This window comes from Schistosoma mansoni, chromosome 6 (genome assembly GCF_000237925.1).
Source record: "Schistosoma mansoni strain Puerto Rico chromosome 6, complete genome".
NCBI classification, from domain to species: Eukaryota; Metazoa; Platyhelminthes; class Trematoda; order Strigeidida; family Schistosomatidae; genus Schistosoma; species Schistosoma mansoni.
In genome coordinates this window covers 9644772-9716860 of record NC_031500.1, presented here as the reverse complement: position 1 = coordinate 9716860, position 72089 = coordinate 9644772, and the positions used below count along the sequence as shown (strand labels likewise).

The window sequence follows — 72089 nt, the reverse complement described above, 5'->3', positions numbered from 1 at the left end:
TGGGGTGGTGGATGAGCAATGCTTAAGAGTCCCATATTAGGACGAAGCAGGCATTCAGGTTCTCAGTAGCGATCTAGCTTAGATCGGCTCGTGAATTCGACTGTTAAAATAGTACAATCTCCACAAATCCTCGTACTGATTATTTATTATTGAAAAAAAGATTGATCTGTCATAGATTTACCATTCTGAGTCAGATTCATTTATTGTCAAAGAAAAAAAACGACTACTACAATAATTCCTGAACAAAGGTTCATGACTCATCATCATCATCATCATCATCATCATCATCATCATCATCATCATCATCATCATCATCATCATCATCATCATCATCATCATCATCATCATCATCATCATCATCATCATCATCATCATCATCATCATCATCATCATCATCATCATCATCATCATCATCATCATCATCATCATCATCATCATCATCATCATCATCATCATCATCATCATCATCATCATCATCATCATCATCATCATCATCATCATCATCATCATCATCATCATCATCATCATCATCATCATCATCATCATCATCATCATCATCATCATCATCATCATCATCATCATCATCATCATCATCATCATCATCATCATCATCATCATCCAAGATAATCCGTCCTTCTATCTCAACTTTTTAAAATATAATACACTCATACATTTATCATATATTAATGCATACTGTTTTTTGTTGCTGTTTTGCTTTAAGTAGTTTGGGCAGACGGATTAATGAAAACATGCTGATAGTTTGTATTGTTGCCTATTCAAACTACTATGACATGTTGTATACTTTGTTTATTCTCAGTCTTTACTCTTATGAAATAATATGAATCATCAATTATCTCAAGGTCATTTAAAGTACAAAATGTATCATGGTAAAGATGATGGTTAGACAAGTATAGTGAATATTTGTACTATACAGTAAATCTTTAGACATATTTTCATACATTTCAACGTTACTTATCTGTATATACTAGTTATTGAAATAAGTGTTAGGTTACATACACCGTTAGATGCCGGCTCAGTAGTCTAGAGGTTAAGCGCTAGCGCGCGAAACTGATAGGTCCTGGGTTCGAATCTCGCGAGGCGGGATCGTGGATGCCACTGCTGAGGAGTTCCACAGACGGACGAAACGGCCGTCCAGTGCTTACAGGTTTTCCATGGTGGTCTAGCTTCAATTGATTCAAGATCTCAACTATTAAGATTAGAAATTTGTTAATTCATTTGGTATTGTTTACTTGAATCTTTCCATTAATGATTAAGATTGCAATTGATCAGTTTCTTATTGGTATATGTGTATCCTATGCATATTTCCTAGATATTACCTTAATTCGCAAGCATTATAAGCAAAAATGGATAGTGGCTGACGAGTCATAAATAGGACGAAACACATGTTCTGGATCCCACTGCTAACCATTATCCATCTTTGCTTATACATTTGTCAATTGATATTGGAGGTTACACTTTTGCATTGATAAAAAATGAACAGTAATTTTCCACAATTTTAAGTTTGAAAATATGTCGTAACTAATGATGAATTGGATAGAGAATAAATGACCAAGACTGAAAATATTAAATAATTTGGGCTTACTGAGTTAAGAATGATGGAATTTTGGTATTACATAATATAAGTATACAATTATCACTGATTAGTATTGAAGATACCACCAGTATTGTAGTTTGAGAACTCTTTACCAGTAACACCTTCTATAATCGAATCACGCCCACCCAGTTAAAATCAGAAGTCAGAAGCGAGGAGGTTGGAAGATATATATGGTGCGTTATCAATATATCGAGAAGTGACTGATCTAATCTGGCTAATGATCGTAGGAGATGTTTCCCACGCTGTGCTGTAACGTGATCTGATACGGATGCATGACCGAACGCCTTCAGCAAAACAAGTCCACTAAAACTAATGTGGTCAGCATCCAATGTCGAACACTTAAAAAGCTATTGATTTTGGGGAATTATTTACTGCTACAGTATGAATGATTTGTGTAGGTTGTGAAATTCGATAGTTTATGTTGAGAAATGATCACCAATCGCATTGAAAGATTGTTGTAATAATATTGTGAATTGATTGAAGTTGGTACTTTAATTCATTGGATATCCATTCAATGGTCTAAAGTTTGATTTTCCTTTACGAGACCTGTCGGCATTCTATCTGATCACTGTAAGGGTTATAGATACTCACTGCTTAGTTGTCTCATACAATTACAAGACAGCTGTTTAGTGATTTTTGGTTTCCAACTGTTGTTTAACTAAGAACAGTTCATGATATGTACTAGAGAAGTTATCATTTAGTGTTTGAGTCACACTAATTTAATGCAGAATTGTTGGAGAAATGTACATGTGATCAGACTATGGGAAGAGTGGAAATGCAATAAATAGAGGGTATGTACTTATCGATCAAATTACTTAGAATTTTTAAAAAGACTCATAGTTACATTTTAATATCATTTACATGTCCATTACATAGTCTAGTATACTGACATGTTCAATGTTGGCATTATCTGCTAATATTCGCTAAATTCATACTTGCACTTACCATGATTTTCTTACTATACATATTGGAGCTTGACGGGATAAATTAAAGAAGACGTTTTGACCTTAGAATTTAACCAAAAACTTGATAGGGTTACAAAAATTAGATGAACGAGAGTAGTATATAACAGCTAACAAAACAATTGATGGAGACTTCTTTTGGTTGAGGGAATTATTTTCATTTTTATAAAGAATATAAAGAAAGGCTACAGCAGGGTGGTCTACGGCTTTTATTCTGAGTCATGTTTGATAAAATATAAAGCTGCTAAGTTGTACCCAACCAGAGAATAGTGAAGGACTGACGGATACCAGGCTTGTACAGCTTTCTTCCATACTATGGTACCACGTCATACACTGACCACTTTTAAGCTTTTTCCAACCAGGGCCAGGATCTGAAAACAATTTAGGAAATGGGATCCTCTGGGATAACATTCGTTATACATATCTAAGTCACCGAGGCCAGATTTTCAAGATGTTAACACCAAGTGAGTAGTCGTCACTTTGCCTGAAAATATATGATGTTGCTTTTTATGTCAGCAATATTTCGGAGACAACGATAATTGAGCACAGCGGAGTTGCCGAACATTCTCAATTAGAAAAGATCACATTTCATAAACACATATGCGTTATTGACCCAGGGACACCCTTTCTCAACAGACGATCCTAGAGGACAATCCCGTTCAACTAATCTTCCTGTAGTTACTGAACAGATGAACTGGATCCTTTCAAAGTTGGGGACAACTATCGCACTCCTTCAGTATGTTAGAGAACTCTGATTTCTGAATCTTTTCAAATAACTCAGACATTTCCCTGACTATCATCCTTATAAAGAGCCGGGATTAAGTCACTGGATTTGATGACTTATGAAGCTCGAGAAGTTGAAGTTCTTCTCAGATTCCCCCCTTGGTCATCGCTGACCATGAAGAACATGATAGTTTGAACGATGTTAATGACGCAATAGACCAGTTGAATTGTCCTTCAAACTATCCCTATCTTCCGAGAAGATACAAATTGACATTCCATCAAATTCATAAATAGTTTGATGACCACAGTTGAAGAAAGTAATCGTACACTCATCAGTAACTTGATTTAAGATTGGATTCTCTACACTTTAGTGGGAGTTAACTAAGTCAGAAGTGTTATAGTCAAACATCAATGACTAAAGATTGTGATCAAGTGAATAAACCAAATTAACTGTAGTTTTAAATAAAGATTACTGGATTTCAAGTCAGTGACTTAATTTCACTGTGATCGCCCGGAAACTTCACGTTAATAGATGAGTAGATCACGTGTGTGTGTGTGTGTAGTTGTGCACTACAGTGAAACAGCTGTTTAACAAAAAATATCTTGACAAAAATCATCGTTAACCAAGTACAGATTACCATCAATTATATATTTATCATTATTAATACTTTGATATTTAAACACCATTATTACTACTAATTTGAGATAGTCAGTAGTAAGGAATATATCCCTACATATTATCAAAGATTTAATTAAATTTGCGTTAATTAAACCAAAAGAGTAAACTCTATCGAATATTTATGTGTGTGTTTTGTACTTGAAAAAAAAAACGATAATACTAATGTTCATGGGTCAGATAGAATATGCAAACTAATCGACTAACTCAATAACTAACTAACCAACTAACTAAAACCCCACCGTTTTACTCTTCATAATGATGATATGAATAGATAGCAGTAAAGAAGCCGACATATATATATATATATATATATATATATATATATATATCAAGGGATAGAGGGAGAGAATAATGTCAACCTTGGGACACACGACTATAAGTACTACTACTGCTACAGTTACTATCAAACCGCCTCATTAATAACAGTAACAATAAGGGTAATATCGTATAAAGAATATATCCCCCTTAAAATATTTCCTTTATTTATGTTTATTTATTCATTTATTAATGTAATACATTTTTTAAATCTCTCAAAAATAGTTGCATTTCACCTTCGTTTATTCCATACTAATATTCATATTAGTTGTCTATTGTATACACTAGATATGTAATGTAGGATCGTGTATGTAAAATTGTATGATTTTCCTGTAAACGATTGTACTATGATTATTGTAATTAAAAGTGGTTAAATGATTTATTCACTAAAACTTCATTGAGGTAGTGTCATACATACATAGACTTTCCATATCCCTATATATTCCTCCCTCCCTCCCTCCCTCCCTCTCTTTCTTTCTTTCCCCCATGCATACATACACATACGCCGTGAATAGTCACATTCCTTTATTCTTTCATTATCCACAACTTCTCTTTCTTCGTCTTCCAACGAAGATTTAAAAGTAATTATTGTAATAATAATAATAATAATAATAATAATAATGTTGAATGGTTCTATGGTACCAACATATTTATATATGAGCGCATTCAAACAAACACGTGTATACATATCAAGCAGTTGGTTTTTCAGTGTATACCTATTCATTTGAAAAGATCAAGATATTAAGGCGCCATACAATATATATATATATGTGCAGAATAATGATGATGATAATATTAATATCCTTCAAAGATTTACTGATGTGATAAAAGATTGAAAATATCCTGTGAACGATAACTTATGATTTCTCTTCGAGATCTAGTAAGCATTTGCTGACATTTTTCTTTACATAGTTAGTCAGTATATTTAACCAACTCAGTTATCATCAGTAGTAATAGTGGTAGTAGTAATAGTGGTAGTAGTAGTAGTAGTGGTAGTATTAGTAGTGATAGTAGTAGAAGTAGTATCAGTAGTAGTGGTAGTAATAGTTAACTGTGGGTGGTTATAAATAAGTAATTATCTTTACCACCAATATGTACTAATTAACTTTTAGATTATTTATGTATTACAATTTAAATATCGTACATTAATAAATATTCAACAGTTGATCATTTAAAACAAAATATTTAAAAAAAATGAGCTTTATTTGAAATAAATGAACAGCTGGCGTTTTTATTTAAGTGGCCAACAATTTTTTTAGAGGGGAAAAAAGAGAGGGAAAAAAGATTCAAAAGCGGTTTCCCAAAATAACTTTACCACAGTAATTTATTGTATTTATGTATATTGTATTATATATAAAACTATGGATGCATTCAATGTAGAATGCATTGTCTTTAAATTTTTCTCAGTTCCTTTTTTTTATAGACGACCAGTTTCGTGCCCTATTTCTTTCCCTATCTGTCTCTTTCTATCTCTCTCTTAATAGAGGACTCAATATATACAAGATAATGTTTTTATGCATTCATTTCTTTCAATGTAAAAATATTCCCTTTTGTCTACATTACACACCCCCACACACATACACAAACGTATATATATTTTACCTATTAACTTACCATATCTTGACCACCCAGAAATTTTCGTTTTTCTTTTCTTTTTTACTGGTAAGAATTTGTGTGAATGTAGAATTGATGACAAGGAAGTTGTTCGTTGCTGATGGTGGTGGGGGGAAATGTTGCAAAATAGAGAGGGATTAACAAATAATTTACACGAATTTTTACACATTTATACAAATTAAAAAAATTCTATGATGTATCGTCGGTTTCAAAGATAGCTGATAATGAGTATTGTTGTTGTGAAGAGTACTGAGGTTTCTTTTTATGATTCTCTGAGATAAATTAGACTTTATATGAGGACTTTCATGACGACCTTTAAAATGCTTGACAGTTATGACTTAAATGTTATGTAGATATGTGTGTATAGCTATGAGGGATAAATATGGTTCTTTCATTAATCTCACTCACTCACTCACTCACTCACTCACTCACTCACTCACTCACTCACTCACTCACTCACTCACTCACTCACTCACTCACTCACTCACTCACTCACTCACTCACTCACTCACTCACTCACTCACTCACTCACTCACTCACTCACTCACTCACTCACTCACTTACTCACTCACTCACTCACTCACTCATCATTTGTATGATTAAATTAAACCGATTGTAGTGTATATTGAGTCGACGTTGATTGAGATTTGTTGAATAAACTGCCGTTCTATTTTCTGTCTATAATTTCTGCGTTGTATCACACAGTTCTTTGAAAAATGGCTATTATGATTTAGTGTGCTACACTTTTTCCGTCAGTAAATAATTAACTACCGTTTAGCTGAATTTTCGATTTTGCTATAAACTGTATTATTCTCCCATTTAGTCTCATCAAATCACCATAAGTTTAAGTAAGCTTTGTAGTTAATGTAAAATAAATAATTTAAGCTGATCAATTATGGGCCATAAATTTTATGACAACCGAATCAACAGATGACTCTTCCTGGAGACTCTCTAGGATCACTGGCGGTCCCAAGCCTGGATAAAGGAGAATGGTTGAGCATGACGTTATTATCCTCATCTCGTAGGAAAGAAGCTTGAAAAAGAAGTGCTAAACCGGAAAAATCATTTCACCCTTTTAAACTCTGCCCTAGGATATCAAGGATCGTTTTTTAGAAGAATATATATATATATTCACATTGTATGTTTATGTCAAATATTTGTATATTCTGAATGAATCTTATTGCTTATTAGTTGCTCTTTTTTCTGATATCTACTAATGTGGATGGGTGACATTGTATCGATAACTTAGTTACCTTGAGTAGTCATCACTTGATCATACTATAATCCACATTATTTCAGGTAATCTATTGTCTAACCATACTTAATCAATAAAATGTTCATTCCATTATCAAAAGTACATAATGAATTATCATTTACTTTGTATAGGACAAAGATTAAGATTGCACAGAGCTAAATTTAGTTGATAAGATTAGATCATATCTGTATGTGATTGGTTCAATCATTCAGTTTAATCTTAATATATTGTAAATTCACTTAGTATTACTTGTTTGAATCTTCCCGTTAATGTTTAGGACTGCAACTGGTCAGTCTCTTATTGGCATATGTGCATACTGTGCGTATTGCCTCGATATAGCCTTATTTTACAAGCATGGTAAGCAAAGATGGATGGTGGCTAGCGGTGGAATCCGCTTTGACGCGCGTTTCGTCCTACTAGGGACTCGTCAGCTGGATGTACCTGCATCTCAGAGTTGGTGTTCACTCTGGGACTCGAACCCAGTACCTTAATAGATTGTAATCTATAAAATGAAAAATACATGGTAATATTATAAATATGATGAGTAATTTACGGTATTGCTCTATTCTTTTGTCAAATGAATCACATAGGATAGTAGAGTCTCTTACCACAATCCAGCTAATTTATTTATATGTAGGATGATGTTACTGTTGTACTGATTAAATTATGTTAATTAGAGTTGGTGTCGAACCAACGACCTAACCAATAGAATATGAGTGTTCTTTTTTAAATGTAAGCTGTGACACCTTAATATTTTCAGAATGGGGTTTGTAGAGATTGTAGTGATTTTAATGGTTGAATCCATGAGTCGACCTAAGCTAAACAATCATTGAAAAAACCGGAGGTCCAGGGTTTGAGTCCCGAGTACGGAATCGTGTATGTACATTGCCAAGAAGCCCCGTACTAGGACGATACATCCGTCCAATGCTTCCAAGTTTTCAGAGGTGGTCTAGATTAGATCGACTCACGAATTTAACTATTAAAATATGGTATTTAAGACCAATAAAAACGTTTAGATATGAATGCAAGTGTGGTTTGTACGTTTTTCATTTTATCTATAAACTATTTCGAATCAACAAGTGAGTCAATATTTTCATTATGAGAAAGAGTTTCCAAACGAATCATTCTTTTTTTTCTCGTTCTCTTTTCTCCGATCTTCTTAACTTTCTGCTTCCAGGTATTTCACTTTCGATTGATGATACATACTACTTGTATCTATCGACATCAGTCACTAACACCACAATAATACACTTGAATCATAATTTAAATAAATAAATTAGTGTCGTTACCCTACATATTTAATTGTTAAAATTCGACCAATACCATATGTGTTAAACAATATACTAGTGTAAACCAATTTTCATCCATTATTTTGAGCTGGTATTAACAGTTTATGTTTACTATAAAAATAAATGAGTTAGATTATTTGAAAAAATTGTGTTCTTTGTTGAAGTTGGATAATTTCTAGAAATGGATTCCAAAGCACGCTTTCCGTCCTATTCGGGATTTGTCAGCTGACTGGACCTGAATAGTTGTTGATATTTATACTGTACTTTTCACTTAAGGCTCTAACACATTAATCATTAAGCTGCTGAGTTCAAATAACCAACAACCTGTTAAAACGGGTATGAATTTTATTCGTGTTTTTATTTTTCTGTTGTTAATGGTAAATATTATTATTGAAGAGTCTTTTTTAGCATTTGAGCATTAATCGGGTGATATGCTTGTTGCTGTTACGAGTTCACCTTACTCAGTAAACGGAACGAAAGTCAAAGACACAGTGACACGATAGGCTATTCTAATCCGTTGTCACCGACCCCGCTAACTAGATCAAGAAGTCTGGATGAGGCATAGAGAATGTATTCTACAACCACCCAGAAAATATGAGGTCTCTAAGCATACAAATCAAGCTAATTTATAAAATGATAGGAACGCCCTTATGAGAGTGTAGTGCCGTGCTTCGATAATAGTTCACTTCGATAACCGTTATTATACCAATCTTAACGGTGTATAAAATCAGAAGGCAAAAGGAAGCGGCAACTACATTTTTATTGATGAATGATGCAGACCAGAAGGTTATAAGCACATGAGCAAGTGTAAGCGAGCGAAGCAAAGATGATGAATATTGGAGATGGCTGGGAAGCCAACTCGCTATGAGCAAGCATTACTCAACATTTATAATCAGACAAAAATGAATGACAGACATGATGAATAAGATACGAAGTGTGCATACACGTACGCTCATATAAAAAGGTAGTCAAGGTTAATAAGCGAATAATGAACAAGATCAAAATATGACTCATAATGTATAGGTGAATTAGCTTGGCCAGAAGCTAGAATAAAGCATATGGGCTTAACACAAACTGATACTACAAGAGCCACCAAATAGCGTACTAAAAAAATCCGTCAACCAATGACATTCAAGGAATTGCGAGTGGAAATGTAAGCTGCAGGTCAACTAAGGGTCTCTTGGAGCAAAAACAAAATTCAATTTTTCAGAATAAAATTACAAAACTAGGCCTTTTTCCAAGTGAGTTCTGGGGATCTCACGTCCTCAACACCGGGGGAAACTGAGTCTCTTATAAAATATATTTTATGGTTTATACTGTCTATGATGCGATACGCACAGGTTATACGAATTTAGCAAGGTATTGTTATTGGGCTGTTGACGCTCGAATTATGCTACCATTTTAGAAATTTTAATAATAATGATTATGATCACAAGCACTTAAGTCTAGCAGTTGGTAAAGTTAAAATTTATTTAAACTATTTCTAATCTTTTTGATTGAGATCATGAATCGGTCAATGTTAGACCACTAATGAAAACGTGGAAGCACTGGACGGTCGTTTCTTTCTAGTATGAAACCCCTAAGCAGTGCGTGTCCACGATCCCGCGTTCGGAATTCGAACCCAGGACCTTCAATCTCGTGCGCGAACGCTTAACCTTTATATCGTTGATGCTTATTGCTGAGGAGTCCCATGCTAGAACAAAACAGCCGTTCAGTGCTTCCAGGTTTTTAATGGTGGTCTAACATTGATCGATTCATGATCTCGATCAAAAATTTAACAATCTCCATAACCCTATACTGATATTCTTAATCTATTTGTAGATTTTATTCTAGCCAGTGTTAAGCGTTTTTCAGTGAACTTTCTTACTGGGATATCTAACAGACACATCAAATGATAGCATGTTCACTAAGTAAGTACTTATAACTTTCGATGTCAAAACGAAATCCTCTTATTTATATTAGGAAAGATGTATTTAAGTCGAAACAAAATTCATTTTAATCCTAAAACTATTCACTTATTATGCTTGGTTATGAAATTCAAATGAAAATATCACTATTCACTTATAGGTGTTCTAATTTACACGATGAGAATATTTATTATTTCAATTACTTTGTTAATAAGATCATAGTTGCTTGATACAGTTTTGGCAATATTCTGATCCTAGTGATGACGATAAATTGCGGTAAATTTATTGTAATATACAGATCAGTCATAATCTTCATTGGTATGAATATGAATCATATAAACGAAAACAATACTTGTCGTTGAATCTATTTCTTATTTCCTAACACCGTTTATTATTCGCCTAACTCTGACAATGTATTACACTATATAACTTGTTGGTAACCAATAGTTTAAGTTGAATCCTTCTTTCTGTATGTCATACACGCTAAGGAAATGAAGTTTACATGCCTAGAATTGATTAATTGAAAATGATACTCCTTGATCAAATAACTTATAACAGATACTTTCACTAAGTTATTCAACAACTGTCCATGTCAACCGAGAGAACCTTATCGACATGAACAACACTGGTTTTTTAGGTTTCTGCTCTAACTGGTTGAGAATGATATTGAATTTCCTTTAAATCTATGGGTCATGATTAGGGAGATTAATCTCAACTTGGTAGGATAATGAAATTCATTTGAAGTGTTTAGGATTCTATAGAAGCGAACTAACTAACTGGTCTATTCTTATCAAGAAATGAAATCTGAATAATACTCTTTTTTTGAGGAAAGTGCAGTGATATCCAAAAGAAAAAATGAACAGAACAGATAACGAATCTTTTTCATTACAACAAAATTTCGAAGTTAATAACATACTACTTTAAAATAAGACAGTAGATAAAATAAGTCAAATGAAAATGCATGTAAATCACGTCGGTACATAGATATGAAATTCTTTTTGTGCGTAAATAGATTTGTGTATGATAATATCACATAATTCTCATTCAATCTACAGTACCAACACAGCTTTATATATACACATATACATACATTAATCTATCCAATAAAACCACAATTTACATCCTATAAAATTGAATTGTCATCAATAATCCCAAGTTGACTAGGACGATATCGGGACAATAGATTGAATAAGACTAGTTCTTCTTCGACTATCCACTAAAGTTAAACCAGGACTGGTATCAGTTTGATTTGGTGATATGACTACAGAAAAATAAGGACTGACATTATCTTCCATGGTAGTTAATTTTGTATTTAGCATTGAAGTTGTTGGAATTGAAAAGTATCTTTGATTCATGATTGAATTAGGAAATACATCTCTAGAGTTTAATAACACATTTAAATGGTTGAATGAACGATTTAAATTGTATAGATTATCAGTTATTGGATGATTGAATCCTTCTAGTGTTTGTAAATTATTAATGAATTGTGTACTATGACTGTGTGTTAAATACAATGGTAGATGAAGTGTATTTCTTTCTGTATTGCTAGGATTGTACGATTTCATTTGAGAATTTGATTGAATTGGTACATTCATATGAAATTGATTCAATGAATTATCACAGTAATTATTATCATTAAATTGGTAATTTGCTCTTTCAAGATTGTAGTCTAAATTAATAAGAGTAAGTTATAAATATAATGCTTAAATACAGTGATTTCACTATATAATGAAACTTACAATAAGTATACACGAAAGAAACTTTAACATGAAGTACTTGAACACTTGTAGTTATATTTTGCAGATTAATTCCATTTATTAGAAGGGGTTTTTGTGAAGATATCAATAATTTTTTTATAGTTGAAATCATGAGTCAATTGAAGTTAGACCATCATGGAAAACCTGGAAGCACTGGATGGCCGTTTCGTCCCATCGTGGGACTCCTTAGCAGTGCGCATCCACGATCTCGCCAAGCGAGATTTCAACCCAGACCTATCAGTATCGCAAGCGAGCGCTTAACCAATAGACCACTGAGCCGGAGGCATCCAACGGTGTTAATGTCTAACTTCAACCAATCCACGAAATTGAGCGACACATCCACCATTGTCTTCAGTTAGTTGATAGCTCACTACAGACCCGGTTGAACTCCACTGGTCACTGCTTCTCACTAGAAACTCCAGGAAATATCTCTTGAAGTCAGTCACTAGTGAGCATATGATAATTATCAGAAGGGGGTTATCAGGTATGTACTGACTTGGTCTCATCTAACTCTTATCACCAGGTACATAAAAGATAATTTAATTGTTGAGCAGTAGCCCCTGGCGTGAAAATGAACACATTGTCATTTATCTAGAGAACTAATTGGCACTATTATTAGAATAACAACAGTGGAAGAATGGAATTTAAAAACGTTAACTCAAGAGATACTTGGGCTGTCAGCAATACTTCAAGATAGGACGAACAAGAGAATTGCGTCCTTTAGACACCACAGAATGATAATTTACACAACATACGATTAATTGGGTAAGGGCTTGGTAGTGTGTTAAAACCAGTAACGCTAGTCAGAAAACTGAACAAGAAACAAAGCTGAGATAAACTTTAGGATACAATAGTAGTAGTAGAATGAATTAAGTGTCAGAAATACATGTCAGTACTTATTAATATTGCACATTACGATAAAGATACGGCAAGATATACTCTCAAAATGATTTGAAAGTACATTAGCTAGTGAATATTAAATGCACATGGTATTGTTTACTTGAATCTTCCCATTAATGTTTAGGATTGCCATTGATCAATTACTTATTAGCACTTGTACATCGTATGCGGATTGCCTTAAATGACAAGCACTATAAGCAAGGATGGATAGTGGCTAGCAGTGAAATCCAGGACGCGCGTTTCGTCCCGTTTGCGACTCGTTAGCTAGATCTTAGAGTTGATGTTCACTCTGAGTTGGCGTTTGAATAGAATACTACTGGGTTAAAGGCCCATTATGAACATCAAATCTGAGATGCAGTTACATCCAGCTAACGAGTCCCAAATAGGACAGAATGCGTACCCTGGATTTCAGTGCTAACCACTATCCCATGTTTACCTACTGAATATTAGTGAGGAACATAATACAACATATCGGAAAAGAAAGAGGTGAAAATGAAATGATAGGTCGCAGAAGAGAATTTTCATTACAGAATAGTTCTACTTTATGATGAAATAGATTTTTGAGCGTCTTCTAATCTAAATGGTTCGTAAAAGATGAAACATGCCATTAAATCGAATTTACTTCAAAAAAGCACCAAAATATTCTGTTAGCCAATGGCTTTAAAAATTAGTACCTGCAGAACTTAACGTCCATTAATACAAAAATAGCTGTTAGTGATTATGTTCAACTATTGTAGATGATTCGTTATTTTAGTTAGATTAGAATGGAAATATCATGATATCAGAGAGTTATCTTTGAAGTGTTATCATAAAGAAGTATCGAACTATTTGATGTATCCATCATGATTTTACCGAAATTATTTTCTTATGATATAAGTAGAAAATTTGTTGATAACCATTTACAATAATTTACATAATCTACTTTCATGTCATATCCCTCCTTGCCTAGTTTCTTTTTGTCTATCATTTGTGCTACTTACTAATTTTAAGTAGCTTATAAATTATCAATCATTTTTAAACATTAAAAAGACTTCGGAGTATCTATATGAATCCGTGACATTCAACCCCTTTATTATCATAATAATGTTATTCTACAGTCCATAACAGTTTAATTTTATCGTTTGTGCACTCATCAGACATTTATTTGTGTGTGTGCCAATTCACATATTCAGTTCTCGTTTCGTCATGTTAGCACCCATTATTGAATTTGATACGTCTGCTGGCTGTAACTTATTCATATGTTTTTCAAAACCATTCTGAAGCAGAAAATTCCAGAAGAATTTCTTCTTTAATCTTATATTGATGCATGTAAGTGCCTTAGATACATTATTAATCTTGTCACTAATAATAATATCATTTTTACAAATAAATCCTGGGTCCTGTGTTCGAATCTCATGAGGCGGGATCGTGGATGCGCACTGCCTAGGAGAAGTCCCACAATAAGACGAAACGGCAGTCCAGTGCTTTCACGTTTTTCATGGTGGTCTAGCTTTAAATGAATCATGGATTTCAACGATAAAATCCTTTAAAATTTAAACCCTCAAAAAAGGATTTATCAATAGTTGAATATCACAATATGAAGTACACTTACTTTCCATATATGCAGTAGAATCAACACAAGGATGAATTGTATAATCTTTATAAATTTGATCCATTGATATGATACTTTTATGATCATATTTATTCAATGATATTAAACTAACACAATCATAATGTAATGATTGTTGACGATCTATATTTGTATTTAATAAATGATTTGAATTTGGTAAATGACTAATTTCTTCTTTATATTCCATAAATTGTTCAATTGAATCTAAATCTTTCATAGAACTATTCATTGTTTGTTTACATTTGAACCAATGAATAAATGAATGAAATAGATTCATGGATAGGAATGATGTTTCATTGGGTAATAATAATTTGAATAGGATTGGGCACCATTTATTTATAAGAATATATAATACATTGATAGCAGCAATGATAAAGAATAATATAGCTAATCCTAAACTAAATAATAAACTGAACTCTAATGTTGTTAATTGTTTTGTTTTATTGTTGAAATGTTCATTAGAATGATAAATTTGTTGAGAATTTGTTAAATTATCTGGTTTTAAAACAAAAAAAAAGATTTTAATAAAGTATATTTTTTAAAAGAAACGTTTTACTACTTGTTAGTAGTATGGTTTATTCTACTTATAAAAAACAGACAATCAACATGTAAAACTAGGCTATACTATGATGTGGGTTACCTATATCCACATAAGTAGTATATTACGATGGTCGGGTATTGAATATATTTCAGTCGAATATCGATAATGAAAGAACGGAAACGAAGAGTAGTTGGTGTGAAAATGTATGAACAATTATAATTGGAGGCGATGAACTGATGTTTGCAGAAGGAACAGTCAAGATTGAGACAACTGATTGATAATTTGCAAATTAACTGTCAGATTTTACTGAGATATTCTGTAATTTTCTGCCTAAATACATTTGGTTGTCCCCACTCGTTTTCGTGTTCACTACAATAACACTGAGTGACTATAGGATTTTAAACTATTCTATTCAATTAGAAGACATGAAAGATAAATAAATGGTTCGTCATACTAGGGAAAGGATATGGGATTAAAATCTTAATCCTAACAATTAACTGTGTTTAAACAGGTTAATAATTTTTTTGTTGAATGGAGCTATTCATAATAAAGTCGATAAGCAGTAATCTCTCATTGAGATCATCGTGAGAGGAAATACTTTATATATATATATATATATATATATCTGTTAACATCAGTAGCACACGACACAGAAAAATTGTATTTCTGACGTTTCGCGACTTAATGTAAGGCACATGCTAATGACACTTCTCTCATCAATTCTAGATAATATCAGTAAGTATTTTGAAATGATCATTGGTACATGATAAATTTAGCTGCACTCTTCAATACATCACCTATTGTTAGTCATATCCACCAAAGATTGATCTATGTTGAGATAACATAGTAAGTATGCATCCACGTTACCGTCAATGACTGAACTTGAAGCGTTCAGGCATTGAGGTCAACGCTTAACCATTTGAGTTACTTCTAATGATCATCAAGTTAGCCTGAAGTAGCTACTCAGTGCTTCCTGGTTTTTGATCGTTCCCCGATTGAGGTTGGTCTGTGACAGATCAAACATGCAAATTAAACTAATCCTCCCGAAAAAACCTCTTAAAAATAAACCACATTTTACTTTAGAACTAAAATATGATATTTCGATCAATAAAAGGTCTAACCAAAAAACTACTCAAGTTTTATAAAATTAAGTAAGAATCATTAGCGAATGTGTTTTCACATAGAAAAATTCTTACTTAGACAAATATCGTAACAAGATAGATGTTCAGTATTTTCACCATGACATTTTCTCCCACCTCCATGTGGTTCTGGAGCATTACACCATCTTGTACGTTGACCAAACGATTGACGACATTGTGTAGAACAAATCAACTTACTATTATATTCTGAAATTTTACTCTGATTAGATAATTGTAACATTGTCGAGTTAGCCTGTGATATTACACAATCATCTGGACAATTTGACCATGGTGACCAGCTTGACCAATGCCCATCAGCTAGGAGAAGACAAAAAATGCGAAAAAGTATAACAGGGTTTATATCGTTATTAGTATGGATTTGAATTATCCTTTTGTTGATATTCATTAGTGAATTTTCGATCAGTTTTTGTTTGCCTATGTATTTCCCTGACCGGATTGCCATGATATAGCCATTCTGTCATAAATTTTATAAATAGATGGATTGTAGCCAACTGTGGTGTCCAGTACGGGTGTGACTATCAACGATAGGATATAGCAAATATTTCTAGCTGACAAGTCTCAAATAAGCCGAAATACTCTTCGCGGATCCACTGTTAACCACAATTCATCTATTCTGCAAAACTAGTGACAGAGTTCGGTCTTATGTGTATATGATTGAAAGACCAATAAATGATTCGATTTTCTTATGCATTTTTCATAAACTAGACGAAAAAAGGAAGAACATATGAATTCATCTGTGAGACTATAATTTATGGATTACCTTTGAGCAACGCTGAAGTGACCTTGAGAAAATTCACCTTACTAATAGACTTAAATGAGGGCTATAAATCAGCGTGAAGAATTAGGATCAGGATTTAGAGTTAGAAGTTAGGGTTATGAATGAGAGTTTGGGGTTTTCATCACCAACTGGCATCAGCTATAATGCCAAAATGCTATTTAGCCACATGAGTGAATATGTTTCTGACCAAAATCTAAGATCTGCTATCTTAAATCTGATTGATCCGTCCATAAATTATAGTCTCCCTAAATGACCAATTTTTGTTGTTCACTCTTATTTATTTGATAAAGAGCTTTAAAAGATTTTAATTTTGCCTAAATAATCACTAGGGAGGATTCTCAAATATCATTTTGGAATTAGATAATCATTGTAAAACCAACCATTGCGATGGTACCAATAATGTAGTGAATAGCAAATAATTCACACAGAGAATTCAGAGAACCCTAGCGAGAAGCCGGGAACAGTGAAGTTTGATAATGTTGAGAGTGTGACAGGCGAAACCATTGGCTGATGAAAGTGGAAAATGTAAACCATTAGATGTCAGCCTTGTGGTTTGTGAGTTGTAGGTTTACATAAAAGTCACGGATTCGGTCACTGGTACGATAGTAACTACAAACGACTAGAATGTTTGATACTAGAGGGTAAATGCAGCCCATTTCCTTCGAGTATTTAATAATCATCTATCTAAAGTCACTCCGTAATGAAAACTATCTTTAAGTTGAACGTTCTTCACAAATCTCTCTTGATACGCATTTTGCTAATACACTGTAAAGGCTAAAAGTGGTTACTGTAGTGAATGAGAACACTGCTGGGGGCAATCGAATTTATTTAGACACAAATTACAGACTATCTCACTAAATTCTGTTAACCATACAGCAAACAGTTAGTTTGCAAAATAACAATCAATTATCTCAGCTTCACTGTTCCTTCTGTAAATATCAGTTCGCCTACTCTAATTCCATTGTTCATGCATTTTCCTACCAACTGAGCTCCATTTCAGTTCTTTCCTTATCGGTCTTCTGCCAAAAGACATTCTATGCCTGATTATCGCCATATACAACTTATTTGGATATAAGTAGACCACACTACAGTTACACTGTAAGACTAGTATATTTGTAATGCTAATGAAATCGTTAACATTGTATCTTTTTTAAAAAATATTAAATAATGTAACTAACTATGTATTGTAAGTTGAGCATTCGATGAAATACGTCGTCCAGCTAGATTTTCAACTACACATGTATAAACACCTTCATCATTCAAATGTGTATGACGTATAATTAAACGACTAATTAATCCAGAATCATTTATATTTAAATCATGATTTATAATTTGATAATTAGAAATATTATTTGTTTGTTTTAAAGATTTTGACATTGGATCTTGGGAATGATTCACTTCAAGTTTACGTCCATTCTTCATCCAATAGACCTAGATTTGAAGAGGAAATGGTAATTTGTTTAACATAAACTTTCTTTGAAGGTTATTAAATAGTAACCATTTGAACAAAATAATCGTTTTGTGAGTAGTCACATCAAGGTTGAAAAATGGTCAATTCGTGGAAAATTATTACACTACTTACAAACGTTGAGTAGTTCATAATGATTAGATTTAGATTTGTGTAGTAAGGACAGAAGGCCTACGGCCTGTGTTATTCCTTTTCTAATATGCTTCTGGGGGTGTCTAGCCTCCTCTTGAATTAGTCAATTGAAGGTGCGGACACCACTGCTTCGGGCAGCAGGTTCCAAGTATTGATAACTCGGTGTGAAAACATGTATGCCGCGGGTATTTTGTTCGTTCTTGGCTTTTCTACTCGCCTGCTATGTCCTCTGAGATATTCTAATAAAGGCGCCTGTTGCGTTGAAATCACAATAATTTGGATATACTTGACACGGGCCAACAATGTTTGCCGCTGTGAATCCAGTTCCACTTTCCGATCCATACTGAGAGCTGAAGTCAACAACTTCATGAACAAATTGATGAACTAGTTCCCACTTTGTTCGTTTTTGCGACATTAGTCAGCTGGTGAATATTTTTTATATGAAGAAAGGAATTCGCGTCTTAACTCAACCGCGCTGATATGCAAACTAAATTCATAGTCTTTTTGGGAAATGATCATACTGGTAACCAAATGTCCGGGAAACTTCTACCAATTTATGGGAAAATTTAAAAGATATAATTGTATTGCTCAAATGAATAATTACTGGGCACTAAGTGAAACATTTCTAGAGAAAGATATCTAAGAAATGGACTGATGTTGACAAAGTATAGTTTTTTGTTTTATTTTCCTGACCGAACTACAGTTAAAAACGGGGATTGTATCAACACAAGAAAAGAAATGATCAATATATTAAGTAATTGGAATATTTTATTGTTTTTTTAAAGCTTCGATATAGATCATAAGCAAAGATGGGTAGTGGAATTAAGGCCATATCGAGGCAATACGCACAGTATGCACATATGCCAATGAGAGACTGATAAATTGCAGTCCTAAACGTCAATGGGAAGATTCAAACAAACAATACCAAGTGAATTCAAACTTCACCTCATTGCACAAGCAAGTAGCTACCAGGAATCAGTAGCTGGGTGGATAGCGCGATGGCGTTTGAAGCGAAAGGTACTGGGTTCGAGTTCCAGTGTAAAATCAACTCAGACGCAGGTAAATCCGGCTGACGAGTCCCAAATAGGACGAAATGCGCGTCAAACTGGATTCCATTGCTAGCCACTGTCCATCTTTGCTTACAATGCTTGCGAATTAAGGCTATATTGAGGCAATGCGCACAGTATGCACATATGCTAATAAGAGACTGACCAGTTGCAGTCCTAAATATCAATGGGAAGATTCAAGTAAACAATACCAAGTGAATTTGATCTAGATTATTTATTTGTGGAGCCTTAATTATCATTCTGGACAATATCATCAGAGCTAACATTTCATACAGATGTGTGCTGATTAGTTATTTCACAAATATTAAATTAGCTCTTCTTAGTAGACCTATTTGTGACTGGTTGTTTCAGTAGATTTCATTGTTATCATTTATCATTTTATCCATATTAACTGACTTGTTCAATGGGAAACCATCTACCTAAACTGTAAATCTCCATCATTTCTAATTAATTTTTCTCTGTGTTACAATGTGAAATTATAAACAGAGTGGGATGGTGTTTAGCAGTGCAATCCAGAACACACATTCCGTCAGTGGCTGTTTGGACGCAGTAACTAAGCGGGTAATCTGGTGGCTTTTTAAATGAACAGTACTAGGTTTGGGTCCTAGAGTGAACATTAACTTTGATATATGGCTGGTATATCCAACTGACGAGTTTCGAATAGGATGAAACATGTGTATTGGATTCTACTGCTAGCCACCATCTATATATTGTGTATTGTTATTGAGGTTTAGTACGGCCTACGATGTTACGGATTTAGGAACGAAAACGTTTGAGCTTCTTTAATACAAACCCTAATAACAAGACATAACATTATCTCTGCCTAAAATACTTTATTTGTTGAAGACAATCAATAGTTTACACTTAGTAACATGAAATCTTAGATACATAGTTCCATTATGTATTAGTTATCATTTACTTCTTAAAGATTGTCTTATCAATATAAACTTATAATGCAGATGATCATCAAATTTCTGTCATAATTCTTAGCAGTTAATTTACCTAAAAGTGTTCAACTTAACGGTTATACATGAAGAATAATTTAAGATGGGAATCCAAATATAATAATTACATGACATATTATTGATTTAAAATACCTTTGGTATTGGTCTACCATCTGGTGGTTCACATGTGAATTCCACAGTCCAACCAAGTGGTATTCTTGTTGATTCTGGATGTTTTATGAAACGTTTGTTTAAATCTAAAATAAAGTTGAATAGAAAATAAAACTGAATGAATATTTGTAAATTTATTTATTGACTTATTTAAATGTCATCAATTTCAATTAAGAGAATACATTCATTCAGTAAAACAATGACGTAAATATATGTGAATTGTTCTTTTACTCAGTTGTCAATTCAATGGACTATACTCAGTATGACACTCAGCGTGTGATTTGTTATAACTCTGGGTATTTTTCATATATGTGATCTCATCCTAATTATAAATCAAAATAGGTGTATAATCAATATATAGATAGGCGTATTGTCTACTAGGTTCGTCATCGTCGTGTTTTGGAGTTAATAAATCTTCATTTGTACCCAGTCTTGATGTAGTTACTTTGCGTTGGGTGAATCTCAGTGATTCTTCATTTTATAAGTACATGTAGTAACCGATTCTGACATAATAACTAACGATGACCAGAAATAACAATTGGTGACGCAATCACAACAATTGACTACCAGTTAAAACAACTTAGATTTTAATCATCAATTTTAAAGTTAAAACATTGAATGAAGTATGAAGTAAGCATTTCTTACCAAAGGTATTCTGTTTTTCACCATGACAACCTTTACAGTCATATGCGCACAAGAATAAACAAACAAACAAAAACAAAAACAGAGTAGCACAAAAGAATCACATTATTTGTATTTAAATACATGATTTAATAATAATTATATTCATCATTTTCAAATTTCTCCATTATTATTATGATTAGCTGTAGTAACATGGAATCTAGTTGACATTTTGTTGTTATGGGACTAAAATGTAATTTGAACTAGTTTACTAAAAAGTATAGATTTCGTATACATTAGTATTTATCATTATTATTATTATTATTAACTATTTCATTTCTGTCCTGCTTGTTTCCAACTAATTTCCATTTGTTACATAAACACACACACACATACACGTATATATATACATACAACATGCAACAACTGTAACCTTGATCCTAATATGACGTTGACATGGTGACTGAATTGTTCTATTTAAAATATGGAATATAAAGTATTTTATTTTTGGTCTACTGAACCTATTCTTCGAAATCTTCATTATTGTTAACAATGTCACTTAATCAATATGAGGTAAATGCAACGATGTATAGTTTACCAGTTATGAAATTTATGATTACGAATTATTTTGCCTATCATCCTCTTTATGTATACTAACTGATTCTAGATTTGTGTCTATTAGTTGATGTTTGACTGGGACTCGAACCCTGTACCGTTTTCCTCAAACGCCATCACGTTATCCACTTAGCTACTGAGTCCTGATAGCCACTTGCTTGTGTGATAGGATGAAGTTTAAATTCCCTTAGTATTGTTTGTTTAAATCTTTTCATTGATGTTTAGGACTGCAACTGGTCAGTCTCAGAGTGATCATCAACTCTGAGATGTACATACATCCAGCTGACGAGTCCCAAATAGGACGAAACGCACATCCTGAATTCCACTGCTGGCCACTATCCATCTCTACTTACCATGCTTGTGAATTAAGGCTATATTGAGGCAATGCGCACAGTATGCACATATACCAATTAGAGACTGACCAGTTGCAGTCCTAACAAAATCGATGGGAAGATTCAAACAAACAATACTAAATGAATTTACAACGATGTATAGTTTACCAGTTGTGAAATTTATGATTACGAATTATTTTGCCTATTGTCATCTTTATGTATATTAACTGATTCTAGATTTTTGTCTATTAGTTGATGTTTAAATTTTGACTGATAGAAATTTATACATAAAAATATTTTTGTTCATCAATGTAATTTGATCTGAAAAATGAAGGTTATTCAATGTGAAGTCCATCTGTCGTTAATAAATTGTGATGTGTTCTACTGATGTCGACTGATATAAGTAGTATGTATCACCAATTGGAAGTGGAGTGCTTAGCGGCAGAAGTTTGAGAAAATTGAAGGAAAAAAAACAAGAAGGTACATCAATGGGAAGATTCAAGTAAATAATACCGAGACTGGTAGGTCCTGGGTTCGAATCTCGCGGGGCGAGATCGTGGATGTGCACTCCTGATGAGTCCCACAATAGGACGAAACGACCGTCCAGTGCTTCCAGGTTTTCCTTGGTGGTCTAGCTTCAATTGACTCATGCTTTCAACTATGTAAAATACTAAATCTCCAGAAAACCCCTTCTGATAATACCGGATGAATTTATTCTTCGATATTATTTCACAGGAATTCTATTAATATGTGTAGTAGATATATACGGAAATCAATTTTAAAACATAATAACATTTCAAGAAATCGTTATTTGAGTTTCTTAAATTATGATTTAATTAAAGTGGATACTGATTGTATCTGTCAAATTGTTTTAATTTCTCGAAAGTTGAAAAAAAGCAATATTAGTATGGGGTTTTGTGGAGATTGTTATATATTCCTTGATTAAATTATGGTCTGATTTCAACTTAAAAAACTATTGGAAACCAAAAAAACACTGGACGTCCGTTTCGTCCTGGCATGGAACTTATCATCAGTGAACATTCATGATCTCACCACTAAACATAGAACATATAATATTTGAATCTTAGCATGAATGTTTAACCTATAGACCACTGAGCCGGTATTCAGTAGACTTCTAGTGACAAGTCATGACTAGTGGAATTTAACAATGTAGGGTATTAGATAGTTATCTAACACAACCAGTGGAAGATGATTGTTCAATGTCGCAAAATGACTAAAGCTAGACATTGACATTATTATATTTCGTCTCAGCGGTCTAGAGGTTCAGAATTCATTTGCGAGTTCGAAAGTCTTGAGCTCAAAGTTTGATAGTAGGACAAATCAACCCTCCAGCGCTTCCTAATTTTCTATAATGGTTTAGCTAACATCACTTTGTGATTGAAACTATGAAAATTTGACCAACTTATCTCACCCATGATTATGTATAAACATACACAGAAGGTAAGAGGAACTTGTTAGAGTATTGTGTGCTAAGAATTCTATATTGTATTAAACCTGTAATATTTGATAAATCTGTTGGAGCGATCAAGAAAACTTCTCATAAAAGACAAGAAAGGCTCAGGAAACACTAAGAAGCATTTTATCCAATCAGTGTTCACTAGAAGTTTTGCCAGAAACATCAGGAAAGTGAAAAGTCACATGTAGGGTTTCTAATTGACTGATTACTATACTGCTACTATGTTTAGTAGTATTCCAAAATTTTCAGGAAAACCCGAGGACTTCTAAAATACTACAAAAACCCTATATTTTCTGTACATAAATGAACCTTTTGGAGTAAAGTGTTCCCCGTATATTTTGCACCTTTTCTCTCATGTTCAAATTGCTGCATATATTTAACTTAGCTTCGGAACCGAGTATAGCGTTCAATTAGCAAGACTTATCAAAATCGATTATTATTATTATTAGAAATACCCTTTACTCTTGGACATTTCAATATTTTACCTTTATTCACTGTTCAAGCTTTTTTAATTTAACATAGTTGAAATTATGAGTCCATTGAAGCCAGACTACTATGGAAAACCTGAAAGCACTGGATGACCCTTTCGTCCTATTGTGGGACTCCTCCTCGGCAGTGTGCATCTACAATCCAGCCTCGCAAGATTCCAACCTAGGACCTATCAGTTTTGCGCGCTAACACTTAACCGATAGACCACTGAACCAGTCAGCATCCAACGGTGTTAATGTTTAACTTCAGCCAATCCATGAAATTGATCATCCATTCACCAATGTCTTCAGTGAGTTGATATTTACTTGAAAGAATATTCTGTTTTATCTATAGGATACGTTTTAAAATTCTTTTAGGTCAATAAGAAAGACAATTTTTTTGGTTTTTTATCTTTAAAAGGAACAACATTAAAGGGGAGTTTTGTTTGTATTAAAATCTTAATCAGGTTTCTTTTTTTTCTCTTTTGTTTTTCTTTATTTTGAAGTTTAAAGAATCCAAATAAAGAACATCAGAAATTTTGTAAACATGACAAGTCTCATCATTTTCTATGAACATATCAATGAATCATACAAAGAAAATGAAAGATAAAGCTCTATTCTTTAAACAAAGTATCTTTCTATCTGTTTGGTTTTTTCTATCCTAAACATTATGGATGCCCACTGTTGAGGTGTCTCATATTAGGACCAAACGGTCATTTATTGTTTACAGGTTTTCAATGGTGATCTAGTTTAGATTAACTCTTGAATTCAACTGTGAAAATACGACAATCTTCATCAATCTCCATACTTATGATAATAAATAAGTACTATATTATAATATGTAATATGAGGGTTAAATATATATTTGCTAAAAATAGTAACATTTATAAACGTCACAGCTTTAAGTACACACTGTTGTGTAATTGGTGATAGAGACCATAAGTAGATGAGATGGTGTGTGTTCTTTATGATTACCGCAATTACAAATAAAGGCATTTCTTAGTAGTCACATTTATTGTAGCCGCTTAATTGTCACGTTTTCTCTAAAATCCTCTGTGAACCGACTGTACATGAGCACTAGGTACTAACATTGGCGCTGTGACCTTGAAATCCCTCAGACGCTTCTGATTGGCTCGTCTACAAATTATAGTCTCAATACAAGTCATTTAAAAGAAAAAGAATTGACTATATTCGAGTCAACGTATATTAAAATCTACACTAAAATTGAATAACAACTACTTAATCATGGATTATCAATCATTAGAAATTTTAATATCAAATACATATAACTCGTCCTAACTATCTAACTGTTATCCTAGATAATCCTGTTACTGATTAATCAGCTTATAAATTTATGGTGAAATGAAAAAAAGAAAAAAGATGAAAAAAGAAAAAAGAGAAAAGAAGAAAAAGAAAAAGTGGGAAAAGAAAAAAAGGAAAACAGAATGAAATCCAGACAACTAATGTATTTAACAATCAACAGTCATTTAGTAATTACATAATAATTGAAAGTATAGATATTTAATAATAGAATATTTTCTATATTGAGATTATTTTGCTGACATGGGGAAACATAATTCTTTTCATTAATAATAAATTACATTTGATAACTGTAAACAGCTGAATTATTTACGAGATGATTGAAAAGGGTATTTATCATAGGGATGTATATGTATATAGACTCATCTTATTTGGTTCCTACATTACATCATGTCTTGATTAGTTATGTAATTTAATTATTCAGCAAATGTAATAATTATGTTATAAGACCACCCATCAGTTAATACATATATATGTACGTATCAATCATAATCATAAGAAAGTAGACAAGTTTCTGATAGCTAATAATATTTATAGTGAACAAGAACATAAGTAATGACAATCGAATGTACTTGAACACCTTAGTAAAATCTGTGAACCATATGGTAAATACTTCATTTGCAAAATGTTAATTAATTATCTCAGACTTGATTGTTCTTTCATTTCTACACCAAACATTCTCTGTTCTCATTCTCTTTTCTTTGATATATTTAAACTTCTATCTCTAGATATTTCAGTCAGTTAGCCAGTCAGTCAGCTACAACGTAGGACCAGGCACATATATGCATCGGTGCATATTGCCATACCTCGTTAGCACAACAAGATGAACACCGGATTCGTAGAAGTAGTTAATTTAGTGGTAGTAATATATGAACGAAAGGTTGTATATAAGGATATAGTATAGGAAGGAAGACAGATATGAAGCAATTTTAATCTCAAGGTTTAAGGAAAGATAAAGAGTGTATACACCTATGCCATTGTGACTGATTCTGAGCCATGTCACCCAGAGTCTCCAACCATAGTGACTTCATGCACTGATGCCACGTTTTGGTTTGACCGCCCCTAACTCTCTTCCAACTATCCCAATATTGGTCAGCATTGTGGTAATCGGTGTTCAGGCATACGTAACACGTGACCCAACCATCTCAGTCGATAAAGATTCATCACCTCATCAACTGATTTACCATCATTCCCTAATACCCTGTATCTAACCTCACCATTACTTACCCGGTGATCCCAGCAGATGAGAACAATATTTTTAAGACATTTGTGATCAAATACTAGTAACTTACGAGTGTCTTTTTCTCTTAATGGCGACGTTTCGTAGCCGTAAAGTAGAACAGAACGGACTTCTGTGCAATATACCAGTCCCTTAATTGATAGGCGGGTATGTCGCCTTCTCCATAAGTAACGTAACTTGGCAAAAGCCAAACGAGCTTTCTGGATCTGTGCAGAGATTTCGTCAGACAGCAACCCATTAGGGCTAATCAGACTTCCAAGATGAGTGAAGTTGTCGACGCGTTCGACTACTTCACTCTCTATCCTTAGTTCAGGTGTTGACGCAGGCCAGTCCTGGAGTAACAATTTACATTTAGATGGGGAGAAACGCATTCCAAATATCCTGGCATTGTTACTCAGTTCTAACGGAAGACTCTGCATTTTATCAGCGTCTTCACCAAACAGGACTATGTCATCTGCGTATTCTAAGTCGATAAATGAACCTCGATTGATGATACATGCTACTTATATCTGTTGATATCAATAGCACACACCACAATATTAGGAGAACAGTTATATTTAAAATTCTACATTTATACCTTTTACTTTATTAACATATTATAATGAATAGATCCAAAATGATCTTGAAAATGAATTTCAATAAGAATATTTCAGTTATATTACTAGAAAGATAAATATGCAATGGTTATTTTATTTTATGTTTTATCATCATAGAGTAACATTATTTAAATGGAAATGATTAGTCAGTCACGGCCTGAGTAGCTCAGTTGAAACGTTTCAGAATGTAAAACTAGATTGTGCGGATTCAAATCCCTCATGGAAAATCTGTTTCCTCAAGATTACAGGTACACCTTATCAACCAGTGCAAACTAACACGAAACCTAAGTCCTGCTAATTACCTTCAGTGACCAAATATATAAATGTTGTGCACTTGGTGTCAAGTCAATCAGAAAGGTGATCATACTGCAAACTAATCGATGGAGTTCGATCAACACTGAGGAGTAGACAAACATGCCATTGATCAGTATTCATTGATCAATCACTTACACGAAACAACTAAGTGGCGATGTGTTTCCGGCTAATATAAGTTCAGGTTACAAATTAGCTTCGTTTTCAATAGATCAACTATGAGCAACCTATCTGCGTAAGGAGATCGTGCTTATAATTAAACTGAAATATGATCAGCTATTTATTACATAAGATTTGTAATATGAGTTGTGATAACAGCAATAAATCCTAACTAACTACATTTTGCAAATGTAGTATTTACTATATGGTTCACGGATTTTACTAAGATGTTCTGTAATTTTGTGTTGAAATGCATTTGTTTGTCTCCACTTGTGTCCACTATAGGGGTACAAGTAATAAGAATCGAGTAGAAAAATAGTTTATATTGTTGATGCTTGTGTGTAACTTTCAAAAATACCTGATATCAGGAACTGACTTCAGATAGATAATCTCTGGAGACCCTGGAGTACTGGACGGTAGTTTTGTCCTGGTTTCAAACTCCTCAGTAGTACATACTAACGATTGTTTCAGGACTCTGATCCAGGGTCTTTAAATATCGTAGAGAACGCATTACTTCTAGACCACTGAGTCGAAAACTGTTGGAACTTCTCAGCAACCCGGGAAAAGGCAGAAAATACTTTGAACAGTCAATGGTTTTTAGAAAGGTCCCAGAGAGTTTCCGTAAAATAATGGATCATTTGCCATGTCTTGATTGAATAATTTACTACTTTGTTACTGAGTTTAGCATGTTTCCAGAAGCTTTTAGAACGTTAGAATCACACGTAAAACTATAAATATCTATTCTCTGTACCTAAAGTAACCTTTGAGTTAACGTTTCCCTTCATACTTTTCGTCCTTTGTTTTCCACAAGTATCGAAGATTCTTAGGGGGCTTAGGAACGGCTAAAAATCTAGTATCAGATTTAAAAGAAGCCAATAGCATATCTCTAACTGTAATTAGTTGCACGATCGGTGCTATTGGCAACATCTGCCTCAAGTCCTACTGATCGGATCCCAAAGTTACAAGTTTTAATCTGAACGGTTAAGAATAAATTCACTTGTTCGGTTTCAAGTTCCATGACAATCAAAACAGATTAACACGATATTTTCTTACAAATTGTAATACAACCAATGGAGGTAGTTAGCGATTAGGCATGATGAAAAGTAGGTAAAAACCATGTATTACATTATTATACTTACTATCGTCATATTGATTAGTGAATCGTTTAGTCACTGCGCAATATGCACATTTTGAAGGAATAACTACAGACTGAATCCTCAAGTATGCTGAGAGACACTTTGCTATTATTGTTATTATTATCATCACCATCGACATTGTGTATATTGTGTTCTTGATTGTTTTCATCAAGATTAATGTAACCCTTGATTATCTATCACTATCATAATACTAACATGTCCAAAAGTTTACATTGCCTTTCCTAAATTTTAAATTGCTAACATGTAAGTCTAAGTTTTCTTTTATAAGCACAATGATTTAAATGATAGTAATGTTATTCAGGTCAGAGGTCAACTAACTGTCAATTAGTTTCTAAGCCACTTATTGACAATAGTTCATCAACGTTATATTCTTTATTTTCCAATTATAGGCTAAACTCAATCAATGAATAGTAAATAGAATGTTGACACTGGTTATTTGAGAATTTAGTGCATTTGTGTATTTCTATATGTAAGTCAGTCAAAAATTCCTCTAGGGTTAGCATTTTTTTCATGGTTTATGTCACAAACTGATCTTAATTAGACAACCATTAAAAGCCAAGTAGCAACAGACATCTGTTTCACCCTCATACGAAGCTAAGATTGTAAAAAGAATGTATCTACATGACTTACGAAGTATTCTTATTCTCAAGTAAGTAATATTATACATTTGCACTGATAAGTCTTGCTTATTGAACGCTATACTCGGATCCTAAGCTAGTCTCGTAGCCCCCAAGCTAGAGCTACTCAGTGACTTGAACACGAGAGAAAAGGAGCAAAATATACGAGAAACACTTTACATTACACTACTCTGTATTCAATACTGTTATAACAGGATGAGTATTAGAAAAGTTAGAACTTTCGGAGTTATTTTTTGTTTTATATTTATCACTAATATTTCTATTGTATGATTAATAGATAACTGCATTGTTACATTCTTATATTCGCCTTATTGTAAGTTTCCAGTGGAGCTACTGGTTGCTAATATACTTCTTAGAATTATTTGATTATTACTAAGTAATTCAGTGCTGTATACTTCACTTTCTCTCACGGCTTAACTGTATTTAAAGCGTGATCTTTTTATTTGGTGTGCTGTGCAGTCTGAAAATTTGTATACATAAACTAATGAGCGTTTGAGGTAGAGACTATGGTTAAAGAATAATAATAGAAGCTTGGTTTCTGATTTCTCTTAGGACTCAAAGTTAGGGATAAAAGAGGACTTCAAGGTAAGCGGGAAAACATCAGTGTTCCTCATGTTAGCTCAAGGCTAATAGCGCCTGTCAGAACGTATCAGTGATCAAGCCTAGGGCGTTTGACTATAGACGGAATGGTAAACAAAAGATAGAAATCATAATCTGAATTGTGACTGGCGAGTTGGGCACGAAATATTGATTGGGGTCTCTAGATATAAGAAATATCGTTTTTTATGTGTGGTTACCACAATGCCTCCTACGTATCAAATTAGAATTTGGACAGTTCTTAGAGGGTGATGCAAATAAATGACCTGTGGATTTATTGAAATAGGAAGTGGTTGTATGAAATGCAAATTATATGACACGATAGAAGTATGGTATACGGTAAGTCAATCATAAATGACAAAGGTACCTTCGATTTTCCACAAAAAAATTAGAATATGAGTAAAAGTATAGTACACAGACACGAGGTTAAGCTGTTGTTAAATTGTTCACTTGATATTAAAACCACTTTTCAGCCCATGAAAAAGGGGTTTATATCAATCAAAAGTATTTCGTAATAATTAATTATAATGGTTTTTAGAAAGTTTATTTAATCTCAAAGCTTATAACCAAATTTCCGATTTTAATATTAGGGAAATCTCGTCATATTACCTTACTTATTTAAGTTCAGAAAGATATTCATTCTAAAGGTTTCCTTCTGGATCGTTTCATAGGTGTTAATACTTTTATAGAAAATTTATGATTGGCTACAAAATATATATTAATAAGTTCGTCAAAGAGTTGTATTTCCATTTATTTAATTGAACACATAAATATTGGTACAAGGGGGCACCAGATATAAATGCGCCACACAAAAAATTGTCATTTCATTTAGTTGTGTGTGGGCTATGATACTGCCCAGGTGTCTAAACCGAAGCAGGTAGTTTTCTTAGGGGGACCACACCACGAGTCTTTGACCTAAAGGTTTGACCCACAAGGCAGTGGAGCATCGTGAGGAGATGCAGTCCCATGGTAACCTGTTAAGTTCCAAGTATAAGTATGGTATACTGAATAACCAATAAAAAATAGAGAAGACCACTCTGGGATTTTTGCGTGAAATCTGAATGAATTTCATCTTTCATCATGTATGAGATTGAAATTAAAAAATTGATCATGCCAAAAATGAACCACATTAAGTTTAAATTTTGTAACCTAAAGTTTTTTAGGGCTTGCACTTTTTCCTCCAAAGATTTTATGCATGGTAGCCCCATTGAGGGGGGGGGCAACCATGCATAACCTAACGTTATTATCTAATCACCATGATAACTTGAACTATTTATTTGGATCATTTAATAGGATCATACTTTTGTACTTTTAGAAAGTATCCAAGATCAAAATCATCAAATGGATATCAGTTTACGGTTAAAAAAAGGTATTTTCAGATAATTTTTATAGTCGCACTTTTTTTTATCAAAAAAAGAATGGAAAAGCCACTAAATATTTTTCTAAAGAGAAAAATAAAAATAAAGTAGTAATTCAGTGGTATATACAGATTGAATAACACTATAGAAATGTAGGTGAATGTATTTCAATGTTCATAAATATTGGTATAAGGGTCACTAGATACATATGCGCCACACAAATCTTTTCTGATTTATGTGAGGGCTGTGATACTGCCCGGGTGCCAAAATCGAAGCAGGAATTCAGTAGTATACATAGATTGAATAACACTATATAAACATAGAAAGAAATGTAGGTGACTGTATTTCAATGTTCATTTTATGGATGAATTTTAGTGAATAAGATTGTTTTACTGCTAATCTAAATTGTAATTCACTTGGTGTTGTTTACTTGTATCATCTCATTGTTATTTAGGACTACAATTGATCAGTCTCTTGTTGTCATATGTGCATCCTGTGAGGACTGCCCCGATATTGCCTGAAGTCATAAGCTTTATAAGCAATGATGGATAGTGTTGTTATGTACATAAAAATATATTTAAGTAAACAGTAATAATATTTGTTTATCAATGATTCCCTATTATCAATTATCACGTTTATTTATTTGCATATATATCTATCTATCTATTTACAGTAACTAAGTAGACATACATTAAAAGAGATTGGATTTCATATGATCAACATGCAGTTGAGAATATTCTTTTTTTGTTTAACATCAGCGTACCTATGTAATAAGAATAAAAAGTGTATGCTATTAGATTGTTATTAGATTTAATGATTACATAATATAGTTGAGATCATTAGTCAATTGAAGCTAGACCATCATGGAAAACCTGGAAGCACTGGACAGCCGTTTCGTCCTATTGTGGGACTCCTCCTTGGCAGTGCTCATCCACGATCCCGCCTCACGAGATTCAAACCCAGGACCTATCATAATATTTAAGAATACTCTAATCTTTGCTTATAAAGCTTGTGACTTCAGGCAATATCGAGGCAGTCCGTACAGGATGCACATATGACAACAAGAGACTGAGCAATTGCAGTCCTAAATAACAATGGGAATATACGGTAAACAACAACAAGTGAATTTTTAATTATAATTCGTGTAATGGTCAGTTGGGATTGCTTGTTTCAAAATACGAAGAAAAAAACATGCAGAAAATGAAATCTTTCGGTGAAATTAAACAATTTTAAGTAGTTGAATACATAAATCGATCTAAGCTAGACCACTATTGGAAACCTAGAAGCACTGAACGACTGTTTCGTCCTAGTTTAAGATTCCTCAACAGTGAACATTCATGATCCCGTACGTTGAACTAGAATCTAGGACCTTCGGTCTCGTGAGCGAACGATTGAACCGCTAGATGACTGAGCTTAGATTAACTCATGAATTCAACCATTAAAATTTCTGTAATCTCCACAAATCCCCATTTTGATAATTTTATATACAATAAAAAGCTGTTAACATGCATGAATGACGTCCATCAAGCAGTACTAAGTCAGGGTGTTGGCAAGCGATTGTATAATCAGTAGTTTTTGTGAGAAAACTATTTGGTATTTATAGCACGTTCGTTGTTGAGAAAAGTAATGACTTATGAATTCGGAGTCGAAATGATTGTGAACGGGTTTAAACAAATACGAAATGGAGTGACATTTCTGTGCAATGTTCGTTAGTATTAAAACTGAAGTTTGAGGAAAGTATTTGGGATTATAGCGACCTGTTTAAACATCTAGGCTACCTGTTCCTGTCATCTAGATATTTCAACAAGTTATCTAATTATGTTTGTTTTAATACATCATTATGCCTACTAATCGCACAACCTATTCAGGTGCGTTTCTGAAAAGTGTAAGACCTTTTGCTGTAAAGGTTACAGAAGGCCTAATCAGAGATATTGTAGTTGCTGGAAATATGCAGCGAGAAGAATGTACATTATCCAGATGTCGATTGACTGGGCTGCTAACTTCTAACTGGCGATCACTCAATATTTGTCGTCAGGAAGGACGAAGAAGTAAGAAACGGAAACTTCTTGAAGTACTTTGTGCTGAGAATTCTATATTGTACCAAAAATATAATATTGAATAAAGCTAATAATAATAAAAAAAATAAAAAAAAGAGTTCTGATTTAGACAGGGGTTAGGATTAAGGATTAGTGCATACGTAAACTAACTCTATACAGTTGAGATTACGTTTTACAAGTTCTAACCTTTCACTATGAACCTAACCCATTTTGGGACTCGAACCCAGTACCGTTCGAGTTATCCATTTAGATATTGAGTTCTGATAGCCACCTGCTTATGAAATGGGGGGAAGTGTAAATCCACTTGGTATTATTTGTTTGAATCTTCTCATTGATGCTTAGGACTGCAATTGATCAGTCTCTTATTGGCATATATGAATCCTGTGCGTATTGTCTCGATATAGCCTTAATTCATAAGCATTATAAGTAAAGATGGATAGTGGCCAACAGATCAATTGCAGTCCTTAACATCAATTCTAAGATCCAAACAAACAAATGAAAAAAACTTAAAACAACGACGCATATTAAGGAGTATGGCTTATGAGAATCTTTAGGAATGTTTTACATCATAGAAAATAATACGAAACAAGTGTAATACTACAAATGAAGAATACACTGAAGGGAACTTTAGTTAATGTACCCTAAATTACTTAAAATAAAGTTTTTTAAAAGTTTTAGTGCACATTGATGAAAGAAATTCATAATAGTGTGGACATTGTAACTGAGGTGTAGTGTGATTTTAGTTAGTTTTTTTCATTTTTACTATTTTATTTCAACACAAAGTCAGCTGTTGATAAAGTAGGTGAACCATACAAAAGAAATCATGATAATTAATTGTACACTAAGGCTCACGTATACACAATATGTACACAAGCACATAAACATTTAACTAAGGTAACTATAATATGGATGATATATCTTTATTACCAAAAATGAAATGCATGGATTCAGATTATTATTATGTGTTGTACTTGTATGTATATATATGTGTATACATGAATGTATGTGATCGTGTGTGTGTGTGTGTGTCTAGACAACAAGAGATCAAACTTAGAATAGAACAACAGAAGTAACAAGGCATAAAAGAAATTTTATTGGTTACATGATCATCTGTTACTCTTCATCATTCTGTCTTACTTTTAAGTAAATTGTCATTTTGGCGCCAAGAAATGTCAAGCAGTACGTAAATATGGTATATATATGTGCACATACATATACATGTATATATATGCACATGTACATATGTACATTTTTAACTCAGTACTACATTTGTCTAGTTTATAGATTTATCATTGGTTTATTGTCAGATAGAAAAGGATAAGCAATGTAAAAATGACGTTTTTACAGTTATAACCTCATTTCAACAACAACAAAAATGGACAATGGGCAACTGCTAGATGTATTCAAAGATAATTCAGATTAATTGAAAGGTTCAGTTAAGAAAAGCATCAAGTCAAAGGAAGTATATCAGAAAGATATGAAGAGTGATGTGTACAATTTCAGTTTGTAATAAGTCTAACTGAGCATTAGAATAAAAAACAAACGTCAAAACTAATATTAACTCAAATATTACATTTGGGTTTCACTTGTGTAGCATTCAATCGCTTACTTGTATTGGAATTATTCTACCCAACTTAAAAGTTCTAAGTTTAAAAACTGCATTAAAACTGCTGAGGAGTCCCATACTAGGATGAAACGGCCGTCCAATGCTTCTCTACAACCCCATACTGTTAATATCAAATGTTAGGTAATGCTTAAAATTTCCTTGATTTGGGTTTCATGCTAGTTAATATTTATCAACAAGGTATATGTGGGATTTTGAAGAAGCTGTTGATCGGTTTTTATAGTTTGAAACATCCTTTTGAAATAATCTACATTAGTGTTTGTATTGTTATCTGATTCATAGAATATGAACATTATTGAAAACTAGAATACATGACAATGCTTACTAGTGATGAACCAGTCTACATAGGAAACCAAGGAAAATCAAAGGGAACTGGACATCTGTGTCATCCCAGAGGTTTATTTTTCAGCAATGTACACACACTACAGCATCAAGGATATAACTCAAGAGCATTAAATCTTTAGAATTCCAGTTTCGGTCAGCTTATAACACACAGAAATTAATAACTTCAAAAACGTAGTCTTTATGGAACTACCTTGGTAGTTATTAGTCATTTCAACCATAATGAGATCCTTCTATGACAGTTAATATTGATCTCGATACTTTAAAACGATAACTTATTAAAACATGATGGAAGTAAAAGCTTGCCGTATATGACTTCCGATCTCTTGATTTCAAAATTAGCTCAAACGTACAAAATGTCAACATGAGGATCACAAGTTAAAACGACAGGGGACTTCAGGAGATTAAGAGCCTGGAAAATAAGCTTGGTTTAAAATTAAAAATATTCAAAGTATTAAAGTTAACAAGTAAAAACCTATTGGAATAATAGTATATTTTTTTGGTAAATGTCTGGATAAAATCTTAACTATTGCCTATTTTCCACTAATGTTAGAAAAAGTCTCCACACTTGGAACAGATTACTTATTCAAATCGTTGGTCACTAAAAACAGTAGCCCCCAAATGCCCTGATACGGCCGACAGTGGTCAGGGTCTGCCCTCTCTCTCTCGAAATGCTCTCGCATGATCACGCGTATACAATCTCTGCCAGGGAAGCCCTACCCACTGCCTTCTCACATCAGGGGTGTTGTTTACGAAATTGAGAGGACGAAAAGTGAATGTCCGGCACTTTAACCTGGCCGGTGGATACGGTGAGTCCACCTAGGTGAGTCGGAAAACCCTGATTCCAAACTAATGCTGCACATGGACTTCAGTATCCTGAGGGAACAAATGGAGTATGAATCAATTGTTGGTCACCGGCTAACATGGGACTGCATCTCCTCACGATGCTCCACTGCCTTGTGGATCAGATCTGTAGGTCGAAGGCTCCGGGTGTGGACCCCTAAGAAAACCACCTGCTTTGGTTTGGGCACCTGGGCAGTATCACACTCTTCACACAAATCAAATGAGATTTGTGTGGCGCATATATGTATGGTGCCCCCTTCGTACCAATATTTATGTGTTCAAATGAATAAATAAATAAAAAAATAGTTCCTACTGCAGACTATTCACTATGATTTCAATAATCAGTGATGTTACATAGAAAATACGACTGAAACAGTTTACTATGATTTTCTAAAAAAAAAATTCAATTTGATCGGAGTTAATAGAAATTTGATAAAATTTACTGTTCGGTAATGATTTACGAAAAAAATACATTTTTATATAATTGACTATTAACTTTTAGCTTTTCTAGCTTAGTTTGAATAACAAACTGACCGTATTTAGATAAACACTGAAGAGTAATGGATAGTTGTTTCATTCTAGTTTGAGACTAATCAATAGTGCACATTCGCAACATCACAGGAAATCGAACCCACAACCTTTTGGTCTCATGGGGAACGCTTAAACTTTAAATTTCGATAGTGTAATGAGAAGACGAAGATTATAAGAACTATGTGATGATATAACAGCGCAATACATTTCGAACAATCTGATCACACATATACTTGTTAAGAACATTTATATATAAAAATAAAGTTCAACTAGACTAACAATGGTAGGTAAGACAAAGCAAAGGTTATAATCAAGAAGATAATGTGAAAAGCAATGTGAAACTTATCGCTCTGGATACTAAATTACTATTACTAGGGTAGATTTAAGGTGAGAACAAACTGCTTTTGAATACACAAAGGGGGCTTAAATTTTCGTATGGCTAAGGCTTCAATAAACATTAGTATACGCCCTTTTACACTTTTATACAACACTACAAAAGCCGAGTTAAAATCAGTCTTTATGGCCTGTTTCGATTATATGTTTGGAAATAGAGGATGGTTGGTGTTTTATCCTCTACTCTTATTGGGTCATTTGATTCTACGTGTTTCTGCTACCATTTTGGTACATGATTCACTTCAACTTTAAACTACTGAGTTTGAACTCAATTATTTACCTATCTAACTTCAATTTATTCATATTGTTACACAACCATCTTCTAGATTAGTTAGTAAGTGATTATCTCATAATTAATATAATTAAATTCCAAAATATATTTTCGATAATTTTAATCAGAATTTCACAACAACCGGGTCTGTTGTCAGATAGTAACTCACTAAAAACAGTGGTGAACGGTTGCTCAATTTCGTGGATTGATTGAAGTTAGACCGTTGAATGCCAGTTCACTGGTTTAAAGGTTAAGCACTTTCACGCGAGACTGATACATCCTAGTTTCGAATCTCTCGAGGCAGAATCATGGATGTGCACTGCTGAGGAGTCCCACAATAGGACAAAACAGCCGTCTAGTACTTCTAGACAATTCCATGATGGTCTAACTTCAATTGACTCATGATTTCAACTATATAAGATTACTAAAATTTCCACATAACCAAAAAAATCAATAATATAATTACATATATTTTCACTTACATGCAATACGTATATGTGTTTGATTACTTATTTTTACACGTGGTTCACCTAATTCAATAATATTATTCCATGCTTCACATTGACACCAATAATCACCAAACCATTCTTCTACTGTATTTTCATCAATTAAACGTATACTTGTTTTACGTTTTTGTTTATTATTATTAGAATATTTCAATTTTTCATTCATATGATTCATTAATAATAATAATTCTATATTCCTTTTATTATTATTATTAGGGTATTCATATCGTTTATTTGAATGAATTGTATTAGTAACACATACTATATATAATAATATCACTGGTTCAGCAACACAATAAACAATAGCTGGTTGCCATTTAGTTGTATAAATAATAGATGGTGGTTGTATTAGATATTTAGGTATATTTTTTGTATAGATCATTTCTTCATTTAATTTAAATTCATATGTTTTAATATTAAATTGATTCGATGATATTTTCATATTATTTATATTCATTAATGATGATTCACCTGTAATAATTAAATGTTGAAATGAAGTAAAATTTGGTTGATTTAATTGATATGCTGTTATAAGATTATAAGTAGTATATGAAAATATTTGAAAGAAATACAAATTTAAAATATAAAATATAAGTGACATTTAGTTTTTTTTGTGTATTACATATTGAAGATATTTTGAAATATTGATAATAAAAAAATCTAAATCAGCTGAATTATTATCTTTTATTTGATTGGTCAATTTAATGAACCAATCATAAGTAAGTATGAATATGATTGGCCTAGAATGGTTGAAGAAATTAACTTGATTAGGCTGTTATAATTTTAGTGTTCTTTGATTTAAAAAGCTTTTTAGTCATTCCATATTTTTGTCGTTTGCCTATGTCATACTACTTATGAGTAATCTTAACTTTATCAACTTGGTAGATATGGTTAACTATCTATTTCTCAAGTGTGTGAATATTAAAGGTGTTCTTATTTGAATTTCATTTTAAATGGATAGTTATCAATGTCAAGTGTATTGTATACTTTATCAGTATGACAAACACCTTATTAACTTATACGATTATCGTGGAAAGCGACTGCCAAATTTAGATACGCTGACTTTTACGACCAAACTAATGACACATGCACCAGTATGAGAAGGTTAGAGTTCCGATTGTTCATTTTTCCTGCTACACCTGCCTGTTAAGTCTAGAACGTCAATCTCAGCTTACGCTATATCAAACATATAATTCAAACAAGTAAAATCAGACCACATTACACTATAAAGTAGGAAGTGACATTTGTACAAGATCAAACCAAAAGTGGCTGTGATTATGAGAAACTGTGACTAATACATTGAGAATAACTTCAGAATAGTAAGTCATGTAAAAGTAAACAATAGGTGGCCCCAAATGCCGTGGTACGGCCGAGAGTGGGGAGGGCCCACCCCCTCTCTCGAAATGCTCTCACACGGTCACATGTATATAGCCTCTGCCAATGAAGTCCTACTCACTGCCTTCTCGTGGCGGGGGTGTTGTTAACGAAATCGAGAGGACGAAAAGCGAATGTCCGGCCCTTAAACTGGGTCGGTGGATATGGAGGATCAACCTAGGGGAGTTGGAAAACCCTGATTCCAAACCAATGGTGCACATGAGACCCAGTATCCTGAAGGGACAAATGGCATATGAACCAATAGTTGATCACCGGCTACCATGGGACTGCGTCTCCTTACAATGGTCCACTTCCTTGTGGATCAGACCTTTAGGTCAAAGGCTCCGAATGTGGCTCTCTAAGAAAACCACCTGCTTCGGTCTGGGTATCCGGGCAGTATCACAGCTCTCACACAAATCAAATGAGATTTGTGTGGTGCGTATATATCTGGTGCCCCTTTGTACCAATATTTATGTGTGTAAATAAATAATAATAAATAACCAATAGGTCAGTTAAGAGCTTATAATAAGAGGAATACAAATATGTATAGTTGTTTAACAATTATACAATAAGAATATATGTATAGTATTTATTCATACATAGATCTCAACAGTTACCATCCATTATTATTGTTGAGATATAAAATTTATAGCTTTTCATGAAACTGAATACTGAAAAATATCGAGGGAAGATATACCAGTCAGGTCCTTAAAGATATAGGAAACCATTACATTTGTAGACGTAAAATAAAACTGGGAAGAAATTTGTCGTATTACTCGAAGTGTTTATGCTGAGAGTTTTTAACAAGCCTAAACACTAAACTTTCGAGGGTACACTGAAGTTTTGCACTGCATGAACCAGTTTTAAATCTAGCAAGATTGAAAGTGCTACTTAGTTATTATGAGTTGAGTGATAATTGCATTTTAATGGGGATTGTCGGTGAGGATTATCAGTTAAATGAAGAGATCTGTTAGACTAAATATTATCTTTATGTAAACATTGATGTTTAATTATTGTATTTCAGTTCCTTTATCGAAATATCTACTTAATTATTTACTGACAACCTCTTGGGTCCTGAGTTCGAGCTCATGTGTGATCATAGATGTATGTTGCTGAAAAGCTTAGTATTAAGACGAAATAACAGTCCAGTGCTCTCCGATTTCCAGTTTTAATCTAGATAAGATTAATTTTTGTCATATATTACCTGTTAATTGCCAAGACTTGTATAATATTCATTACACAGTATTACTACTTATTACGATGATTTACTCTGTTAAACTTTGAATATGCAAAATTATTTGAAATGTTGCCATTTTTAAAAATCATTGTTGCACATAATTTAAAACTTTACTTCCACATATTACTCTATTTATTAGGGAAACTGGTAGAAGGATAAATTAAGCAAATGATTTCAGATGGTTTTAATTTGTCATCATTAGTATATATTCAAAATTTTTTTATAGATAGTTCGTCGATACATCTGAGCGGCTACTCATCAATAGTACTGGGCGATTTTTGCATAATATTGTGGATCAGATGAAACCAGACCTGTAAACCACTGGGTATTGACTCAGTAATCTAAATGCTAAGCGGTCACCGGGAGACCTAAAGGTATTGGATTCAATCTCCGGTAGGATCGTGGATGTGCCCTGCTGAAGAGTATCATACTGCCACGAAACAGGTGTACAGGAATTCCTGTTCCTTAACTGTTGTTTAATTACAACCAGTCCATGATGCTAACTGTATAACTTAGAACAAGTAGATCTTGAATAAAATACGTATCAAACCTCAGGGTTATAATATTCATTTGGTTACTACTATTACAAGCCAAAATGAGGAAAAGAGATCATAACCATATGAATTAAACTATTAATCTACATTGTTACTAATCCGTGGTTAAGTCAATCAAATTTAAGATAATAGCGAAATCATAAATTAAAAAAATGGATACTTTGATAAATGAAAGAAGCAAAGTAGAACAGAGATTTTGATGAGTAGAATTGTGGTATGCTACTGATGTCGACAGATAGAAGTAGTATGTATCATCAGTCAAAAGTGAAATATCTAGAGGCAGAAGGTTAAGAAGATCAAAGAAAAGGGAACGAGAACAGTGAACGATCGCTGTGGAAATGAAAGAACAATGAAGTCTGAGACAATTGATTGACATTTTGCAAATGAATGATTTACTGTATGATTCTCAGATGTTACAAAGATGTTCTTTAATTTTTATCCAAATACATTCGATTGTTCCCATTGTTCTCCTTCACTGAAAATTAAGCTTCCATAAGGCTAGATAAGTAAATTTAAAAACCAATTATTTTTACTCAATCGATGAGTGTAAAGAAAATTTGATTTATTCAAAAGTGTGCTGTAATTTTTAGAATCATTATGCTTTGTAGAGTTATATCCATGCTAAGAAAGAGCTTTGGGACTAGTAACAAATCTATTGAAATACAAGTGAGAACTCACTATTCATCTTTTGCCACACAATAGTCGTAAACTGAATTCTCAAAAACATTTTATCAATTTCTATGATTATACTATTGTTTAAATCCGTTTTCAATATTGATTTAAGTTGAAATAATTTTCAAGTAAAGATATAAACAGCCTGTAATATGGACGATTAGATCTATCAGAAGGGGTTTTTGTGGATATTTTACTAAGTTTATTAGTTGAGATCATGAGCCAATTGAAGCTAGACCACCATGGAAAACCTGGAAGCACTGGACGGCCTTTTCGTCCTATTGTGGGACTCTTCAGACAGTGGGCATCCACGATCCCGCCTCATGAGATTCAAACTGAGGTCCTATTGATCTCGCGCGAAACGGCCGTCCAGTGCTTCCAGGTTTGTATGTTTCATACGTTTTGATATCACCATTTTCTCTTGCATTTTTGCTGAATGCCTTTTTTTGTTGATCTTTGATCTTGTGATTGATTTACCTTGAATTGCTCATTGGTAACATCTTTAACTCTTATACAATGTGATATGGTTCTCCATTCCACAGGGAGAGATACTTCTGTCAAGTATTTGAATATACTTTGCTAACGAGTAGCTATTAGTATTAAGTTAAGATATAATAGACCTTCCTATCGATTACAAATAACCATTAAATATCAAAGGAATTGAATAAATTTAAAAAATTCAAAACACTCAATACCAAATGAGACATCTAAAGGTAAAGGTATTCACCGCGAAGCCACAAGATTCTGAATTTAGATCTTGGTAGAGTTGAAGATGTCTACAGCTGAAGAGTTCTCTACGAGAGAAAAATGACTGTTCAAAACTTGGTAGTTTTTATTGTTTATTTAACTATGCTTAGTTTATTATGTAAACTACCAGAAGACAATTATTTTAATTTTAATAGTTGACATAATGAATCAATTGAAACTAGACCACCATGGAAAACCTGGAAGCATTGGATGGCCCTCTCGTCCTATTGTGGGACTCCTCAGCACTGCGCATCCACGATTTCGCCTTGCGAGATTCGAACACAGGACCCACCAGTCTCGCGCCAGTGCACTTAACTGATAGACCACTGAGCCGGTCAGCATCCAACGGTATTAATGTCTAACTCCAACCAATCCACGTAATTGAGCAACCTTCCAACAATTGTCTTCAATGAGTTGATATCTCACAACGGACATGGTTGAACTCCACTGGTTACCGCTTCTCACTAGAACTCCAGGAAATATCTCTTGAAGTCAGTCACTAGTGAGCATTTGGTTATATATCAGAAGGGGTTTTGTGGAGATTTCATTATTTTCACATTTGAAAGCATGAGTCTATTGAAGCTAGACCACCAAGGAAAACCTGGAAGCTTCATTTGACTCATGTTTTCAACTATAAAAATGCTGAAATCTCCACGAAAACCCCTTCTAATTATTTTAATCTTTTAAATTATAGAATCTAAAAGATAGAGGAGTTTTTGTTTGTCCTAAGAACAAAATTATTAATCATCATCTATTGTGGTTCAATATTCATTCTAATTCACTTTTTTTTCTTCTTTTTACTAATCTTTTCTATTTCTTTCTCTTTCGTTCTTTCTGTCTTTCATTTAAACAACTAAGTAAATACAATAATATTATAAAGTAACTTAATTAACTATAATGACACCCATTAGTAGAATAATTAAAGATTTGGCCTAATTAAACATTAATCATCCTTACTGGTATGTATATATATACGCTTTATTAAGCATGAAAAGATTAAAACACTAAACTAATTGCCTAGAAATGATGTACTGTTTTTCTTTTTGTTTGTTCTATTTTGTTTTTGTTTTAAGGATAAAAGTTTACAAATATTCAATTAATTCCTATTCAATTTTCGAGTCCCAAGGTGAACATCAACTCTGAGATCCAGGTACATCCAGCTGACGAGTCCCAAATAGGACGAAACACATGTCCTGGATTTTACTGCTAGCTACTATCCATCTTTGCTTATTATTACTTAGTTGACAACAAAATGAATTTCATTGAAAAACGTAATATGAGTATATCCCATTAGGGAAAAAGCAAACAAATAAACAAACAAAGTAGTGTTCTGTCTTTACAAATAAATGATTTTGGTCTAATGAAATTGATCAATATTCAAAGTCAGTTGTTACATTATAAAATGAACAATTCATTGGGAAAGTATCATTTAATAGGATGCATAATTTATTATACATGTATCTATATTTATTATGACTGAATTTGAATTGACTACTGTTATGTAATATATTTCTGTTTTAGAGATGATATACTTTCGCTCCTCCCGGAGCACCAGCAGTAGGTCTCAATATAAACAAAGGGAAAAGCAAGACTCTCCAATACAACACAACATACATCAATCGAATTACACTTGACGGAGAAGATTTGGAGAATGTGAAAACCTTTACATATCTGGGCAGCAGCATCGATGAACACGGTGGATGTGATGCAGATGTGAGGGCGAGGATCGGCAAAGCAAGAGCAGCATATCTACAACTGAAGAACATCTGGAACTCAAAACATTTGTCAACCAACACCAAGATCGAAATTTTCAATACAAATGTGAATACAATTCTGCTGTATGAGGCGAAGACTTGGAGAACTACGAAAGCCATCATCCAGAAGTTACAGGTGTTTATTAACAGTTGTCTACTCAAAATACTTTGGATCCGTTGGCCAGACACTATCAGCAACATTCTACTGTGGGAAAAAACAAACCAGATTCCATCCAGTAGAGGAAGAAATCAGAAAGAAGCGATGGGAGTGGATAGGACACGCACTGAGGAAATCACCCAACTGTGTCACAAGACAAGCCCTCACATGAAGTCCTGAAGGCCAAAGGAAAAGAGGAAGACCAAAGAACACATTACGCCGAGAAATAGAGACAGACATGAGAAGAATGAACAACAAGTGGATAGAAATAGAAAGGAAGGCTGTGGACAGAATGGGTTGGAGAATGCTGGTCGGTGGCCTATGCTCTATTGCGGGTAACAGGCGTGAGTAAGTAAGCAAGTAATACATCCGTCATTATTTAAGTTGATTGGGACGTGTGTTACATCAGTCAGTCAGTTGATCATAAATAACATTGATTCCAGTTGCTATAATTTATCAGCGTAGTGAAATTAAGTTATCGAAATTAATAATTATACTATATTCTTTGTAGTAACTGTTAATCTTAGGTTGATATTTATCTATTTACTATATCTGTTTTGTTTTTTCATAGTGAACTTTGATAATTCCTTTATGAATCCCTTGAAAATCAGGAAAATACCAGAAATACTCTTAATAGTCAGAGTACTTTAATAGTTGAGTTCATTAGTCAGTTGAAGTTAGACCATTATGGAAAACATGGAAGCACTGGACGGTCGTTTCATCCTAGTATGAGAATCCTCACCAGTGAGCATCCACAATCCCATATCAGATGGACCCGAACCCGGGACCTTTGGTCTGGCACGCGAACGCTTGACCTCTAGACCACTGAACCAGCATTCAACGGTGTCACTGTCGAACTTCAACCAATCCACGAAATTGCGCCACCATCCATCATTATCTTCAATGAGTTACTATCTCATCACAGACTCGTTTGAACTCCACTGGTCACTGCTTCTCACTAGAACTGCAGGAAATACCTCTCTGTACATGAACTAATCTCGAAAATAAAGCTTCTTTTTATCCTTTTGCCATTTTGTTTTTTATTCAAGATTCAAGTTTAAGTAGATTCTATGAAACTAATAGGAGGTTAGAAAATCATTGATTAAGTGTTTATTTACTAGATGTATCCATATTAAATGAAGCCTATTCTTTTTGGTATAAGTTGTACTTTTCTAGTGAATAATAATGTTAATAATTTAAATGATTCTATTTTCTAATTTACTATCTCAATATGGTTGATAATCTTTAAGACGAGTTCTTTTTCTTTGGTGACTATATAATTCTAATATATACCTTGATAACAGGGGATTGTATAGATCATTTATTGACATTTGTTCTGTACATTAACGAAAATAAAGTAGAATAGTGAGTTATTAGTGATTTTCTAATGGGTCTTTAAAGTAGGGTAGTCCTAACTCCGAAGATTTTGATGCACTCAAAGGGAAATCGTGATTTGGGCGACATGAGAAAGAACATAGAGTTGATAGTTGAGGAATTATTCGATGCACAAAACATATCAAAATAAATATCTGAATATACTAGTTTTAATATGATCAACGGGGTATGAGGGCTAATATCACTTCCCGGCCGCCCACACGGTGGAAGGGTATTTCTTGAGGGACCTGAAAAGTAAGTTGGATTAATGTTGGTCATAACGACCTGGGAGCGTGACCGCAGAGTCCAAGGGACAACTGCTTGAGGCCGGTCACGCACGGCGTTTTTGTGGGGGATTTTTGGCGTGTTAGCTCTGTTCTTCAAAGGACCTTATCGCCGGAGACGGAAATCCATGGGATAAGGCGAGGTGTACATTTTTAGGGTCAACATTTTCTAACCCCACCCCTCCTTGTGGGAAGGCAGCATCGCTGTCATGCTGGTTGTCTGAAGGAAACACCTTACTGCCGTCACACCTCTGTACAGTCAGCAGTACTCCTTCAGACCTTAGGTTTGATGCTTTTAGTTTTACCGCTCTTCAACCGACCTGTCTGGCATGGTAGGACCTTGAGGAACGATTGTTCCAGCCAGTATAGCTCGATTGGTTCGTCACGATAGGCAAGGTAGCAGCAACGGTCGGGAATATGATCAACAGTCTGGTTTGTATGAATTAAGCCGAGTGGTACTTCAGAAATTTAATAGATGAATACAAATTAGATTAGATGTCTATAACCAAGAGATATAACTCATTAACTCCTTTTTAAATTGTGATTACATATTGAAGATGATTTAAAAAGAAAAAAAGAAGTCAATTTTGTAATGTTATTCAAACTACAATCAATCGACTCCTTGTTTATCATATCGGTAGTGTAATGTTTTCATATTATGGTGTATGCTACTGATGTCAACAGATAGAAGTAGTATGTATCACCAATCAAAAGTGAAATGCCTCGAGGCAGAAGATTAAGAAGATCAAAGAAAAGAGGACGAGAATAAAGAATGGTTGGTATGGAAACAAAAGAACAATGAAGTCTGAGGCGATTGATTGATATTTTGTAAATGAGTCATTTACTGTATAGTTCTCAGATTTCACTAAGATATTCTGTAATTATCAATAATGTCTAATCATCCAGGTTCTTTGAGAGAAACATGAAATCTAAATTAAAATTTTCAAGGCTTACTACAGTGCTTAAAAAGTTCTCTTCATAAGCATTGGGTTCAAGAGAGATACTGCGTCAGAGATCTTGGATACCTGTCTAATGATATCTATAGGAAAAAAAATTTAATACTTCTAAGCTTCGCATAGTCTTTCCTAACCTCACTATCATTCATGGATGTATCAAAGGTGAACTCCTGGGTTAGCCCCCATAAATGTGTATTTATAAGTTTGCTTACTCGTGTGGATCAGGTTAAATTTATCTCATAAAGCAAATGATTTCTAAATACATCTTCGAATATTATCCTCCATGGCCTTCAAAGAGCGTATGTAAAATAATCAATAGTTCAATATTGGGATATCCTATTAATTGTAATCACATTCCCCAACCAGATATATCACTTTAAATCATCTATGCAGTTAAACGATTTGGTTCCGAAAGAGCACAAATCAATAACTTATGGACTTCAGAGGGATTTGTAGTTTATTGTTCTAAACCTAAGTTATGTGTTCAAAAGGGACACATGCGATCTCGCATTCTTTCATGACTCTAACACCTTACTTCTTCATAGACGGCAATTTGGTTGTTATCAGTTTTTTTTCTAATATTTTAAATCTTCTTACCTTCAGTTATTCGTTATTATCATCTTCATGTTCTTAATTTATACTTCACCTTTCTAATATACATCAAGTGGGCAATTATCTTTCACATATTTGATTTCATATTATTATTATTAGCTTTATTCAGTATTTTTGGTACAATATAGAATTCTCAGCACAATGTATTTCAACAAGTTTCCGTTTCTTATTTCTTCGTCGATCCTGACGACAAATATTGAGTGATTGCCAGTTAAAAGTTAGCACTCGACTCAATCAACATCTGAATAATGTACATTCTTTTCGGTGTATATTGCCAGCAACCACGATATCTTTGATTTGGCCTTTTGTAACCTTTACAGAGAAAGGTTGTACACTTTTCAGAAACGCACCGAAATAGGTTGTGCGATTAATAGTCAATGATGTATTAAAACAAATAAAATTAGATAAGTTTTTGAAATATCTAGATTACAGGAACAGGTAGCCCAGATACTTAAGCAGGCCGCCAGTATCATCTTCCTTCAAATCCACATTCATGACGAAACTTTCTTTTCACATTTAAAATGATATAATTCTTATTTCATTTTTGAATGGACTATTTTATATGTTAATAGACTATTACTATGACTGTGCAGTTTGAGTGAATGATATCGAAAAATTTTCCTTCTTTTGTAAAAGTCATTTAACGTTTTGTTTTTTTCATAGCTTTAATGTTAGATACATTTGTTATGAAATGAAAGGGAAGTGTTTTTAGCTCAGTATTAAGAATTTCAAAATGTTTCATTTTCTAAACTAGGTAGTTAAATCAAGAAAGACAATGAAAGTTTCATAATTGAATTATCTAACTCAGAGAATTAAACATCTATAAAATAATTTCAATAGTTGAGATCATGAGTTAATTGAAGCTAGACCATCATGGAAAACCTGGGAGCACTGGACGACAGTTTTATCCTATTATGGGACTCTTCAGCAGTGCACATCCACGATCCCGCCTTGCGAGATTCCAACCCACGATCTATAAGTTTCGCGCGCGAGTGCTTAACTGATAGATCACTGAGCCGGTCGACATCCAACGTTGTTAATGTTTAACTTCAACCAATCCACGAAATTGAGCAACCGTCCACCATTGTCTTCAGTGAGTTGATATCTCCACTGGTCACTGCTTCCTACTGGAACTTCAGGAAATATCTCTTGAAGTCAGTTACTAGTGAGCATGTGATTATAATCGGAAGAGGTTTTGTGGAGGTTTCAGTACTTTCATAGTTGAAATCATGAGTCCATTGAAGCTAGACCATCATGGAAAACCTGGAAGCACTGGACGGTCGTCTCGTTCTATTATGGGACTTCTCAGCAGTTCACATCCACGATCCCGCCTCACGAGATTCGAACCCAGGACAACCGTTTCGTCCTATACTTTTGTTTTCTACATTTCAATCTGCAATCTTGTTTACTTTTAGTCAATATTACTAATTAGAGGCTTAGAATAGAAATAAGTTAATTATATTAGTCTATTTTTCATAAGAATAACAAAAAGAGTCAGTCATCTATGTAGCAATTTTAAATCATAATTATGAATAATTACTAACAAATTGTTACATCATTTGATTAACTTAAAACTTACAGAAATCTATACAGCTGGTAACTAAATTTGGGAAATGAAGAATTTCATTACATAACCCAATCATTTTACTAAGATTTAGCAACAGAAAATTAATAAATCAGAAGGGGTTTTGTGGACATTATAGTAATTTTAATAGTTGAGATCATGAGTTCTAGTGAGAAGCAGTGACCAGTGGAGTTCAAACCACGTCTGTCGTGAGATATCAACTCACTGAGGACAATGGTGGACGGTTGCTCAACTTCGTGCATTGGTTGAAGTTAGACATTATCACCGTTGGATGCCGGCGTGCTCAGTGGTCTATCGGTTAAGTGGTCTGGCGCGAGACTGATAGGTTCTGGGTTCGAATCTCGCTCGTGAGGCGGGATCGTGGATGCGCGCTACTGAGGAGTCCCATAATAGGACGAAACGGCCGTCCAGTGATTCCAGGTTTTCCATGGTTGTCTAGCTTCAATTGACTAATGAACTAAACTATTAAAATCGATAAATGTCAGAAATAGTTTGACACTGTCAACTCTGGATGTCTTCAATCAAGATGAGGTTTAAAATTAATCAGAATTTTGAATGTGAAATCATACAGAATCATTCATTATTTCTTTCGTTTATGCAACTTTTCTCTTTTTTTAGTTTTTGTTACCTTGTTATTTTTTAGAAATGTAGAAAAATTAATCGATTTTACTGTCTACATCGAATTCGTCCTACTTAATTAGTCTAAAAGTAATAATTATATTTTATCTAAGGTGGAGAAAAAAATTTATAACTCAGAAGGGTAATATAAATGAAATCACATTCTTTAAGGTGGATAGTTTAATCGTGAAGCTTTCATTGTCTTTGTAAATACAATATATCATCAAGATAAACTTCAGATAGAAGTGAGCTATGCAATTGTTTCTACAAGTAACGACTATAATGTTAAAAGTCAGGTCAAAAAAGGGAATACAACCAAAATTAATGTAGTATTTTACATCCACGTACAGCTTTTAAAGATTTGACAAGGATAGCAGTCATCACTCAAACACTGTTCAAGAAACTTTAATTACGTTACTTCTACGTGGATGTAAAATATCTCCCTCATCGAAAAATCTACTGTGTCACAAAATCTTAAATTGAATACACTGATAATACTACCAGTATTGTAGTTTGGCAACTCTTTACCAGTAATACCTTCTATAATCGAATCGCGCTCATCCAGTTAAATCAAAAGTCAGAAGAGAGGAGGTTGGAAGATATATTTGATGGGTTATCAATATATCGAGAAGTGACTGATCTAATCTGGCTAATGATCGTAGGAGATGTTTCCCACGCCGTTCTGAAACGTGATCTAGTACGGATGCATGACCGAGCACCTTCATCTAAACGAGTCCACTAAAACTAATGTGGTCAGCATCCAATGTCGAACACTTACAGAGCTAATGATTTTGGAGATTTATTTACATCTACAACACTGAGAAACTTATCTCTAAACTCAAAATAAATAATATAACCAATAATAAGACAAATATTCATCATGGTCAATCAAATTCATGATTGTTATATACAGTACAATTCTTATAACTCACTTCTCTCTGAAGTTTCTGCTAGTGATATTGTCTAGAAAGACAATGTAATCTTTTCAATAAACCATCTAGCTATGACAATGTTGTTTTACCAAGAACATTTTATCCATTCGATAAATAGATTTACGTACATGACACAGTTTAAGGACGATATCAATTCAATTAAAATGTCATGTAACTTCATGTCAATATACTGTACATTGAATAGTGGTTAGTAGTAAATTAGAAAAGAGACTTATAAGATGGTGGTTGGAGGTGGTCAACAGGAAACCCTGGACCCGGGTTTCGTGCTACTTGGCACTCGTCACCAAGGTGTACCTGTAAATATTCGATTGTAACAAAGTTATCACAATAACTTATGATACAACATAAAGAATTGGCAAAAAACACACACACACAGGTAGTACGTCTTTCAGTCTACCCATCATCTCACTTTAATAAATACTTGTAACTAAATACTAGTGTCAAAGTGAAACCATTCAAGATGCTCATATCCCAGTAAAGACTGATCAATAAGATTCCGCATATCAACAAACTGGAAAATAGAAATATTTACAAATGAAGGGTAAACTTTATAAAGCTACAAATATACGCGCACTCACACTCACACACACATACACATACACGTACACACTCATGATACACTCACAAATTAAGGAATTATACACATATGGTGCTTTTGTAAATATTTATCTGATTGTGTAATACCTCTTGTTAACAGATTGTTTAGTTAAATTAAACTTGTGATAAGTTTTCATATTTAATTAATATACACTTATTTAGGCCTTATGTGTACCTATGTGTGTGTGTGTTTAAAAACTGCTCCAGTTTTTTTATTATTTATTATCCCTTTTATCTTTTTCTACTTATTTAATAAACAAAAAGAAAAACCCCATATGTTTCACATTTCTATGTGTTATTGACTAAAATTTATTCAGGTTTATTGGACAGTGAAGATGTGTTAATTTGTTTGTGTATACTTTTTTTAGGAATTTGGGTAAAATGAATTATAGATCAGAAGGTGTTTTGTGGAGATTTCAGTACTTTCATAGTTGAAATCATAAGCCAATTGAAGCTAGACAACCATGGAAAACCTGGAAGTACTGTACAGACGTCTCGTCCTATTATGGGACTCCTCAGCAGTGCGCATCCACGATTCCGCACGCGAGCGAGATTCGAACCCAGAACCTATCAGTCTCGCGCCAGACCACTTAACTGATAGACCACTGAGCACGCCGGCATCCAACGGTGATAATGTCTAACTTCAACCAATGCACGAAGTTGGGCAACCGTCCACCATTGTCTTCAGTGAGTTGATATCTCACGACAGACGTGGTTTGAACTCCACTGGTCACTGCTTCCCACTGGAACTCCAGGAAATATCCCTTGAAGTCAGTCACTAGTGAGCATTTGATTATATATCAGAAGGGGTTTTTGTGGAGATTTCAGTAATTTCATAGTTGAAATCATGATTCAATTGAAGCTAGACCACCATGGGAAATGAATTATATTAGTAAACTATTATTGTATTTGATAAATAGGGATACAGTACATCAAAAGATGTGTAAATGAAATTGGAAATCAATAGTTTTATGATTACTACTGTGGTGTATGCTACTGATGTCGACAGATATAAGTAGTATGTGTCGTCAATCGAAAGGGAAATATTTGGCAGCAGAAGGTTAAGAAGATCAAAGAAAAGAGAAAGAGAAGAAAGAAAGATTGGTATGGAAACGAAAGAAAAATGAAGTCTGAGACGATTGATTGACATTTTGCAAATGAGTTATTCACTGTATAGTTCTCAAACTTTACTAGTTTATTCTTTATTTTGGTATCCAAATACATTCGATTGTCCCCACTTATGTTCTCGTTCACTACACTGGCAGATTAGAGCGCTAAAATCTCAATATTAGGTGTAAAGGAGTGGTTGGAAACAAACAGAATGAAGGCTATTAAGTAGTACTAAATAACTGTTCAGTGTTCTCTTCTAGTTTTCGATAATCCTATAAATGTAGTCAGCTCATGGTGAGGATAATCATAATAACTAAATTACAAATGTTTATAAAACTTTGGTTTTAAAATTTGTGCTAGTGTAACTATCAATCGGGTAATAGATAGTGTACATTGCAATCTGTTATCAGTTGAAGAATTATAAGAGATTTTCATTAATCGATCTAAGTTAGATTGATTTCAATAAGATTCAGTAATCTTCACAATCCTATACCGATAATTATCATATGCTCACTAGTGACTAACTTTGAGAGGAAATTGTTGGTAATCTAAGGAGAAGCTGTGACTGATGGAGCTAAACCGTGTCAGATATAAGTCAGTTATCTATTGAAGACTATGAAAAGTGGTCACGCAATATCGTGGATTGGTTGAAGTTAGACATTAACATTGTTGAATGCCAGCTCAGTGGTCTGGGAATAAAATGGAGATTCAGGGTTCGGATGAACATTGACGAAGAACTGGAGAGTGAAACTGTTATTTACATAAATCTGTAGTAAAAATTTAATATAAATTTAAAGCAATTAGTCCCTTTGATAAGTTTCGATAGTGTAATAAGAAGACGAAGATTATCAGAACTATGTGATGATATAATAGTGTAATACATTTCGAACAATCTGATCACACATATACTTGTTAAGAACATTTATCTATAAAAATAAAAGGTCAACTAGACTGGAAAAGGGGGGTAAGAGGAGACAAGGATAATAATAAAAATAATGTGAAACCTAATCACTCTGGATAATAAGCTAATATTACCAGGGTAGATTTAAGGTGAGAACAAAGTGTTTTTGCATACACAATTGAATTTTCGTATAGCTAAGGCTTCAATAAACATTAGTATACGCCCTTTTACACTTTTATACAACACTACAAAAGCCGAGTTAAGATCAATCTTATGGCCTGTTTCGATAATATGTTTGGTAATAGAGGATGATGGATGTTTATCCTCTACTTTATTGGGTCTTTTTTTCTATTTGTTTATGCAACCATTTTGGTGCATGTTCACACACCCTAGTTTTCAGATCACGATTGCTCCTCCCTTTGTATGTATGACCACACACGATTGTATCACATCCTACAGCGTTTTCCACATTTAAATGGGTGCTATTCTACTGTCCTCCGCTCTACCAATTGAGCTCTTGCTCCCCAAATGCCCTGGTATGGCCGAAAGTGCGGAAGGCCTGCCCCCTCTCTCGAAACGCTCTCAGATGGCCAAGCGTATAAAGCATCTGCCAGGGAAGTCCTACTAACTGTCTTCTAACACCATGGGTGGTGTTTACGAAATTGAGAGGACGAAAATCTAATGTCTAGCACTTTAACCGGGTTGGTGGACACGGAAAGTCCGCCTAGGTGAGTTGGGAAACCCTGATTCCAAACCATTGGTGCACATTAGCTCCAGGATCCTGAGTGAAGGAATAGCTTATGAACCAGTTGTTGATCACAAGCTACCGTGGAACTGCATCTCCTCACGATGCTCCACTGCCTTGTGGGTCAGACCTTTAGGCCAAAGGCTCAAGGTGTGGTCCCCTAAGAAAACCACCTACTTCGGTCAGGGCACCCAGACAGTACCATAGCCCTGACACAAATAAATGAAATGACAATTATTTTTGTGTGGCGCATATATATCTGGTGCCCCCCTCTACCAATATTTATATGTTCAAATAAAACGAAAGAAAAACAGTGTTACTGTTTTTATTACTAAATCACATTTGTTCAGTTTTTTTTATTACAGATACTAATTCATTGTGAATTAAGCATCTTTTATCCGGTATACACATAATAAATGTACATTTTACAATAGTCTGGAATTTAACTTACATTTAATATGATAATCTGTTTGGTTAATTAATGATTTTTATTTTGGTATTATCTTCGATTACCTAGTTATTATTGAATAGATTTTATTTAATTATGACGTTATATTTATGTATCTATGAAAAAAAGAACAAAAGTTATATACCTTTTGTTATTATACAATAATAAACCAGTGTTCATTTAAAACAATTAGTGTATTTTCCCAAATCTTTGATGGTCTGATTAGTCAATTTGGCAAATTTGGATAATGTAATAAGAAGATGAAGATTTTTCATAGTTAAAATCATTAGGCAACTGAAGCTAGACCACCATGGGAAACGTGGAGTCACTGGAAAGCCGTTTCGTTCTACTGTTGGACTCCTTAGCGGTGCGCATCCACGACCCCGCCTCACGAGATTCAAACCCAGAACCTATCGGTCTTACGCGCGAGCGCTTAACCACTAGAACACTGAGCCGGTCTTAATGCCTAACTTCAACCAATCCATGAAATTGAGCGACCGTTTTCCATTTCCTTCAGTGAGTTGATACCTATGTAACAGACCTTGTTGAACTCCACTGGTCAGTGCTTCTCACTAGAACTCCAGGAAATATCTCTTGAAGTCAGTCACTAGTGAGCATATGATTATAATCGGAAGGGTTTTGTGGAGATTTCAGTATTTTCATAGTTGAGCCGATTGAAGCTAGACCATCATGGAAAACCTGGAAGCACTGGACGGTCGTTTCTTCCTACTGTGAGATTCTGCGAACTATGTTATGATATAATAGTGCAATACATTTCGAACAATTTGATCCTACATGTACTTGTTAAGAACATTTATATATAAAAATAAACTAGTTAACTTAACTAGAAATGTAAGGTAAGACAAAGCGAAGATAACAATCAAGAAGATAATATGAAAAGCAATGTGAAACTCAACGCTCTGGATACTAAACTAATATTAGAAGGGTAGATTTAAAGTGAGAACAAACTGTTTTTAAATAGAGTTTGAATTTTTATATGGTCAAGGCTTCAATAAATTTTGGTATATTTCCTTTACCACTTTTGTGCACCATAAAAGCTGTGTTAAGATCAATCATCTTACAACCTGTTTCAATTTTGTGTTTGGAAATAGAGGATGATGAAGGTTAATAATCTACTCTCATTTGTTTTTGCAAACATTTAAGTTCCTGTTCAGACCCCATAGTTTGGAGACTACAATTACTCCTCCCTATGTATATATGGCCATATATATATATATATATATATTCAATATTAATTACTATCCTAAATAATTAATCTTTGAGATTGATTGAGTTTAAAATTAAGAACTATTGGAATTGGCCTCGAACTTAATGCGCTCACTGTAAGATGTGAATTTATTCGGTGAATTTCGTAGATGAGTTATTTGTGTGAAATATTCAATATATGATTTCAGATTTCCAGTTGAGTGACTTGGAGTGTGGAATGTGTACTGCTAGACTATAATAACTTAGTAAGTTGACAGTGTTTACTGATGAGGACATACCGATGAGGCGAAGTAGACTTTTTCGGTAATTTCTGAATTCGAAATTTACTCAGCTTGCCAATCAATAGACAAGTGTTTCACACTAATTTCAGTATATCATCATGCATTCACTTGATGTTGTTTGCTTGTATCTTCTCATTGTTGTTTAGGACTGCAGCTGATCAGTCTCTTATTGTTATATGTTCATCCTATGCGGGTTGACGCGATATTGATTTAAGTCACGGGTTTTTTGAGCATTGAAGGATAGTGGCTGGCAGTGGGATCCAGGATGCGCGTTTCGTCCTATTCGGGACTCGTCAACTGGAAGAGAGAGGTATAGCGTACGAGTCCCGGAGGGAAAAGCACTCTTGGATGCAGGTACATCCAGCTGACGAGTCCCAAGTACGGCGAAACACGCATCCTGTATTCCGCTGCCAGCCATTATCCATCTTTGCTTAAAAATACCATCATACATATTGAAATTGTAAGTGAATAAATCTAATATCCTCTGACGGTGTAGTTTAGATAACAACAAAATGAACAAGCTGACTTAACAATTTTGATCATGCTTAGTGATTTTTCAACAAATGTACTTAAAAATCCATAAAACAAATAGTTTAATGAATTTCATTCACTGAGATAACTCGATGGAATCTTTTGATAATTATAACTTGCTACTGTGAAATTAGTAAGTAGTCTAACTCTATTATTATCTTTAGTATTTCTGTAGTGAAAATTAGAACATATTTGAAGTAACAATATTGTATTCAGTTAGGTGTCTATCAGACTCTACCCTAGTACATAGTAATATTTATGCGTATATGTGAACGATACTATACTAATCAAGGCAATTTATGGGTCCATGATAACAATGAAACATATTTCACAACTTACAATCAGTAAAAAGTACAAATTAATAATAAGATGAGTTATACTAATAATGATAGGAATAACGACAGCTTGGATTAATGTCAGAACCCGAGGAAGCCAGCATTAAAATAAAAACCAACATAAAATTGAGTAATAGGGACTACATGAATAATTCACTTAAATAATATATGGGTAGTGCAGGAGAGAGCAGTGAAAAGCAGTGAAAACAAACAAACAAACAATGAGCATGAAAAGTTGGCAAAATCTTCTATTAAATTTTATCAGACTAAAGATGGAACAACGTTACTTCAGTTTATTTCTGAACATGGAGATTAGGGTTTTAGACTCGAATCCTTACAAAGTCTTTAAAATATAGGACTGTTTTGAGAAACTGCCAAGATCTTCAGTAGATCACACAGAATAATTTAGTTTCTAATGTCACATAACTACTTTCTATAAATTTCAATAAAATGCAACCATACATCGTGTTTTTCCTAGCCTTTGCAAACTATCCAGCGAGATATTCACTGGTCCATTGGTTAAGCTGATGAATGATACAATCAATACAACTTTCTTTACATCAGTTATTTAATCAGTAGACGCAAATCGAGGTGGAGAAATTAGGTAAAATGGTGAGACGGGTTAAAACATATACATTTGCACAGTTAATCTTAATTTGTCATTTTCTAGTTTGCCAGTGATGTCTACTCAAACAAAGGATAGGTCACTTGATGTTTTGCACATAATTATAAAAGATGACTACATCCTGAACACTTAGTGAATGAGTTATCACAGTATGATAGATAGAAAGTAGTTTAACTAATCAATATTACCAACTAAAATCTAATCGGGAACCTGATAGTAGTATTTGTCCTGTAGTCTTTGAGTGAACTCTCTAAAAATGAGAAATGCATCAGAAAAAATTATGTTTGGATACATATTTTTATTGAACAAACTGAATCTTTGATACAAGCGAGAGAAAAGCCCTGTATTTCGTAAATTACCGGACAAATAGTACTTGGTGGTTGAAAATAATGTTTTTGAAACAAGAATTGTGTTAAAGAGAATTCGAACTAATTCGAATTGCTGTTCCAATATGCGATTAAGTTTACCTATATCGATTTCCATATCTATTACCTATAGAATCCAACTGTATTGAGTTTGAGATAGTAATTTTACCACAAGCAATGGTGAGGATTGCAAAATATCGTGAATTAATTGAAGTTAGGCGTTGAAACCAATTAGTATAGGCTCAGATTTAGCATTTGCGAGTGAAACTGAAGGTCTTAGTTTCTATTCTCGGTCTTGAGATAGTGAATGCACACTGGTGAAGAGTCCCATATTAGGATGAATGACTGTTTGATGATTCCAGGCTTTTAATTGTGCATTACCTTTGATCAGTAAATGATCTGAGACGTATGAAAATTCCAAAATATCCATAAAATCCTTTATTAATTAAAACTAGATAACTTAATTCACTTAGTATTGTTTGTTCGAATCTTCCCATCGATGTGTTTAGGACTGCAACTGGTCATTCTCTAATTGGCATATGTGCATACTGTGCGTATTGCCTCAATATACCTTAATTCACAAGCATGGTAAGCGGAGATGGATAGTGGCTAGAGTGAACATCAACTCTGAGATGCAGGTACATCCAGCTGACGAGTCCCAAATAGGACGAAACGCGCGTCAAACTGGATTCCACTGCTAGCCACTATCCATCTCTGCTTAGATAACTTAATGTCTAAATAACAAGTTCTTGTGTTATTTGGCAGAAATTGCTGTCTACCTATAACTTGTACGTTACTCCCTTAGTGAAACAGAATAAATACAAATAATTACTTAATTTTAGTAGTATAGTTATTAGGCAGTTAAATCTGAATTTTTCGCATAGAAACTTTACACATTTCAATAGCTGTTAAAATACATTTCAATCTAGTTTAGTTGTTTGACTTTAATTAATTAATTTAGGCAATTTCATTTTATAGTCAAATGATTGATTTCTAGTTATTTTGTTATATGTGTACAAATGTTTCATATTAAAATCTTAATATAGTGAACAAGAACACAAGTGGAGACAATCGAGTGTGTTTGAAGAGAAAAATTATAGAATGTCTTTGTAAAATCTGAGAACTATACAGTAAATTATTCATTTGTACAATGTCAATCAATTGTCTGCAGACTTGACTGTTCCTTCGTTTCTACACCAATCATTCTCGGTTTTGATTCTCTTTTCATTGATCTTCTTAACCTTCTACCTCCAGATAATTCACTTTCGATTGATGGTACATACTACTTATATCTGTTGACATTAATAGCACACATCATACTACTGGATACATTTTGTCATAGAATAATATAAAATAAATTTATATTTCTTCGCTTAAATATCCTAAGTAGAATCTAAAAACAATTAAAATAATTTGTTTTCTTATAATTTTGAAATCTGTTATTGTTTATTTAAGGAATTTAATAGTTGTGACTGATAGGTTCTGGGTTTGAATTTCACGACGCGGGATCGTGGGTGCGCACTGCTGGGGAGTCCCACAACAGTAGAATCCAGTACTCGATTTTTGTCTTACTTGAGACCCGTCACTTGGATGCGACAGACGTATTATAGAGTTCATGTTCATTAAGGGACTCAAAATCACTACTGTTCGCTTCAAACTCAATCGTGTTATCCATTATTCTATTTAGTTGAGATGGTCACTGGTTTTGGCAATGTGATGAAGTATAATTTATTTTTGTATTGATTGTTTGAATCCTCTGATTGATGTTTAGAACTGCAATCGCTCGATTTCTTGTTAGCATATGTGAATCCTGTGCGGATTGCCTCAATATTGCCTTAATTCACAAGAATTATAAGCGTAGATGGATTGATTTGCATCGTTTTTTTTTAAACATAGCAGACCAAAAAATTTGACCCCAACATCTAAACATTAAAGTTTTGGCGAATCTTGAAAAACATCCTCTTGAAATTCATTAAATGTTGAATATTTGGCTATGGAGATAAAGAAAAGATCTTTTCCATTAGGTCAAAGATTCCTGGGTAAAGTGTGAAAACTTCAAGGTTGTATCATTGCTAGAACAACTGTTGACCTAGTGTGTTGATGAATAAAGGATATAACGTCTACTGTCAGCAATGAGTCCTAATCGCCAATTCACTGTTTCAATATTTGTTAATGCATTTATATAGATAAAAATAATTGTGCACACGATTCTTGTAAAAAATTTTGAATGAGCTAAAACAAAAACCAGCTAAACAACCAAAGATCTTGATATATGAAGACATCCAGGAATCTTTTACACAATATGAACTGAGATGATATTATAAGCATAGATGGCCAGAGTCTAGCAGTAGAATCCAGGACGCGTGTCCCGTCCTATCCGGGACTCGTCAGCTGGATGTACCTGCATCTCAAAGTTAGTATTCGTTCTGGGGTTCGAACCCACTACCGTTCTCTTCAAACACCATCGCGTTATCCACTTAGCTACTGAGTCCTGATATCCGCCTGCTTGTGCAATGGGTTGAAGTTTAAATTCACTTGGTATTGTTTACTTGAATCTTCTCATTGATCACATGTGCTAATAAGAGACCGATAAATTGCAGTGCTAAATAACAATGGGAAGATACAAGTAAACAACATCAAGTGAATTTGAGATGATATTTTAATTATATTGCCACAAAATAGCCAGAACCTGAGAGTGATTTATTGACAAACTCTACATTTTGTAAAGTGAAGTTTTTTGTAATTTCAGTTTACCTATTTATTGAACAGAGTATTGAATAAGGTGTTTAGTTTTATTGTCAATATCATGTAATTATTAAGCAATATCATATTCCAGTTTACTAAGTGGATAGTGGATGCACACTGCTGAGGAGTCCCATAATAAGACGAAACGGCCGTCCAGTGCTTCTAGGTTTTCAATAGTGGTCTGGCTTCAATTGATTCATGATCTCAACTATTAAAATTACTATACTAACCAAAAAAACACCTGACTATAAATTATAGTTGAATATGTATAAAGTGATAGTATAAATAACTATGTATGCGATGTACAACAAATCTTCTTGGCGTCAATATATGTAAATCATCATTTACTAGAATAAGTTGATCTATAGTTCAATGGAAGAGTAGGTTTGATTCATTTAAATGTCGGCTTTATCAATTAGATTAATCTAACAAATAGACAGACTTTTCAATTTTTCTGTCTCCAGCTGATTGTGAATGTGTTTAGTGTAATATTTAACTTGGTTTGATAGAATCTCACGTGTATTTATTTGGTGTTAGTTATGTTTTTTTGATTAATTATTTTTATTAGTTTTGATAATTATTCTCATATTGAATGTTAAAGTATTGTTACTAAGATGGATAGTGGCTAGTAGTGGAATACAAGACGCGCGTTTCATCCTATTTGGGACTTGTCAGCCGGATGTGTCTGCATCTCAGAGTTGATATTCACTTTGAGACTCGAACCCAGTAACGTTAGCTTCAAACGCCATCGTGTTATCCACTTAGCTGGGTTTGAGTCCCAGAGTGAACATTAACTCTGAGATGCAGGTACATCCAGCTAACGAGTCCCGAATAGAACGAAACTCGCGTCCTGTATTTCGCTGCTAGCTGCTATCCATCTTTGCTTGTGACTTCAGGCAATATCGAGGCAATCCGCACAGGATGCACATATGTCAACAAGAGACTGATCAATTGCAGTCCTAAATAACAATAAGAAGATACAAGCAAACAACACCATATGAATTTATTGTTACTAAGATTTATGTAATTGATCTTCTTGATATACTGTTTAAATTGATGAGGTTAAGATCACCAAGTTGTTAATGTGGTCTTAACTGTTAACATACGTAGCAATGATTCAAAGAAGAGCACAATTTATGTATATGAAAGCTTTCTATTTAAAAAAAGCAGTTTGATAAAAAGAGGCTGGTAAGTTTTTATTTTAAGGATTTATTATTAATCACCATGTCTAAGGTAAGATAAAGGAATTAAGACTACAATCTAAACTTAAAGGAAACTTTTGTGATATCTTCAGGAAAGGTACACTTTAATGATAAGGAACTCCATATTAGAACTAAATGGGCATTCAGTGTTTCATGGATTTCATTGGTTGTTTAGTCAAAATCATTTTGTAGAGGGAATTAGTCAAAAAATGTTTTTTAAACAATAAATTCATGAATGAAATCAGTATGAGGGGAATTATTTTAATGGTGATCGGATTTCCATAAATGTTGAAGAATAAGATGGAGGTTATCTAACTATTTTATGATTAATGTGTATATTCAGTTTAAAGATTTTATACAAATGAGATTACACATCAAAAGTCATGGTAGTATTGCTTTAAGTAGAATTGGAAAACGGGGGGAACCGAGCAGTTAATATTAATTTGCATTCTAGGCGGATTGTCTCGATATTATCCTTAATTTTACAAGGATATTGAGAAGAGTTGGATGGTTGCTAGCAAAGGAGTTTAGATGGAGTGTTTCGTCCTATCTGGGACTTGTCAGCTGAGTGAACCTCCACTCCAGTGTTCACTAGGATTTTAATCCAGTACCTGGATTACACTAATAGGCACTATTCTACTCTACGTAATGTATAATTGAGGTTTAGAAACTTTCTGTACACTTATATGGGTTAATGAATTACCATTATTGAATTTCATGCAACCTCTTAAAATGAAGTATGAAATAATTTGACCAGTTGCTAGTAGATAGACAAATAATTTTAACTGATTCTTACTACGTTAGCTAATTCGTCTTTTTTGGCTTATTTTGCCTTTGTAAGTGTTGACTGAAATCGAAAGACAACATGATTAACGATTATAGATTCCTGATATAATTGAAGAATTGAATCGCAAACTTGAGGCTATTTAGTATTTATGAGAGCACAATATGTTTAGCATTGGTTAAATATCTATTTTTTGATCGAAAAACGGAAAATTTATCAAAGTGATATCCTTGGGTTGACAATTTAGCGGTGGAATACTTTAGCTTATAGAGAAAAATACAAATAAATGCGTTCCAAATATCGGGGATATTTGGCTTTATTGCTACAAAACTATGGTCTCCATAATTTAGGCTATAGGTATCAGTATAAAATAAGATATCCCAAAAAGAGATTGAGTAATTGCAGTTCTAAACATCAATCAGAGGATTCAAACAACCAATACAAAAATGAATTAAACTTCATCACATTACAAAATCCAGTGACTATCTCGACTCAATAGATTAATGGATAACACGATTGAGTTTGAAGCGAACAGTAGTGATTTTGAGTCCTTTAGTGAACATCAACTCTGGTATATGTCTGGTGCATCCAAGTGAAGGGTGCCAAGTAGGACAAAAAACGAGTTCTGTATCCTACTGTTAGCCACCACCTCACTTTACTTATAATGCTTGTGACTGAATTCAATATTACGTCAGTTCGCCTAGGATGTACGTATGACAATAAGAGACTGATCAATTACAGTTCTGAACATCAATGAGGAGATTTAAACAATGAATGTGTGTGAATTAAGCTTCATCCTACTATACTAGCTTATGGTTCTTTTATTTAACCTTGCCTTTTATTATTAAAATATATTAGTTGTATGTTTATGGTGTTAAATTACTACTCATTACCATGTCATTATTTTTGAGCATATGAAAGAATAATCAAAACATTGATTTTCAATATAAACTAACGAACTGGATAAAAATTCACATCATCAACTCAACTAATCAACTATCAAGAAGGAGTTCTTCCTAACCCTTTTTTTTGTTCAACGAGTAATCATATTTCAATCTAGGATGAGGACTTTTTAATTTTATTTCAAACGTTTTATACAAAGTTCTTCTTTTCACCAGATTGGGTTTTGAATTGAAATTTGAAGAAAAAATATACAAAAAAATTTGAATGTCAGAGAGTTATGTATCGACATTGTAACTGGGTTATGTTAACCATTCTCGGCGCAGTTAACATTAAATGCAAGTTAACATTTTAGAAACGTCAGTACTCACTGATATATTAACAAAATCAACTGAACAGTCTTGGGTATGATAAACTAGGAGCTACATTTCTAGTCTCTGATTATATTCAGGGATCTATTAATCACATGGAATGGTTAAAAAGAGGTGATGAATTTAATTCTTTAATTCAATAAGAAAATGTATACAGCTTTCTGTTCATTACTTGAATAGAATTAGTTTTCGAGGCCCAGTTATGGATTAGCAACTGATGGATTACTGACATGATATTCTATAAAGCACGCTAGCTATTTTCTTTTATAAATGTACATGGCAAGAGAACCTTTAACCTTACTTTACATTGGATTTCATTCAAATTCATTGAATATCGCTATGGAGGAAATAAATTATTAGTGATAGATTTTCAAATTTAACACTTTATAACAATGTTAATTTCTGTAATGGCGTTATTTCGACGAAAAATATACTGAAAATATGTTGTTTTCAAAAGACTATAATCAATGTTTTGAACAATATCAATATCAGTCTTAAAAGTTCGACAAATTTCCTATTAAAGGACTTGTTACATATGACATTGATCACCACTCAGTGACCAACCAATTGTTATTACATCTTAGTCCTACAGGAGGTCGGTTGTGGCCCGGATAGCTCAGTGGTAACGTCTCTGACTGTGAAGCTGGGTGACACGGGATTGAATCTGTCACGGAGCACCAGTTCCCTCAAGATTACAGGTACACCTTGATGGTGAGTGCCAAGTATCACGAAACCTGGATCTAGGGTTTCCTGTTGACGACCTCTAATCATCATCTTATCTAAACTGCTTTTTTATTTATTCACTGATTTACTGAAAACAATTCACTAAGTAGATTGAGTATTTCTCATACAGTTGATAGCTTTCTTAACATGGTTTCATATATTTTTATGCTCCTCAGTGTCTGATTCTGATACTGATATACGAAATTCCAGTATGAGAAAACCAGCTAACCATTTGAATGGAACATAAGCTTTATTGACTAAATCGAGTTGAGAGATATTTTTACAGTTATTAATATATGTATATTTGTCCCTTAGAAATTAAAGCCAAATATTCAACCGATGACGTGCCTCTCGTTTCTTAGAAGACAGAAATAAATCACAGTCAATGCCGTACGCTTATCTTTTAGTTGATGTCTAATTGGAATTGATTCCATCAACAAATTATCAACTCAGTCAACTTCATTGTTTTGTGGTTTATGCTACTTATGTCAACACACATAAGTAGTATGTAACATCAATGAGGAGTAGAATGCCTGTCAACAGAAGGTTTAGAAGATCGAATTTAAGAGAACGGAAATATAAACACAGAGTAATTGTATTAGTAATGAAGGAACGATTAAATATGAGACAATTGATGAAAGATTTGCAAATGAAGTATCTTCAGTATGGTTCTATACTCTACAGTAAGTCTTCTTTTCACTTTCGTTTTAATATTTTTGTCACTTATCAATTGAGGCATCACAGCAGCTGTACAAATTGATTGTTTCTACAAAACAAAAACTAAACATAATTCTTCCAAAAAATTCTTATTTTACTATGGTTCATCTTTGTGTATGTGTTGAAATTTCGGTCAACTACATCAACACTGACTTAATCTCTCTTTTCATTCAAAAGAAAATATGCACTTCCTTTTGTTACTGTTATGAAGTGATAGATACCGACAATTACTTTTTTTCTTCTTTTTCATAGACTTGACATTTATTTTGATAAACTAAACTAAATAAATAAATAAGATATACCAACCATTTGACAGGGCACTTCATTTTAACTGACATATTTTGGTTTAGTTAATAAACTTTTAATAGAAAGGTAAAAGATTATCATTTGTATTTATATCACAAGTAAACGATGACGATGATGATGAAGATAATAAGATTGTGGTGTATGCTACTTATGTCGACACATATAAGTAGTATGCAACATCAATCAGAAATGGAATACCTGTCAACAGGTTGTAAATATTGAACTGAAGAAAATATAAGGGGAAAAATAAAGGAATGGAGATTTGGAAGGGTTATGAAAAATGTAAAAAGGACAATTGATGGAAAATGTTCGAATGAAGTATTTAATGTATAGTTTGCACATTTTAAGAAGGAACTCTGTAATTTTGCATTGAACGGTAAATAGGTCTTCACCTTTTGACTTCTTCATTGACTACAAGATAATCGTAAACTGTCTGTGAATTTTGAAAGGCATATCATTCAACTTTTATTTTCTTTGAAGACTGAGGTGAATTTGATTTGGTTTGATTTAGAATTCGTAAAAATTTTACTGGACGAGATTTTTAAAACCATACATGAAATAAAGTTTTAGTAAAGTTGTGCGGTGTCCAGCAGTTGAATTCAGTATACACATTCCGTTCTGTTCGGGACTAACCAGCCAAATGTACCTACATTTCAGTGTTGTTCTTTACATAGATACTCTGAATCAGTATTTATCGCTCAAGACGTCACTAACTTTAATGGGTTCGAAGTTACGTATATACATACATGTTACTGTTTTAGTTTTACCGTTGTCGATATCAAGGACTTTATTTAATCAGTGTAAAATAGGCTAAAACATGAGTCATGGATTCAAATGCTTGATACAACACAACTTTGTTAAGTTTTATAACTAGAGTCAATATCAACGCAACGCACTCAGGATGTACATCGTTCAACAGGTACTGACCCAATTCAATTCTTGATATGAGTAGTGACAAACTCAAACCATTGTATGAATGATTGAAATCATGTTAAATATTTTCATATTCTAAAGGTTGAGATAAGTTCGTCTCATTCAGAAATTAGTAAAGAAATGGACTACTTCTTGATCCGATAGTAACTCATAATAAAAATATTTTATTTTAAAAAGTAAGATCGAACCTACTAATTATGTTTTTTCTACTCTATACCAGGTTGTATCTGTAATCGTCACAATACTGGTGCTCTTTCATTTTGTATCAGACAACAGAAAACATTATCGCTTAATCCTAGTCTAATCAACTACTTTGTACTACTTCATATATCCATATTATCTATCCAATGTTTAGTCACTTTAGCTAATGGCCACAAAACGACTTGACTGACAGAATTCAATCAACACTTATGACTGAATGAACACAACATTAGTTACTACTTTATAATTAATCAGTATACCATTTTCAAAATGTACAAACATTGTAGAATAATTTCTGAGTTGTTAGTAGTAATACAAATTACATTCTCATTATCATAATTTTCGACTTGATTTAGTATTTGTATCATATATTCACTATAATATATATATTTGTCTGATTTTTGTAGGTCATAAAAAACTATGAATGAAAATAGTATTATATGGTTGAAATCATGAGTCAATTGAGGCTAGACCACCATGGAAAACCTGGAAGCACTGGATGGCCGTTTCGTCCTATTGTGGGACTCCTCAGCAGTGTATAACCACGATCCCACCTCACGAGATTTGAACCCAGGACCTATCAGTCTTGCGCGCGATCACCTAACCGATAGACCACTGAACCGGTCGGCATCCAACGGTGTTAATGTCTAACTTCAACCAATCCACGAAATTGAGCAACCATTCACCAATGTCTTCAGTAAGTTACTATCTCCCAACAGACTTGTTCGAACTCCACTGGTTACTACTTCTCATTAGAACTTCAGGAAATATTATTGTTTTCTCAGTTGATATAATTAGAAACTAGTTTTTTCCATAGAGTATTTATTTTTTGATTGGATATACCATTTAGAACTGTTCGGAACTAAACTAGTATTATTATTATTATCCAAATAACTCGTCTAGTGATATTTATAACATATAATTTAGTGACCCTCATATAAAAATAGTCAAGGTTAATAAGCAAATAATTAACAAGGTCAAAATGGAACTCAAGTAGAATGAATAAACTAGTTTGTCTAGAAGCCAAAATAAACTATATAGACTTGTATAGCATTGCAATAGTTTCTATTTAAGAACTTTCGTCTAAATTTAACCGAATAGTTTCACAGTATTTGGGTTCCCAGTTGATGGGAGACATTAATGAAGAAGAATGAACTTGAAGTAAATACAACGTTTCGCTTAGAACACTAGTGCAAGCTTTTTCAAGGAATCATAGTTTCTGTTTCCTTTTTTTTGTTTTAACAAAGGATTTGTGGTTTTATGTGAACACTCTTTAAATAAACAACAGTTTTTCTAGTTAACCACTTTGTTTCCTAGATGTTTGCGTCAGAAATTAGTTTACAATGTATTAAATATGAATACATCTGAAGCATGTTTATTATATAATAGGTCAGAGGAGGTTTTGTGGAGAATTTAGTATTTGTCGGGTAATATGGTCCATTGATGAATCAAATGAAGTGAGGCGATCTCGGCAAGTGTGGTGGTGATGTGAAGGTGTACGTTTTGCTCCTCAGCAGTGCGCATCCACGATCCCGCACCCGCGAGATTCGGATAGTGGATGCCCACTGTCTGAGGAGTCCCACAATAGGACGAGAGGGTCATCCAGTGTTTCCAGGTTCTCCATGATGGTCTAACTTCAATTGACTCATGATTTCAACTATATAAAAGGAAAAAATGTTGTTAGTTGGTTAGTAATGAGTAAAAAGTCCCCCCCCCCTCACAGTAAAATAGACAGTTCCAGTTCAATCTATCAGTATAGTCGATCATTGATCTTCACCTCATTAACTTGAAAAGCGAAAGACAGTTCATAAATAACAGATCAAATCCAAAGCTTGATCTTAAATGAAGTCCACTTATTCAATAGTATTTACATTTTAACTTCATTTCTTTCTATTCAGTTGAATGGTTAAAATAGATATTTGAGTCCTAAAAATACTTTTATTTTCCCTGTTATCTAGTTAGGGAAACTTCAAGAATTTTTTTCTGTTTATTTTTATAGCCAGTTTAGCATTCAATAAATTCACCAATACAAATAATAGTAATCCCTATAAATGAGTAACGTATACATACAAAGGTTCGTTTGTTTCAAGTCACTGTACACCATATTGTTGGGAATATCTAGAAAATTCCTCGAAGAAAGTCAAAAAAGACTCTGAAACTGCTAAGAAATATCTTATGAAATCAGCATTCAATAGAAGTTTTGCCCAAAAACATCTAGAAAGTGAAAGGTCACATGTCATGTTTCTGATTGGATGGTTACCTCCTACACTACTACTATGTTTAGTAGCACGTTCCAGAAATTTCCCCAAACCCAAGGCCATCTAAAATACTATAAATACCCTAGATTTTCTGTATATGAACGAACCTTGTAGTAAAGCGTTCTTTCCATATTTCGCGCTTTACCTCTTATGTTCAAATCGTTGTGTAGATTTAGCCTGGAGGTTACTAGAAGACCTTGGGAACCGAATCTAGCGTTCAATTAAAAAAACTTATCAAATACATTATTATCAAAGAATCAATAATCAGTCAGTGATTATATTCTACAATGAAAAAAAAATCGATATTCTGCTTATTTCCTAAGTAACGAGTGACCTTGTCAACTGAATGACGATTGTTTCGTAAGTTGTTTATTTATTTATTAATTTTTTTTAATTGATGAAAATGACACGAAGTATGAAAAAAACAACATCTTATAATGAAAAAGTCGAACACCAAAAAAACTACAACAACAACAACGACAACGCATTCTTAAATGTTAAATTGGAAAAACAAAAGTATGTTGACTGAGGTCATACATATATTGGTAACATTGAATATTGATTGGTATTGTTTTTTTTTTGAAAATTTATTAGGAATGTTGTGTATTATTGAGATTGTGTCAAATAATGTTATAATACTTGTACTGATTGATCATTGATTAGTGACTGGTGTTAAATCTTTCTGGTCTATTTGTACTAATCGTATACTAATCGTAGGCTGAGGAGTCCCATAATAGGACGAAACGGCCGTCCAGTGCTTCTAGGTTTGCCATAATGGTCTAGCTTCAATTGATTCATGATCTCAACTATTAAAATTACGATAATATTCACAAAACCCCTTCTGATAGTAATCGTATTCTGTCAATCAAGTTGTAACATAGCTACCTGTTTTGTCCCGTGGAGATTTATTAATGGCAACTTCGAGGACTATTTATAGATAGATGTGATATGTATATTTCCTATTGTATAATTGCCAAGTAACTTAATTATTCATATTCGTGTTCCTCTTATCATAAGCTTTATTTTGACCCATAAACTATCACTATACGATTTACCATTCTTGAGTTATCCCTCGTCCATTAATTACTGTTCCCCCTATTCACAGCCACATTTGGTCAAATCTTGTATAAATGTTATTTTCTATTTAATGGTACGATGTGGTCAGTTTGTTTGATATATAAACCCAGTATGTTTGAGAATAATGATTGATATTTCAGAGGCTGTTATTGGTGTTCTGGACTGAACTGGCTGGGCTAGGCTGATAGCAGGACTGACAAGTACTCAAGACTGCTCATACGGTTTTCCGTGTATCATTGGGCGCTCAACAAATTCACTGCTCTCCAATTGGCGCTCTTATAACTTCATATATTAAACAGGGCACGCACTCAATCGATATAACACTACCAGTCTAAATAATTCGACATCTTATGAATTATGTTTTAATGTCAAATGGATGTAGGTAGTCTACAGGAAACTATGGACCTGGGTTTTTTCTTATTAGAGCTCATCACTTAGGTATACCTATCAAATTATGGGATCTGTTGCTGCCTAGTGGATTTGAAAACGAGTTTTTTTTTCACCAGCTACCTCTATCTACCTAATATAATGATGAAGAATCCCTAATCAAGAGGCCATATTTATACATTACCTACAAAACAACAGCTGATCTTGGAGCAAATGACTAGGTTCACTTCTATCTAACTGTAAGGTATAACTAGGCATAGCATAAAAAATATGAGAAATGAATGCATAAATCTATACCTGGTTCTTTAGTCACATTTGTGTGATATCATTGTTTGTTAGTTTATTTATGATTATTGACTATAGAAATATTATTATATAATCGTCAATAGTAAACATTCTGTTTAGTTTTCGAAATTCTCAATTAGCGATCAAGTTTATAAGGATTAACGATTACCTACTTGAGTTATGGGTAACTTTCAGTACAGCAATAATTTTTTTAATGGTTTAAATCACGAACTGATCTTAGCTAGATGAACATTGAAAAGTTGAAAACACAAAACTTAACATAAGTATTTCATCTTGAGAAAAGAGACAAGAATTAGAAAAGAGTAAAAAAAACATGTATTTGGATTATCAAGGGCATCTTAGAAAAGAAGGGTTAGACAAATATAAGAATAGAAGGGGTTTTGTGGAGATTTCAGTATTTTCATAGTTGAAATCATGAGCCAATTAAAGCTAGACCACTCTTGAAAACCTGCTGAGGAGTCCCATAATAGGACGAAACGACCGTCCAGTGCTTCTAGGTTTTCAAGGGTGGTCTAACTTTAATTGACTCATGATTTCAACTATGAAAATATAAGAACGATTAATTCCTCAAAGTTTGGATAGATTTAATACTGGATTCATTTGGATTATCTTGATTAATTACTTAAAATATCTTTCTTGAAATGCAATAGATCCCAAATAGAAAGCTTAAAACTTTTCACTATTTCATTGAATTAATAATATTGGAAGACGAATGTTATGTCTTTGATTGATAGTGACTGATATATGCAGGATGTAAATTTAGCGGTTTGAAAGCAATGAATAATTATATTAATA

The 72089-nt window shown here is 33.5% G+C and overlaps 1 protein-coding gene across 1 annotated transcript; it reads right to left on the bottom strand.

Moving 5' to 3' along the window:
- Window positions 1-11519: 11519 nt before the first annotated feature.
- Window positions 11520-42679, bottom strand: Smp_172470 (putative netrin receptor unc5; the record flags this gene model as incomplete). The annotated part of the gene is made up of 8 exons (XM_018798204.1): window positions 11520-12028; window positions 14608-15120; window positions 16363-16623; window positions 18283-18392; window positions 18480-18535; window positions 20869-20972; window positions 38319-38455; window positions 42657-42679. 8 exons carry the CDS (start codon window positions 42677-42679, stop codon window positions 11520-11522), a joined length of 1713 nt encoding a protein of 570 aa, XP_018653169.1.
- Between the last annotated feature and the right edge of the window lie 29410 nt (window positions 42680-72089).